Genomic DNA, 72,089 nt, shown 5'->3' on the forward strand with positions numbered 1-72,089 from the left:
AATCAGTCTATAGTTCATCCGGTCTTTTTGGCTTTTTTTTTCATTTCCAGTTATGCAGTAATGCTGGGTTTTTTCTATCTATAAGAAAATTCACTTATTTGGGCCTCATTACGTTAAACCGTCTTTGCTTTTTTTAGTTGATCTTTTGATCTTTTTAAGATTTGTATTTCATAATAAACTAATTTATTTGCTTTTCTGAATAATTTTGCTAATTTGTCTCTGTTTTTGATTGGGTGTCTTATATCGTGGGTTTTTGCGTTTCTTAATTGGATAGTTCTAATTTGATAGTTTAGGTCTAACTGGATAGTTTTTCTTAGGTCTAATTGAATAGTTTTTTCATAGGTGCTACTTACTTACTTGATCTAAAATCTGAGTGAATGTCTTTTACTAGTTTTTCAATTCATCCGGGTTTTTAATATCGTTTTTACTTTCAAAGCTATGTCGGTTCAAGCATTTATTTTTAACAAGCAATTTTAACTACAGCTAGGAAACTAAGGACTAGGAAATAATCACTGAAAGCCTTACTAATTACTTTTAATATATCTAATATTCTTGTCAATCATTATGTCTAGGACTTGTTTTCGTTGTTTTGGTAACATGAGTAGGCTGAATACTATTTATTTTTATATTCACCACATCCAGAGCTGTTTTGTGTTTTTCCCCCTTAGTTTATATTAATTTTCATGAGGTCGGTAATGAAATCTCCAATTATAATTAAGGACCCAATTAAATACTTCAGATAACAGTTTCTCAAATGTATGCCACCAGTAAATTTTGTGTAGAGGAGCTCGGTCAATGTTCAATATAATTAGTGTTTTTTAGTCAAAGCTCAAAGATTGTATTCTTAAGGATTATATTTTATTTTGACCTATCCAATTAATGCAATTATCTAATTAAACATTTTTGGAACTTGATATTATCATTTTATAACTACATGACGACAAACACTCACATGCTGTGAGTGTTTGTCGTCACGTTATCCTGTGAGTGTAAATAGTTATCTGATCTATTTATTTATTTTATTTAAATATTTTATTTCTTTAAACCCTTAGAATTATATTTTTTTACAAATCTCGTCCATTATATTAATTTTTAAGTTTATCTTTATATTTATTAATAGTCCTCTTCTAAATCAAGTTCTGTTCTGTTTTATTGTTTGATAATCCTGAATTTTAAATTGAATTTTCACTAACTTTATCATCTATATCAGCTTCTTTCAGTGCATTTATATCATATTTCTCTATAAAATCTCTAGTTTCATGCCAATATGCTCTCAATCTATTAATGTTCTAAGTTGATAGTCAAGTGTTTTGGATTAATTTTACAGAATCATTTGAAATTCAATTTGATGCAAAAGTTTGAAATTTAATCATATGATTGATCCAAAATTTTAGATGTATTGTCTAGATTGGTAGTACTTAGTTGCCTTTTTTATTATCAATGGAGTTCTGGTTTCTTTTCTTTTTTTTGGTTAAGAGTTCAAGATGGTGTTAACAAATCAACGCTTTTTATTCCAATTAAATCGCTTGAGTTAATGTTAATGGTTGTTGATCAAATTTACATTTATTTAGGTTCGTTTTTCCAATCCACTATCAGATTTTCTGTATTTACTAGATTCATTATTTTATCTGTATTCCTGGATATTGCTATATCGGTTTCTATTTGTGTTTGAGATTTTCTTTGTGGTATAATTTTAACTGCATTATTGCAGCATTGTTCAAAGCTTTATTAACATGAGAGTATGTTTGATATACAAAAGCACATTTTTTAATTGGAATATATCTATAGACGCAATCAGGTTAATAACGGTAATTATTGATTTTTAATCACTTTTACACAAATAAATTGATAAATTTTAGTGTAATTTGATCTTTTGCTCTGCCAGAAAAATTGGAAGATCTGACCATGTTGTACGAAACTACATTGCAAAAGGTGACAATTACGGTGTAAAAAAAGCAACAAGCGGCAACAAAGTATTAACAAATCGGCAAATTAATCGAATCCGCTTCGAAGCAACCAAAAATAAATTGAATGCAACACAAGTAAAGGATAAATTATTATTGCCTGTCACCAATAAAGATGTTCCACATATTTTACGTACAACCGTGGAAGAAACCACACCAAAAACCAAAAAATGTTAAAAAAACACCATAAAATTGCTAGATTACAATTTGCTAAAAACCATATGCATTGGACTCATGAGTGGTAAAACGTAATATTTTTAGATGAAAAAAAGTTCAATTTAGATGGTCCGGACTCTTACAGTTGTTATTGGCATGAACTAAGAGGAATAAATGACCCACAAACAAAACGAAATTATGGAGGAGGAAGTTTAATGGTTTGGGCTGGATTTTCTTATTCAGGAAAATTGACTCTGTGTTGTGGTTTACCTAAAATGAACTCGATAAAGTATACAGAAATGTTGGATGATGTTCTCATAACTTATATGGATGAAAACATGGACGATAATGCCATATTTCAGCAAGATGCTGCAATTCACAAATCTAGGCATTCTATGAAATGGTTTAAAGACCACAACATCCCGGTTCTCGAATGGCCAGCTTGTAGCCCGGACTTAAATCCAATCGAGAACGTGTGGGGAATGCTATCAAGAAATGTTTATGACGCTAAAGCAGGCGGACACCAATTTAAAACTGTTACTGAGTTAAAGTGTAAAATCCTTGAAGCATGGTCCGAGTTGGATCAAACTACACTTCAACGACTAGTGGAATCAATGAAAGGCAGAATTTTTGAGGTGATCCAGTGTAATGGAGGACATACGCATTACTAATTTCCATCTTTTAATGTAAAAAATGACTGCGTCTATAGATATATTCCAATTAAAAAATGTACTTTTGTATATCAAACATACTCTCATGTTAATAAAGACACATAGAAAAAATTTTTTTGTAATTTTTATTAGCCCACAACACAAGCATTATTTTGATAATAACTTGCATGCATATCAGTTGACAATTCATAGAAAAGACAAAGAAAAATTGATGCGTCTAAACGAATATGCCTCAGTGTGTGTGTCTCTCTCTCTCTCTCTCTCTCTCTCTCTATACATATATATATATATATATATATATATATATATATATATATATATATATATATATATATATATATATATATATATATATTGCTATTACGTGAGTCTACTATAAAAAAGTTTAAGAATAACTTGATACTTGAATTTTGAAAAATGCTTAAATAAAAAACAAACTGTTAGGATTACCCGATACAATACATTTTATTACTATAAAAAAGCACTCCACGCGATAAAATTGCTTTTTCATTGTATCTCGATTCCTACGATGCAGTTTAAGTTTCATCAAGTGCATCTAAAGCAAATCAAATCAATTATTATTTTTAATACTTAGCAATTTTCAACTTTTTCACCATGTTTATTATACGTTATTTGACATCTTTAAAAGTAAATTAAAAAAAAGCGCTCAAAATCTGTAAAATATTAACCCTACAAAGTTGGCAGGATGGAATCTAAGGTGTATGCAGTTGCGCTTTCATCCCCTAACATATATTTTTGAATCTAAAACTAATTTATTTTCTGAACAATTATCTTTAAAATCTAAACAACACTCAACGTTGGCTATTTACATCAGACTAAATGAATTGTCAGAATGATCATGAACTAGTACATCGCATTAAGATTATTGGAAGAACGAGGTTTCTTTATTTTCTCATAATTCTTTGACACCAAATCCAATATAAGTAACTATAAATAAAGAAATAAATATATAAAAGTTGTTTGATGCAGGTCAACAAAATAACGTTAAAACAAAAAACAAGCTTTTGTCAGTAATATAACGTTTCTATGAATAGTCAAAATTTACATATAAACTGAATTGAACTGCATTATAAAAATCATCATCAATTAATTTATTATTTGCTTTTATTCTCTGAGTATATAGTTTTAACTTTTCTTTTTAACTTACATCTACTTTTACAAATAACCTATTTACTATAATTAAAAAAAAACAGGCAGCAATCTGGTAGTTTGAAAATTACCAGATATTCAACCGGATAAATATCTAAATGGATAATGGAATTTTTCATATCCGATAGGATTCCATATCCGATCCAATCCAGATCCGATATAGTTTATATGATTTTTTTTTAAATATACAGCATTTAATTCAAGGATCATCCAGGACTACCTTTTTTCTTTTAACTGAGTGGTTGGAGAAGTGTAATAAAGATTGTGTTTAAATGAAATATTTGTTAAAAATTGATAAAAAGTATTTTAAAAAACTTTAAAATCAAAGTCACTATTAGAGACAACTATTATGCACTATTAAGATATTAAGATGGTAAAAACATAAATCAGGTAAAAATATAAATCGAGCAGGACAAATACAACTATTAAGACAAAAATAAAAAAATCGTCTTTGTTTTTTAATTAATTTGAGTAAAGAAATTTAGCGCAAATGCTTTAACATAGCTTAAATCTTCACACCTATTTGTAACCTTTTTAGAAAATTTCTGGGCTCTAACACACCTGGACTCTAATCACACCTTTAGTGTAGGGTCTTGCGAATCTTAGAGATTCGAATCGGATTCGCGAATCTATAAATACATATAAAATTTTTTGGACAGAATGTTTTATTCGAGATTCGATTTCGAATCTTTTTTAATTCGAATCCTTTCAAATCGAATCCTTACAATATTTTGAAAGAAACATTTGACAGTGCAATTCTGCATTATAAATGTAAACATATTTACATCCAATCACTTTACGTCGAGTTAAACCAATTTAAGTAAACGTGTAAGCCGTGCATGCCTAGTTACAGTGCTGTTACCCCTTCGTGCGACTTAACACGGAGATTTCAAGAGAGTTAATAAAATTATAGATTTCTCTAAGCTCTAAAGTGGATAAAAAAAAGACTTTCTAAGATACAGAAAGCTTTTTTTAATAATTAATTACCCAAAGTATTAAAATGTTTACATTTATATTTTGAAATATTAAACTTTTTTAATAATTAGCTAAAATATCGAAGCGAGAAAATATCACCGAAGAGAACTTAGATTATAGAAATAAAAAGCCTTTTTTTAGAAAGAAAGTCTTTTTTAATATTTAGTTATCTGTTTGTATTATTTTTTTTTTAATTATATAATAAGATATTTTTTGGAGAGAATGTTTTTTTTTAATTTGTTTTTTTTTAACTTTGTTGTGTTGTGATACATTTGTTCTGTACAGTAAGTTTCACAAGCTGTCTTTAATTCCACACACTGTTTTAGTATATATTTATATTCTGGAATATAATACTAATTTTTTAAATGTAGTTTTTATTTATTTAGTTGTGTAAAACAATTAATTAAGTAAAAATATATAAAATAAGATTGTTGTAAGTAAAAGTTTTTTGTTGCAAGCTTTGATCATTTTATTTTATTTTCATTAAAACTTTTATTTTTATAATAGTTGTATACTTTGATTGTTTAAAAATACAGTCAAATTTTATTTTATAAATCAGGACTGATGTTGGTTGTTATTGTGAGCTTATTTTGTTATTCTTATATAGAGATGTGTTTCAACATACTTGCTATAACTGTTTCAATTTTTTATACGTAGTTGTTGTTATTTATATTTTTTGTCTTGCTTTGGATACAGGGGCATTTTGTTGATTGTTATTATAAAGAGATGTTGTTATGTTTTTTTTATTTTGTTTTTTTATTCTTTGACTTTTTGTTGTTGTTGTTGTTGGTATATATTTTTTTATCTTGGTGGGATGCAGGGGCTTTATACTAGTGCTGAGCATTATTTTGACCAATCCGGATTACGGATTACAATTATTTAATCCGAATTTTGGATCAATCCGTTTTATCCGGATTCACGGATCCAATCCGTCGATTCGGATTTCGGATTCAATCCATTGATTCGGATTTCGAATCCAATCCGGCTTCATTATTTTTGAGATAATCAGCTATTTTTTTATTATTATCAAGTATCAACCTAAATAATTCGAATTACGATCTCAGATCTATTGACAATCGACTCAATATAAGCAAATACACCAGGGTTTTCGAGTTTTTCACAATTTATTATTAGATACCCACCTATGAGGTAGGAACTAGGAATTAGAAAGTAGCAAGTAGGTTTTTACTATTTTTATTAATAAAAAAAGGAGATGTTATGTGCGTATTTGTATGCAATTCATAGCCATATCTAACCTCATGTGGTTTTAAAATAAAAAGTCAAAGGTATTAAAGTTTATTTTATTGATTTTTCTAATCAATTAATATATTTTTTTCATTTTTTCAAGTTATTTTTAAAAAGTATATGTATGTCCCATCTTGTAATATAGATAATATATAACATGGGTTTTTAATCAAAATTATTAGGAGGTCCCAAACCCAACTCCCAAGTTGTATCCTACATCTGAATAAAAGGTCTGATACTTACTTCTAAGCAGAGTACTTACCTACATCAAATATCATATTTCAGTAGTTTTCAAAAAAATCGGGGAAAATGGGAGTTTTTACGCAAAAACAGTTTTCGACAAAATTGATTTTGATTTTTTTATATGGTTGTAACTCAATTAAATTTTATATTTAATTTTTCCAAGTATTTTTTTTTTTGGATTTATATCATAATCCGGATTTGGTATTTTAATCCAGATTAAACGGATTGTTACTTTTGTTTCAATCCGGATCAATCCAGATCGGTAATCCGGATATGGATTGATCCGGATTTTGTGCTCAGCACTACTTTATACATACACATTTTGTAAAATATATAGACAAATGTTTGCAAATAGTGCTGTCGATGTTATACTTTTTTAATCGTACTTTCAAGTTCTGTTCAGCATTTGATCAATTCATTATCAACGGTTTATAAAATATGTTTGTATATTTTCAATCTTACAAGCTGTATTTAATTAAATTAAAGTAAATTAAGGCCATCAAATAGTTTTAAAAAATAATTTTAAATAACAAACTTATTTATATATATCACATGTTGTTCATTGTTATACTTTGCATGTACAAGTTACATTTCAATAGAACTTAACACTTCTATTGAATTTTTTTCTACATTGTTACTTAATTATGTCTAACTGCTCATTTCCTCAATTATTTTAGCAACTTTGTGATTTGTAATAAATATTATATTTATTTTTTACTTAGGGGTTTTTCTTTCCATATTTAGTTTTTTTCATCAAGTAATATGACTTTTTTTCAACTATGCAAGTTACTTTTTTTGTTTTCGGGTTTTTAATGTCTGCAACAATCTTCTCTGTGTTTTCTCCACTTTAAGTCAGATGTTAGGTTTGATGTTTATTTTTGTTATTTTTAACAAAATGTGTTTTATTAATTGCAATTAATAAACAATAGTAATACTGTCTGCCTTTCCTGTCTGTTGTATTAGTCATGGCTACATTACTTACTCAATATTTTCGAAAGGATGAAAATAATGGAAGTTAAAATATCACCGAAGAGAACTTAGATTATAGAAAGTTTTAATGCAATACTTAAATTTATTGTAAAGGACGGACGTCCATTTGAAATTGTAGTTGGTACTGGCTTTTAAAACTTGGTTAATACATTAATTGGAAATATAGACTAAGCACCACACCTAAGTTCGCTACTTCGCAGACTGAATGAATTGTATGAAGATGCTTTAATTAAACAAGAAAGAATAATTGCCACAGAGAAAATTGGAAAACATAACATCTCCTTTGATCACTGGAAAGCCTTAAATCAGTTTAATTTTCTTGTGATTTCATTATCATTGTGCCAAGTGGTTATTACACAAACACTGCATTAGTGTAATAAACTTAGAAGCCATAGAAGCAGACCATACTTCAGAAGTAACTGCAAAAATTGTCAACTCACAAGTTGAAAAATTCAAAATGGGTAGCTCATATTCTACAATGTGTCTTGAAATGCTCACAGGAATCTCAACCTGCTCTGACATTAGTGATAACCAAAAAAATCTGCTGTTTTTTTCTTAGCTCAAGTGTTGGCTTAGTCGCATTAAAAAAAGTTCAAAAATCAGGATTAAAAATAACAACCCCTCCAGATGACTGTAAGACAAGGTTCAGCAGTACAGTGAAATATTTGGTTGGACAAATAAGAACAGTGTTACTGTTTCCATGACTTTGGCTGAATGTGCTGCAAGAAGAAGATGTGCTTTTCCTTTACCTCCACCTTTAAATGAAAAAGATATTATCTTAAAAGAATGTTTACTAATTCTGGAATTAATAACTGAGGCAACAACTACTTTGTCTGTCAATATGAGAGTGGGAATAAGCTTAGTTTTACCTTGCATAAAAGACTTTAAAAATGAGCTAAATGCATACAAGGCCGTTCACTGTAAAAAATTGAAAGATGCTTTACTTACTGAGTTGACTGAGCGGTTTGATCAGACAAATGCAATTTATGTTACAACCACATATCTGGACTCATGTTTTTCATTGGATCAAACTGAAATCGACATTGCACAGACCACAATTCGATGTCACTTAGAAGCTGCATGTGCACAGACAAAAGCAGTGAAAAAAATAGAACCAATTTCTGTTCAAGTTCAAGCTCAAGCTAATCAACCTCTTGTTGGGAAGTCTTTCTTACTTCACAGAGTTCTATCAAATGCTAAAATTCTGAAAGAAAAAAACTATGTTATTGAAGAAGAAAATGCTGATAAATTAACCAAAGAATTTAAGAAGTTTGCAGTGTTTTCACTTGGTTCAACAGTGTCACCACTGGACTTTTGGAAAGCGCAAGAAGAAAAGATGCCTTTGCTAGGAAAGACTGCTAGAGATTATTTGTCAATTCAATCATCCAATTGTGCTAGCGAACGAGTTAACTCGTTCTTTGCAATAAAAGACTGTCGCTCACTTCTGCCAATAGTGAAAAATTAATCTGGGCAAGAGCAAACAAGGACCTAGTTTTTTCTTAGTTTTTTTGTTGGTATAGGCCTGACTGGCCTATCAATTGATTATGTTGAAATTTAAATAAATACATGTTTTGTGAAAGAATTTGTTTTTTAAATCGAGATTCGATTCGAAATTCGTCATTTCATTAGATTTGAAATCAAAATTTCGCAGGGCCCTACTATAGTGATCGACTGGAACTAATATTTTGCCGGAACCGAACCGAAAATCAATTTTTATTATTCATTACTGAAACCGGAACCAAAAATCAATAATATATATTGTTTTTTAAAGATAGTTTTAATTTAAACAAAATATTAAATTAATAAAAATAACTAATATCAGGATCCAACAACTGGAAGATTTTCTCGACAAAGAATAAGTTTTTCCAAATTTTCTGGATGGATTCTGTTTCCTTTGTTTGAAAGAATATCTTGAGCTGTAGAAAACAGTCTTTCAACATCTATAGATGTTGGAGGTGGTGTGAGGTATATTTTTGCCACCTTAGTCAATGCAAACTTGATTTTGGAATTTGCATTTTTTTCTTAGCTTTTCCAAAACTCAAGGCATTGAGAAGCCATTGAACTATCCAAAAAATCATTCAACGCTTCTTTTATCATTTTGGAAGATGATCGTGCATTTGGTCCTATTTGAGTTTGAGATTGTGCAATAATTTATGACATTATATGAACAAACAATGCATTTTTTTTATTGTTGCCAAATAGAATTTGAGTTGCAGGAGCCAATTCATCTAGAGGTTCGAAATTTGGGAGATGACAACATGTTTAGCATTTTGCAAAGCACCTTGAGATCTGAAAAAATACTATTTGTATCTATGATCGAGTAGAGTAGCAACTGAATAATCTTCTGTTTTTTTAATTGCTGAAAAACGTTTTTCCATTGCATTTTTCATAGCAATTTGCAACTCCTGAACACTGATATCGCTAAAGGTTGTTTCCAAAGCTTTAATTAATGTTGTCACAATTAGAATACAGGAACTGATGCAAGAGGCAACACCTGACAACATTTTTGTTGCCTCCTCAAAAACACTTAAGATGTTCACCACTTTTTCACAGAGGCTCCAAACTTGAACAGAAAATTCAATTCCCACTGAAGGAAATTTGATTAAAGTGGCAGCAATGGCTGGCTTCAGGTATAAAGTTTGCTCAAGCATATAATAAGTAGAGTTCCATCTTGTGGCAACACCGCTTTTTAAGCCAAGTCTGACTTTTGTATCCATTTGGATTTCTTGCTGTCTTTAAAGTTCAGTGTAGAAACATTAGAATGGGATGTGTAAGAACAGAGTTCAATTCTTTGCAACAGTCCGTCTATGATTGAATGTGAAAATAGTTCTTTTTTGATAACAAGTTGAAGGGAGTGGTTAAGGCATCCAGCTGTCACATAATTACAGCTTGGTTCATTAAAGGCTGCCTTTACATTTGCTGCATTGTCTTTTATGCAAACTTCAATTTTAGAAGAAATTTACTACTCCTATGCTGCTGTTTCGATCTTAATGAAAATGTTTTTTTGCAGTATGCCTTTCATCAAATTGAGAACAAGAGATGCAGAATTTGACACTGCTCCAATCTTTGGAAATAAAGTGAACCGTCATCCCAAGGTAGCCATGATGAAATGATGACCATGCATCAAGACAGGCAGACATATTTTCAGCTTATGATTGAACCAACTATTCCTTGGATCCAGTAAATTTTTGTAGTACTTTTTGCTAGCAATTTTGTAATTAGGAGCAACAAAACCATGGTGCCTCAAAAACCCAGTTTGGAATTGTAGATTTTAAAATGTCAATTCTTTGTTTTTTTGATTGTATATTGAAGATTGGAACTGTTTTTCTCTTGTTTAATTTCAGCTTCTTCATTGGCTTTTGGATTTCCTGAACTTTCTGGCGTAAGTTTGATGTCAGGAAGACAATTCTTCAGGTGTGACGTTAGTCCATATAAATCCTTGTTTTTTGGGGTCGCATGATCCTCTTGACACTTTGCTGTTGCATATTTTGTACTGAACTTTTCTTGGATTGTTAACTTCAATTATGAAGTATTTCCATGCTAAACTTATTGTTTTTTTTGAATTCACTTTGTTAGAATGAAATATAAAACGGTTTTTCAATGTTGCTGGTTTGCATCAAATACAAATGTTAAAAATATAATTGACAAGTTTTTTTATTTCCAATATTTATTGTAATGAATGCTACACAAAAATTTCCTTTGGACAATAATTAACAATATGCTCTCTTTGGACAAATATTAACGATTTCAACACTACAATTCCCTTAAGGAAATTATAGTGTTGAAATTGTTGTCCAATCGGTCATTGTTTTCCCAAGGAATGCTATTAAAAACTGTTGCGCTAAACTTAAGAGTTGATTGAAACAACAGATAATTTAACACTTTATAGATTATATAAAACTAGGATATAATCTGGATTTTATCCTAGTTTTAATTGTAATATTTAATATATATATATATATCTATTTATATAAAAGTTATACTCATAACAACAATATTATCTTTCAAATAATAATGATAAAAAACTTTTCAAGATATGAATATTAATTTAAGCACGAAAATTATTTCGTTTTCAAACAAGGCATAATCTTATTTCGGTTAATTCTCAAGCTTATCATTAAATTTAAAAAACTTTATTTTAAATTATTTTATCAAAATGATAATGCTTAATAAAGGTTTAAGGTATTCATTTTCGGTAGCATTTTGAACCAAAATTTCAGCTGGAACCGAAATCTTAAATAATACAGGAACCGAAAAATCCTGCCAGAGTTGTGACCGGAACCGGACTGAATTTCGGTCGATAACTACACACCTAACCTCTACTTTTCTACAAAATATTACTAAAACACAACTGTCTCCATTCTCAAAACGTTCCCCATCCTCATTTAGAGATTTTTCCTGAAAAAAGTAATGCATCCCAATCATGGTATGTACACACCTATTTGTATACACCTATTTTTAAATTTGTAAACTTGAAAAAAAGAAATCAAAGTTTACATAATTCCGTTTCAAGCTTTATTAAAATTTTACAGCCCCCTGGTAATATTTGGTGTACCACTAAATATAAAAAAACTCCCTATACAACAAACAAAATGAGTAAAACAACATAGAAAGTGAAAAAAGCTATTTACATAATTGCTTTTCAACTCATTAATACCAAATTTAAGATTCATAAACTCTTTGTCGTCAATTTCCTTAACTGCTCGTTTATAGTCATTCTAGAGAGAGATAAAAAAAAAATTGATATAATTTAATTATAAATAAATGAGGCTTAAATTTTAGAAAATAAATAACTTACAAGAAATGGATATTTAACTATTTTTGAAACAATCTTTCCTCTTGTGATATAATACCTGCAAAATATTGAGCAATTTTTATTATTACTACAAAATGTCATTTACAAGTTAACAAAATGATTGAGAAAGTATATTTAATAAACCTTGTTAAAACTATCAAATTTTGCAAACTTAACAACACACATCAAGAAAATATAAACAACGATATTAAATCTTTACGGAGATTGAAAATTATTCTAGCTGATGACATGAAAAAAATATCCAAAGATAAATACAACCACCACCTAAGAAACACCATCACTTCCATTTAAAAAAAAGGGAAAAGAACTTCTAGGTTTTGAAATTAAATTTTTTTCTCCCCTATTATTTGAAACTAGAGAGTAATTTTCTATTGGGACATCCTTTATCAAAGTGATTAGAACCCATTCTACCGTAGATTGTAATTTTTAAACTTTTTATTTATTTTTATTTGAAATTTTAATACAGTATATAAACAAAAAATTTGTTTATATACTGTATTGCCAATATGCCACTTTTCAAAATAAAGCATAAAAAATAATGGTATCCTACTAGAAAAATGCTGCTGGTATATTATCCCTGGTTATAAGCAAAGATAATTTAATAGACTAAAATACATAAACAACAAGCTTGTGATGTATGTCAAAAAAAGTTTAATGCAAAAACAAACATTTTGCTTTTATTTATTTTTGACCTTTACATCCTAACAAAATATTATTTTCAAGGGTGCTTTGATCAACTACAAACTTTTGTAAAACTTATAATTGACAAACTTTATAAAAAAATCGAGCTTATGGTACACATTCAATAATTTATCAATAATGACAATTAAATCCTCAGCTCATGTTACCAGTAGCAGGGTGATCATCACAATCAACCTGCTGTTGGTAACACGTAATCCAATGCAACTTGCTCCATGTCCTGCTGTCTTGTAGATTTCACTTGGAAGTGAAACCTACAAGACAGCAGAAGTGAACTTCCTGTTATCAATACTATCTAATATCTTTTATATCTTTAGTAGTATCTATTTGCCTATTATATAGATGGAGGTGTCTTAGCTATTGAGTAAGCTCATCTGCAATTTACTATATGTCCCATTAGATGTAATGTTTTTTTTAATTCATTTCTGAAAATCTTATGTTTAATGATTTTAAGTACTATTTACAGAAGTAACTTCTTTAAACTACTCCAGCTCAGGTCCAGGCTAGGAGAAACAAACTCTGACTTAAAACTCTGACAGCTGTAAAATATCAGAGTATTACCAAAGCCTTGTTGTGTAGGGATAGTGTCCCTGTTAGTGCATTTGATGTGCATTGTAAAGTCACATAAGGAGCTTAAGTTTTGGTTAATTAGCAGGGCTGAGTCAACTACATAGATCATTACTCGAAATGCCATGCTATATTATGTATCATGCTCTATCATGTGCCATGCTCTATCTATGATTAAGTCCTCTTTAACTTAAAATATAACTAAAATACCTAAAAAATAAACAAAAAATACCAATCACTAACACCTAACTGTTTCAATAAATCTTTTACAAATATTCATGGTCTTCAATGTAACTTTTCATCAGCTGAATCTTACCTCTTGCAAAATTCACATTTTCTTTTTGTGAGAACAATTTAAATTCAGCTATTTCTTTTTCAAATCTCAGTATTGATGGATATTTTACTGCTGGCACTAAAGCTTATAACTTCTTTATTTCTCAATCTCTTACTCAGATAGTTAACTTTGTGATTCATATTATAACAACCCTAATCACTTAGCTTTACTCTTTATCTTACAAATTTGATCTCTAGAACTGTCTTTTATACTCTCTACACAATTAAATATGTGCTCAAATGAATCTTGTTTTGCTGCCTACTGAATAATAACATCAGTGATTCCAATTTTGAAAAACTCTGGGTAACACTTTGATCCCCTATATATAAAACCCTATATAACTAAATGAACCCCACCCCTAATAACAATTGTCAAATTAGTTTTTTCTCTATCATTAGCAAGGTCTTTGAGTTTTTAATTAACAAACTTCTAGCCTCACTTGAGTCTTGAATCTAATAACACTCTGATAATTGATATGGATTTTGATCTTTTTGTTTTAAGGTTGACTAAGAAAGTTTTTGAGATTATTAAATCATATCTTTCTAACTGCAGTATTGAAGTAATCTTCGGAGTCCAACACTCCTCTTTATTACAAGTAACTTTTGGGGTACCTCAAGATTCAATCGAATCTGATCTCACTTCTGTAACAGCTTTAAATGAATGCATTCTTTGGTCATCAAAAAAATATACTTCTGGCAACAATATCAAATGATGACAAATTAGAGAATTAGGTGTATGTTAGGTTTATTGTGTGTGGTGTTAGGCATATACAGAGAGCTTGAGAAGAAAGAAGTATGAAAACTAATCAAACAAGTGTGTGGCAATTTAAAATACCTACTCTCAATTTTATGGCAAAGAGAATCTAGGAGTTGATTGACTGGAGTAATTCAAAGCAGATGAGCCATCACTAACAAGCAGCTCACTGATGAGCAACTGGAAGAAGCAAAAGAGCATCATATTCAACTAAGCAATCTTTTGAATAAGTTACAATGCCACACACAAGCCGTAAAATGTTTTGTACAGATAGTGACAGCTATTTTTCCCTCGACTTGTGTCGAGATGAAATGAGTTGGTACAACACGTGTCTACTTGCAATCTAGGAAGTTCAAATCTTCAAATATAGAAAATTTTGAAAATTTGGCTAAAATTTAAAGTGTCCAATTTTGCTCATCTTATTTTTTTTTAGTTTTTTTATAACTAATATAAAAAATGGGGAGAATAATAGAACTTTGAGATAAAGTTATTTTCGCTCTGTCCTAATACACAACCCATTGCAAAGTTATCATCTGTTAAGGTTACTTCTCTTTATTGTACTTGCCATTATCTTAATACTGATTCCATTCTCTACCTCTAAAAATCTTTTATTTGTTCCCGTATGGAGTACTGTTGTCATATTTGGGCTAGTTCTTTTAATAATGCACATATACATATACATACATATATATATATAAACACATATATACATATACATACATATATATATATATATATATACATATATATATATATATATATATATATATATATATATATATATATATATATATATATATATATATATATATATATATATATATACACACATACACACACACATGAATCTATATACATACATACATATATATATATATATATATATATATGTATATATATATATATATATATTTATATATACATAATCTATATATATATATATATATATATATATATATATATATATATATATATATATATATATATATATATATATATATATATATATATATATATATATATATATATATATATATATACACATATATATATATATATATATATATATATATATATATATATATATATATATATATATATATATATATATATATATACACATATATATATACACACACACATGAATCTATACAGATTTGAAAATATTCACCGAGAAATTGAGTCCAAATAAGTTACTGAATCACTTTGTATTCTATGTATTTCATTTAAAACTTCTTCCTACAAAAAATTTTTTTAAACTATATTTTTTGAAACATGAAAAAACTATATATTTTGAAACATAAAAATAAAAAAATAACAACTATAATGATTTTGATAAGAAACTTAAGACAAATAAATACAATATAAACAAAACATATATAATATAAATAAAAATTAAATCTATCAACCTGTATAGAAACTCCAAAATTGTTCCCATCTTCGATCTTTGGTATTAACAATTGAATCCACATTTGCATCTAAAAATTAAATCTTATTATTTTAATAATGGAAACAGTTAATAATATATAACAATAATCAATAAAAAAAATCTCTGCTTATATTTGATTTCTTTCAATTTACACTTGATTATAATTTGTTTTAATATATTTTATGATATAAAATAAAACAGGGTAGAATGAAATAGAAGATATAATGAAACAAAGGATATATTAAAAAGAGAATATAAAATAAAAGATATATTGAAATTAAGGATATAATTAAATATAGAATACAATGAAATAAAATTTACCACTACCATGCGGTAGTGGTGAAGTGGTAAATCTTTCGCTTCATAAGCGAGAGGTTCCGAGTTCGATCCCCACCACGTCCCTGGTAGTACCGCGCTCAACTTATTTCTCCGCGCAGCGGCCTTGTCAAGGTTTGTGTTTCGGAGTTGTAGAGTTGAGAGAGGGTTAAAACTACTATTAAGTAGCTTTTATTAATTATGTCATAAGAGTAATAAGTTAAGAATCAGAGCTGTTGGCAAATCAGAGCAACTTCTTGCACCCAAGAAATAGAAGCAATGTATACACAAAGCAATCACATTGCAAGCGTTATGCTAAACAACCATTGAAATTGGCAATAAAATTCAAAAACTGCATCAATGGCTCCTGATAACACTGGTCAGCAATGAATTTGCACCAGCTTTAATTTTAGGCTTACTAGATGTATTTATTCACGCTGATTCAAAATCTGTGTTTAGTTTTTCTCCAGCACGTCTGAATCTTGAGATAATGTATGTGTGTTTTTTGCACTAATATATAGTTTCAGTGTGAAATAAACTAATGTTTCTTTATTTTCAGGGTAATTATTTCAATAAAATTAACTTATATAATTGCCATACATTTGTGGGCAATTTACATTGTCAGGGCAGCGAAAGAAAATCACTCCAGAAATCTCGAAAATTTACAAGCTGTATTTCGGTTGTCCTTTGGGAGAACAAGATAAAACTTGGACACCACATGTGGCTTGTTATAGTTGTTGCAACTTATTACGAGATTGAATCAACAAACGAAGGTCTTCTTTTCGATTTGCTATACCAATGATACTGCTGGATTTTTGTCAAAAAATAAGCATCAAATTGTGTACCCGAACTTGGATTCGGCCATGAGGCCTGTTCCTCATGACAGTACCCTGCTCATTCCAGTACCACCAGCTGATGGATTAGACTCTGTTGAAGACGAATGTGTTGTTGATGTTGAACGCCAAGATGCGGCTGATGTTGACTTTGATCCAGATATTGACGGCAAAGAGCCCAAAGTTTTCACACAAGGTGAACTGAATGATTTGTTTAGAGACTTGTCCCTTTCAAAGAAAAAAGCTGAACTTTTGACGTCAAGACTGAAAGAAATGAATCTTTTAGCAGTTGGTGTCAAAGTATCCCACTTTCGAAAGCGCAACAACGATTTATCTAGGTTTTTCACCATTGATGGACCCTTATGCTACTGCAATAATGTCAATGGTCTTTTCAAAAATTTATCCCAATCGCCTCGTGATTGGCGCCTCTTCATTGATTCATCCAAGAGGAGTTTGAAGGCCGTGTTGTTGCATATTGGCAATCAGAAGCCATATATTCTAATCGCTCATTCCGTACACTTGAATGAAACTCACGAAAATATGAAAATATTACTAGACGCTATTGATTACAAAACTCATCAGTGGAACATTTGTGATGATTTGAAAGTGATTGGTATGTTAATGGGTATGCAAACAGGGTTTACCAAGTTCTGCTGCTTTCTTTGTTTTTGGGATAGTCGTGCTGTGAATGAACATTACATAAAACGTGATTGTATGTTGAGAACTGAATACGAACCCGGTGTAAGCAGCATTCACCATATTCCACTGGTTGATCCAGACAAAATATTTTTGCCACCGCTTCACATCAAGCTTGGTTTGGTGAAAAACTTTGTAAAAGCTTTTTTTCTAGGTAAAACTGAATCAGCGGGTTTTCAATACTTGGTTGAAAAATTTCACAAAATTAGTGCAGTTAAACTCAAAGAAAGCATTTTTGTCGGACCCCAGATTCGAGAGGTTTTGAAAGACCATGGATTAGAAGAGTCACTTCTAACGAAAAAGAAGCGTGAAAAGCGTTTGTATGGGTTTGTAAGAACTTCTTGGGGAATCACAAATCGTGTGAATATGAAAATTGTATTCAAAAGCTACTCGATTCGTTCCAAAAAGTGGGCTGTCGTATGTCATTGAAAATGTATTTTCTGCATTTGCATTTGGGATTTTTTCCTGAAAATTTGGGCGCTGTGAGTGATGAACAAGGTAACTGATTCCACCAAGATATTCAAATGGAAATGCGTTACCAAGGATTCTGGAATGAAAGCATGTTAGCTGACTACTGTTGGATGCTTTATCGTGATGAACCAGAAAAAGTTTACAAAAGGAAGTCATATTCACAGAGATTTTAAGTGATTTATATGCTTTAGTCAACAGTCTTTAAACTATAAAATGTGTATAAATGTTTACAAATAAACCTAGTCACAGAGACTTTGACTTATTTGTATAGAAACATAAGTGGTGCTTGAAATATTGAATGTTTATCAATGTTTATGTATGGGGATAAAGTACAGAATGTCCAAAAATTAAAATTCCAAATTTCTCAAGAACTAGAGGTGCTGGAAGAAAACTGAAAGCAGATTTGAAATCAACGCAAAAAAACTGGTTTAGAAAAAGCTATTTAGATTCATGGTGCATTCAAAAAGTATTTTTTGTTGACCAGTGTAATTCTCTTGTGCCATACATTATTTTTAAATAAAAAAAAAGTCAGATATATGATTTGTTTTTTTGTTATGATTGATATATGATTTGTTTTTTTAAAAGATGTTATTTACTTTTTATATGATGCATATTAACTTTTCTTAAAAATTATTTTTCAAAAAAGGCACTTAAAAATTATTTTTCAAAAAAATAATTTTTAAGTGCCTGCAATTAACAGGCTTTTAAAGAGAGCAATTTTTAAACAATGTCCTTTTTGTTTGTCTTTTGTGTGTGTGTGTGTGTGTGTGTGTGTGTGTGTGTGTGTGTGTGTGTGTGTGTGTGTGTGTGTGTGTGTGTGTGTGTGTATGTGTTTATATCCTCATTTTTTCTTTTATGGATTGGCTTATAATTACAGATTCTGATTCTATTAAGCACTTTAGTGTATTTTTCTAAAAATGCTTTTACTATTTCAGTAGAGACCAGGTCACGAACACATCAAACTGATGACGTTCTTTATTTTACACATATTTAAACTTTAAGCAAATAAAGTTACAAAGTTTTTAAAGTCTTTAAGTAATTTTCTTCAAGCTACTTACATTAAATTCAAATTAGTGTAACTTATTTTAGTGAATCAATGAAAACACATTTTAAAATTATTTATGCATTCATTCTTTGATTTTTACTAGTTTTGCTTAAAGGCTACTTGAAAAAAATTACTTGAAATTACATTAAATATATCTTAAATTAGTAAACTAAAAATTTATGGAAAAAATTTTCCAAAAAAAAAGTCCAAAAAGCACCAAAAGAATTATTTAACTTAAAAATCTAAAACTAAAAAAAAAATACTTTTGTTTATTTTTAAAGCTATTCTGCCCCACTGTGCATTATAGTCACAGTTTAAAGCAAGTTTTTTTTTCTATTCAAAATGCATTTCAAAATCACATTTTTTTCATTAGAAAATGCAAATATTTAGTGCACGGAAACTTTCGGCTTCGGCCGAAACCGAAACCGAAATTTCTGCTTCAATAATATTTTTACTTTTCCTGTTTCAGCCGAAATTTCGGTTCAAACCGCAACCGAAATTAGCCGAAACTTTTTAAGATTTTTTTTTAAGTTTTAATTTAGAGTGGGATTATGATGGTTTCTTAATTGTAATCGTTTGATAGTAAATCAATTTTTAATTATAACAATTGTAAAAATTTTAATTGAAATCACGTTACATAATAGTTTTAAATTACTATTCTCAAAATCATTCTTAAAATGAATTAAGATTTAAGTAAAGCAACCCAAACCAATAGTTTCATCAAAAGTTTCTCAGTACTAATTTTTATAATGGAAAATAATCGATAAAAAACTGGTTTATGGAATCATTTTACCGTGACAGGTAGTGATTTCAAACACGGAACTTGCAATATCTGCAATTTGAAAGTATCTCGTGAATCGCACAATCCAAAACTTCAATCACTTAGCGGACTTTCATCACATTTAAGAAGTGGTTTACTCTAAAAAATCTCTTAACTGAAAAAGCAATACAACTACCGGCAGTCCTATAAATCTCAAAAATTGATTCAAACTTCAAAGAAGGTCTGAAGTTTCTTGTGCGACCGTGGCGCAGTGGTTAGAGCGCTTGCCTTTTAAGCAGGAGATCCAGGCTCAAAACGAGCTTCGCATATATTTTTGCATCACGGTAATGAAGGAGGCGTGAACTTCCTGGTTAAATGCACTTCCGCGGTGCTCCGTGACAAGACCTATAGGTCTTCTTGGGGCACCTAAATAACAACAACAACAAAAAGTTTCATAGATTTATATTAGAAAACAACATTAAAAGCAAAGTTTGGTTTGGCAAAAGTAGCAAAGAGATTCCTTAGACCTCCACCAACATCTGTCGAAGTTAAAAGGTTGTTTTTAACTGCTGGAGAAATTCTTTCAAATGAAAGAAACAGACTTTTGCCAGAAAACATGAAAAAATATTTATTTCGCAGAGAAAATACTTCAATTATTACCTTTAATTATTGAAATGTCTTGACATATTAGAGTTTTTATCAAACTATGTTACATGGTGATTGGCTAGATATATGTAAAATAGTTTTTTTTTGCTTTAATTCGGTGATCATGAAAGGTTCAGGGATTTTAAACATTCATTTTCAAATTTCGGCCGAAATTTCGATTTCGGTTTCGACTACGGCTTCACTGAACCGAAATTTCGGTACTTTCGGTTTCGGCTGAAATTTCGGTTTCGGTCGATCACTACAAATATTAAAGATCAATAATCTGTAAACTTTTGTTTAAGGGTTATTAGACCCTTAAACTTTTGTTTGTCATAGTTAAATAAACTTTTATTTAAACTTTGTCAAACAAAAGGTTTAACTTAATAATGCAGTCGAAATTTTTTTCTAAAAAAAAGATATTATATTTTAAATTAAATTAATAACTAATTTAAACTAATTAAAGATCAAACAAAAAATTGTATTTATCTGGTTTTTTTCCCATAAATGCACGAGTTATTATTTTTCTGACTTATGCATTTTACAACTTTTTATGTCTTTTGTCAATCATTTCTGTTAATCTTCTATCAATCATTTCTATTAATCATTTCTGTTAATCTTCTGTCAATCATTTCTGTTAATCTTCTATCAATCATTTCTATAAATCATTTCTGCTTATCTTCTGTCAATCATTTATGTTAATCTTCTGTCAATCTTCTGTCATTCATTTTTATTGATCTTCTGTCATTCATTTCTGTTGATCTTTAACTAATCTTCTGTCAATTTAACATGCTTATTAAATCTCTTTTTAGCTATTTGCAAATAAAAATTTTCCCTTTTTTTCCCGATTTATAAAATTAAAAAAAAAATTAAAATTACAATGAAATTCAATATTTTCAAAAAACAATTGTGAATCAGCGTGTTCATTTTTAAATTGCACATGTTGCCATCTAGTAAGAAGTAGCAAAACTTAAGCATTACTTAAAATCAAAAAAAAGATAAAACAGGGTTTGATTTTTGAATTGAAGTTTGTTTTGCTAAATGGCAACATTGGGAAAGAAAGGGTTAAAGCACTATATTGGTAACCATGTATATATAACTATAAATAAATATATATAACTAACAGGATAGTAACACATAGCTTACACATAATTAACATCACAAGTTGATAACAACATTTATTTGTGATAAAAAAAATAAATTTAATTTAATAACGGAAGATTTATACTTCCTTCATTTATTTATTTATTGCGGTAGTGGTGTAGTGGTAAAGCGCTTGCTTCATAAGCGAGAGGTTCCGAGTTCGATCCCCACCACGTCCCTGGTAGTACCGCGCTCAACTTGTTTCTCCGCGCAGCGGCCTTGTTCGTCAAGGTTCGTGTTTCGGAGCTATAGAGTTAAGAGAGGGTTATTAACCACTAATAAGTAGCCTCCTCATCTGTAGTGGCCTTCTCAGCCTTGAGGAGGTGAATAAAAAAAAAAAAAAAAAATTTAATGATCCAAAAATTAAAGTAAGTGCATTAGTTTTGGTTTTAGTGCATTACTAAAAATATTTGGGATTCAGCAGTATGACAAACAGCTTGTCTTTTGACAAGTAGTCTATCTGATTTTTAAGTTATAAAATATAAAAAAAAATTATTAAATTACATAATTTGAGCCCCTGAGATGCATAGTGGTATAAGTCACTCATATCTAGTTTTGAGAAGTCTGACTAATATTACTATGGCTGTGAACAAAAACAGCTGTTTAGTGAGGAGCATAACAAAAAACAGTTCTAGCATCATTATCGATATCATTAGACTTATCCCACTCTGCCATGTAATAGAATAAACAAAATGCTAACCATTGGTAGCAATAACTCAAAATATTGAAAAAAGTGACTTATACCACTCATAACTATGCATCTCATGGGCTTATATAGCATAATAAACTTTGGAATGAAAAAAAAGACAATGGTTCTTTTTTTTATAGGGAAGTTAACAATTTCTTGTAAAAAAATATACTTTAAACCGATTTTCAAGGAACCTTTTAAAAAAAATTTTGTTTTTGCTACCTTTTCGCATATTTCCACCATATCTTGGACTTCTGGTTTTATTATATTGATCAACTTTAACAGCCTCTAAGGTATAAATAATTTTTAGTTTTAGCTATTTTTACTTTTTAAATAAGTATTTTTTTAAATATTTTACTTAAAAAAGCAGCAATTCAGCTACCATTTAATACTGAAATTTGATTCAAAATAACTATATATACTAATTAAATAAAATCAATAGTCTGTAAAAATGTAAACTGGTTTAAACATATGCACAGTTCCTATAAACTACTTTAATATTTCAGAAATTGAGTCATTTAGAATTCTTTAAAACCATCAATAAAGGTTCTTTTTACGAATCTACAAATATGACTTTAGAATCTTTTGCAAAGGTTCTTTGAAAGCTTAAAATAGATTAATCTTCAAAAAGATTCTTTGAATTTTTTAGGAATTCTTGATATGAAAAAAAGTCATAACCTTATGTATGTATATATACATTATGTATGTGTGCTTACATACATAGATTATGTATGTGTATAATGAAAAATCTTAAATTAAAAGTATATACCTTGTTGCAAGGAAAACTTTTTGCAGCATGGGGCAGAGCTGGAAAAAACAAAAACAAATTGTTACAAGCACAAGAAAAAATAATTAAAAAATAATTATAATTTCTATAAATATTTAAAAAAAGATGGTAGCAAAGAATTAAAAAAAAATGATTTGATACATAATACTTAAGTGAAAACTTAGTATAAAATTATAAAAGCTTTTTGAACTTACTATCTTGATCTTCATCGTCAATTTTTCTTTTTTTTGAGTTCTAAACAAATGTCACAGTTGAAAGCATGTATTTGTAATCAAAAATCTATTATCATATAAATTACTATCATAAAATTAAAAAGATAAAAAACCCTGATATATATAAAAAATATAAATCAAAATTTTTTTTTTCAAAAGTTTAGCACTTATGATTTAACACTTGTGTAGTTAGGGTAACCTTCCCCTTTCATACATCAACCCGTTTTGCAGAACAAGACAGATTATATTTATTCTATTACTAAAATAATAAAATTGAGGGTTATTTATCTGAATTACTTTTTCCTAAAGTCAGCTTCATGCATCACACCACTACACACACACACACACACACACACACACACACACACACACACACACACACACACACACACACACACACACACACACACACACACACACACACACACACACACACACAAAAAAAAGGCATAAATTATATAGAGCTTTCAAAAACAATAATAGCTTTCAATAAAAAAATAATATTACAAAGCATCACCATAATGATACCGTCATTGAAAGAATCATTGTGATTTGAATTTGAATTAAGAGTTTCAAAGTGATCAATATTTTGTTGCACAACATCTTTCACCACTAAAAACTCATCCTAAAAAAAATTTTAAAACTTTAAATATAAAGTTAAATATTACAATTCAATTTTCCATTTTTCAATTTTCTTTTTTTTCTTAAATATTTTAACTTCATTATGAAGCCTCTCCTATAAAGAATAACACTGAAATTAAAAAAAACTGAAAAAAAGTGAAACTTATTAGCATAAAGTTTATAAATTCAAATTTGATTATATAACAACAATAGTTTTTTCCTTGATAATCAAGAGTAAAAAAGAAAAAAAACTCCTACCTTAATCATTTTATCCAGTGCAAAGATTTTATCAGGAATCGAATGTGTAACAAGTTTTTCTGTCTAAAAAAAAATACACTCAGATCTTTTTGGTTGCAAGGAGTTTTGAAACTTGGTTGGTTGTAGTGAGATATTTGTTAATTATTATTTGGTTTGTGAACATTGGTAAAATCATGAAAACATATATCTATAATTATTCTATCATTTTTGTTAAGGATAAAGATTTCCAAAAAAAATACTGAGTCACCTCCATCATTATGACATTAAAAAATTAAAAGTATTTATTTATCTAAACTTATCTTCTGATAGGTAAAAATAAGTGAGTGATTTCTTAACAGATGATGTCAAGACAAAAGATAATTTTAAATTAATTGTTGTGCAGATATAAACACATATTATTGCTTATAAAAAAAAAGTGTGTAGCCAATGTTCAAAGAAAGTCTAAATCTAGTGAAAATATTAGAATAAATGTGTAGCCAATGGTCAAAGAAAGTTTAAATTTAGTGAAAATATAATAAGTGTGCAGCCAACCATTTAAGGAAAGTCTAAATCTAATAAAAATACAATAAGTGTGTAGCCAACAATTAAGGAAAGTCTAAATTTAGTGAATATATAAGTGTGTAGCCAGCAATTCTTAACGTTAGAATAATAGGGTTCTATCTCCCTTTTGAAATGTTGAGAGAATTTAACAAAATTTATTAGTCACTTGAATTTTTAAAATTAAAAGTAAAAATTTGTTAAATTTGTTAAATTAAAAGATCAAAATATCAAATTATTAAATTGATTGCTTATAACACACATTTATTATTCATTAAGAAATATAAATTGGTATAAGACCAAATAGTATATTGGAAGATGATAATTATAAGGTTTTATCTCCCAATTTTTATGGTAAAAAAATTAATTTTCTGTTTTTATTTATAACATTTTTGTTTTCAAAATTATATAATTTTAGTATATTAATCTTATTATTATTATTTATATAACATTTAAATACGAATATTTTTATTTTTTCATTGTTAATTTCAACCTTATTTAATAAAGTTGGAATTGACAATTAACTTGTAAACAAGCAATTTTAAATTATAAAATTAATCATGTAAGATTAATTATAAAACATAAATAACATAAAAAACATTTATTTTATCAATATAAACAACACAGTAAAATAGTTAAATAATTAAAAATCAAAAGTTAAATTCTCTCAACATTAAAAAATGGAGATAGAACCCTATTATTTTAACGTCAAGAACTAAAGAACGTTTAAATCTAGTAAAAATATAAGAGTAAATGTGTAGCCAACAATCAAAAAAAGTCTAAATCTGTTTTTATCTTATGCTGAGCTAGATTTTTTTTATAGCCTTAAAAAAACAAATATACCAACATATTTTGTGTAAACATAAAATTTCTAAATATTAAAAAGCCAAAATGACTTTAAAAAAATAACTTCAAATATTTATATATATTTTTCATAGCTTAGCCAATAGAGCAAATTCAACTATATTTTCAATATGTTTTTGGACCATAGCATCCATAGCTTAGCCAATAGAGCAAGTTCAACTATTTTTTCAATATGTTTAAAAGAGAAAGGACATTATCAAAAGAACCAGCCCAAAATACCACTCTATTTAAAGCATAATATGCATTAAAAAGAACCAAGAAAGATAAAGTTGTCACCACACCTATCTGTGCATAGAAACTGAAGTAAAAATACAAGTTATAAACTGTTTAATTATTACTTTAAAACTAGTAAGTAATTATTACTTTAAAACTCCCAGGAGTTTAGAAGATATTTACAATACCCAATATTACATCATAATACAGTTGACTCTCTGTATCTCAAACTCTCAGAGAACCAGGAAAAATGTTCAAGATATCGAGAGGATTTTGGCTCAAATGAGTGCGCAAGGGACTGAAAATAAAGTACAAGATACACAAAAATTCGAGATTGAGTAGTCCAGATATCGAGAGTCAACTGTAGTCAAATTTCAAAGAAAACATATAAAGTTTTTTTAAAGAGATCAGGACTGGACCCCAAAAAAAAAACATTTTTTTGTGAATTTTTTTTAAATTTAACATAAAAGTTGTATTTAATTTAAAAAGCCTTAAATATATTGCGCGCAAGAGTTCAGAAAATTAATTAAAATAGTTACAACAATAGAAGTTGTCTAAATTATCACCGAAAAATAAACTATCACAGATAATAAGATAATTGGGTAGTTAAACTTAGGCAATTTAATTAACAAAATGATGCAGAAAAAAAAGTGACACACACACACACACATATATATATATATAAATTAGAAATACCAACTTTAAATAACTGCACAAACAGATAAATCTTATTATAAAAAATTTAAATTTGAACAGAAACTTACATCAACAACTATCTGTGCTGCATAGTCAGACACCTAGTTATAAAAAAAACAGTTTTTAAAAATATTTAAATACAAGCATAGACATACAACACAAGAGAGCATTTAATAACAAATGTGTTATGTCATGTATTACAAACTGTTGGGTTTCCAAACTAAAAATGAAAACTTTAATTATAAAAGATTAAAATAAATCACACTGTACTAGAAAAATACTCGCGTTAAACATTTCACAGATGAAGAGTACTCAGATTATAAGCAAGTACTGGTTTAGTATTTGTTCAAGTACTAAGCAAGTACTACTAGGTTTAGTCCCAATCACATCCCTGGTAGTACCACACTCAACAAATATCTTGATCAAGCTTTTTATTTAAGAAATATAGGCAAGAGAGTGTATTGTGTGCGTGCATGTATATTTGTGTGTATAAAAAAAAAAAAAAAAAAAAAAAAAAGAGTAGCCTCCTCGACTGTAGTGGCCCCCCTCGGGCCTTGGGGAGTTAAATATTCTAAAATATATATATATATATATATATATATATATATATATATATATATATATATATATATATATATATATATATATATATATATACACACACACACACACAGTAGAATCTCTCTAATTCGAATTTTATGGAGAAAAATAAAAGTTTGAATTAAAGAGATTTTTGAATTATAGAAAGTTGACTTTTTAAATATTATTTTCAAAGTAACGAATAGAAATCAAACAAACAAACAAATAGTAATTCTTAGACCTAATAGCAATATATATTATGTGTTTTAAACTTTAAAATTTGAAAAAAATAATCAGTCATTATAGTCTTTTATGAGCTAGTAAATTCATGTCAAAAAAAACAAATATACCAACATATTTTGTGTAAACATAAAATTTCTAAATGTTAAAAAGCCAAAATGACTTTAAAAAAATAACTTCAAATATTTATATATATTTTTCATAGCTTAGCCAATAGAGCAAGTTCAACTATATTTTCAATATGTTTTTGGACCATAGCTTGAAAATTTTTGAAGCATAACTCTATCGCAAAATATAAAGCTTTTTATTTTACCAGCAAGCCACTAATTGGTACAATTAGTGGCTCAGATGGTAAATAATTGGTATCAGCTGGTAATAATTGGTATCAGTTCTCATTTGTTTAAACCATTTAAGTACAGCTTTGTTTACTAGGTAATACAAATCAACTTTCACCTGTTTAGTCAAATATTCTTGACAAAACGCGTCAAAGATTTTATCTTCATCCTTTTCCTAGGTGGAAAGAGTGTTTGGTGGAATATCAAAAATTTTTGAAACCTCTTTATTTTTTTTTCCTTTCTTCAATTCCATTAGTCTTTTATTTCTGCTTTAAATAGTTTTCTTTATGTCTCTTTGATGCCATGATTTTTTAACAGTAGAAGATAATTTAGACTAATCGTTTTTTAAAAATTCACAACATTCAAAATTTGAAAAAAGATTTTGACGGTTTAATGAGCTTTTTACGTGTCAGAAATTAAAAAAGTTTGATTTATAGAGAGGATTTTACTGACGGGTCTAAAAAATCCATTTGAATTGTGGAGGTTTTCGAATTATGGAGATTCGAAAAAAAGGTTTTTTAAGCGCATTTCACAGTGACTGTGCATTTAATCAAATTATGGAGGTTTTCAAATTAAGAAGATTCGAATTAGAGAGATTGTACTGTGTGTGTGTGTATATATATATATATATATATATATATATATATATATATATATATATATATATATATATATTATATATATATATATATCAGGGGCTATTCTAGACTATTTTCGACAGTGTCAACTGTATTTGGGCAGAGCCCAAATTGAAATTTAAGGACTTTTTTTTTTTAACGTTTTTCACAACAAATATTGTTTTATTCACAAAAAAGCACTGATTTTTTGCTCAATTTCGCCAGGACAGAATGGGGGGAGGGGGTTCAGCTGCCCAAATTTTTTTCCTATAATAGACCCTGTGTATATATATATATATATATATATATATATATATATATATATATATATATATATATATATATATATATATATATATGTATATATGTATATATGTATATATGTATATATGTATATATGTATATATGTATATATGTATATATGTATATATGTATATATGTATATATATATATATGTATATATATATATATATATATATATATATATATATATATATATATATATATATATATATATATGTATATATGTATATATGTATATATATATATATATATATATATATATATATATATAAATATATATAAATATAATATAAAACACTAAAAAAAATATTAGTAACTACATCATTTCATCATTCCATGATGAGTTTTTTAACTATTGTTAAAAATATTTTTAAATACCGTTCTGTAGTTTATTTTACATGGGTACCTGGGTTAAATTGTTCAATAAAGTAATATATATATATATATATATATATATATATATATATATATATATATATATATATATATATATATATATATATATATATATATATATATATATATATATATATATATATATATATATATATATATATAGAATACAGAAACACATCAAAATTATGACGTTTGAAATGACGTTCATCAAATTTAATAGTGATTTTAAAAATACCAATAATTTTTATAAAAATATAATAAACAAATACAAAAAAATATTGATTTTAATGTGGCATAAATAAACATGTTATTTTAAATATTTATTTTCAAAATTACAAACTTTATAATTTATAACTTAATATTTGAATGCAAGGAAATATATTATTTTAGACATGATTAAGCTAGGCTTTTGAACCTTTAACTAACAAACACTTAATCTCTCACCTTGAATCTAATAACTTACTTTCTGATCATCAATATAGATTTCAATCTTCTCGTTCTACAGCTGATTTGTTAACAGCAATAACCGATAAGTTTTATGGTGCATTAGATAAAGGTGGAGAGATTAAGGCCATTGCTCTTAACATTTCTAAAGCTTTTGATAAAGTTTGGCATGCTGATCTTCTCCATAAGCTTTCTACTTACGGTGTATTTGGTAACATTTTTAAGATTATTAAATCCTTCCTTTCCAATCATAGTATAAAAGTTGTCCTCGGTGGACAGCACCCTTCTTATTCTGTAACTTCAGGGGTTCCTCAAGGTTCTATCCTTGGCCCTATACTCTTTTTAATTTACATTAACGATCTTCCAGATATTCTTACATCTGAGGTAGCATCGTTCGCTGATGATACTACCATTTATTCTTGTCATGATAAGAAACCAACACTCTCTGATTGCTTGGAAGGGGCATTTGAGCTTGAAAAATATCTCACTTCTGTTACAGCACGGGGGTCACTGGCTTGTGAACTTTAATTCAGGTAAAACTCAATTTTTCAGCCAATTGTTATCACAATAATTTAGATCTTCCTATATTTATGAACAGTAATGTACTCGATAAGTCATCTACCCTTCACCTTCTAGGATTAACTCTTATTTCTGATCTTTCTTGGAAGCCATATATCAAATCCGTTGCTAAATTAGCATCTGCCAAGGTTGCATCTCTTTATTGAGCTCGCCACTTTCTTACTCCGGATTCTATTCTTTATCTCTATAAATCTCAATTTCGGCCTTGTATGGAATACTTGCATCCAACCTCCAACCATTATCATAACATTGTAATGTTGCTTCTCTTTCTCTTTTCTACAGTTACTATAATAGGCACTGCTCTAAAGAGGTAGCGCTCTTGTGCCATCTACTAAAATTCATTCTCGTGTTACTCATCATTCAATTAAGTCTCATCTTTTTTCTGTGACTGTCCCTAAGTGCTCCAAAAACTCTTATTCCTCTAGTTTTTTTCCTTGAACATCAGTTCTTTGTAATTCGCTTACTTTATCTTGCTTTCCTGATTCATATATTTTGCAATCCTTTAAGTCAATCTGTATCTTGCTCTACAATCTTCATCTTTTCTCTTCCAGTAACTTCCAACTCCAATTAGTGGTTGCTTGCAGCCTTGTTGGAAGTAAAGAAGTTTAAAAGAAAAAAATGTGTTTTCTTTACAGAAACTGTAGAAAAACAATGAAAAAAAATTGTCCATTTTCTTATTGTATTTTCTTGTTGTTACACAAAATTGGACTATAAGTAAAAATATGAACTATAGTGGCTCCTAGGCGTTGGGGAGGTTAATACAGGGTTCATGGCAGCTTTAGAAATCTATTTTCCCTGAGTTTTCCCTGAGTTTTCCCCTGATTTCAAGTACTTTTTCCCTGAGTTCGAGTGGTGAAAAGTATAAAATTTTCCTTGTTATTGTTAAAGGATATAATACTTTCTCAACTGAATCCATATTCAGCTAATATTTTTATCAGAATTTTAAAGAAATTAGTTACTTCTTCATAATTAATTGATAACAATCTGTTAAAAAAAAAACTCAAAATTTGTATATTGCAAAATAACTTTAATTTATATATAAATCTAAAACACATTCCCTGAGTTTTCCCTGATTTTAAAGATTTTTAAAAAAGTTCCCTGAATTTTCCAGGTATTCCCTGATTTTTTAAAATTTAAAAACCTTTCCCTGGTTTTCCAGATTTTCCCTGAGTGCCATGAACCCTGTAATACATTAAAAAAAAAAAACTTTAAACAGGCTGTATCATTGTAGCTTTAAAAATTTACAACCATCATATATTGCTAATATATATTTTTTTAATTCTTACACTTTCTTAGTTGGCAAACAACCCTGCATATATTATTTATAATATAAATTATGTCAAGTTTATTTAAAAATTAGTTTGTACAGATGCCTAAATATTGTGCTGTCAAACATCTATCAAAAACTGCCTAGAATAGCTTCTTTATATAATTAAAAGTTACATAAGAATTAAATAAAAAATATAAATATATTGAGTTACCTCTTTTGCATTCTTTAGATTTAAATTTCCAAACTAAAAAAGTATTTATTCATTAGCATAACATATATGTTAGAACTGTCTAAAATACAATTTGTTAGGTAGCAACAATTGTTTCTTAAGTTACAAGTTTACTATAATTTTTTTTTCAACCATAAAGAAATACACATAAAGCACATATTCAAATTTAGCATAATTTTTTAATTTAATTTTTTTAAAGTTGCCCAAAAAAAACCTTACGGTCTTATCAAAGAGCACCACCGAAGAGCGTTTGAAAGGAAGTTCATGCCTCATTCCTTACTGATGATACAAAAATTGCCCAGAGATGCCATTGAACCACGGATCTCTAGCTTCTGAGACAAGTGCGCTAACCAGGCTTGGACAGGAATGGCGTGCAATCGCACTCTGTAACTGACCACACTAAACTTTTTTTCTTTACAACTTGACCATGACTATTTTGATGTTTTAACAATTTAAATGCAATAAAAAGTGTTACGTTATAAATATCTTTTAATTGTTGATCTTTTCTAAAGTTTTTAAAGTTTTTATTTTACACAAAGGCTTTAAATAAAACCATAAAATTAATTATAATGATTGTTTACATAAACACATGTGTAAATTAATAAAAAATGTTATATATAAGTTTTTTTATGTAGGCATGTATTTTCTATGATAAATTTAAACGTTTGAAACTATTTTCCCATGTCTTCCAAAAAGTTTTTTAAACCATTATTTTTAGAAATAATTTTTTACTTAAATTTATGAATAAGTTCAAAACCTTTTGTGACTACTAGCTTTTACACATTTTATGTGAATTATGCAAGAATATAAAATAACTTTATTTACTTGCATGCAAGCATGTATTTTGTTGATTAATGGAAAAGTTCTGAAGCCTTTTGTTAATAGCATTTAGCATAATGTTTATATAATTAATTTTTATAATTAAACTTACGATTTTTTTAAATCTTTTAAATGTTATTTTTTTATTTGTTTTAACATTTTATTTGTTGAAATTTTTTTTTTTTATTATTTTCAATTATGATAGGAATGAATGAGTTTAAATCTTTTATAATAATTTTTAAATTCGTTATGCGAAGCGTTTATTAATAAAGTTGTAATGCTCAAATTAAAATTAAATTAAATTGCTTGTTTGCTGTTTATTTTATTTAAATCGCAGGTGCATTTTATTATTTTTTTCTTCCTATTTTTACGAATAAAAAAGTTAAAAACCTTTTTTTTTTTTTACTTATTAGAGCATTAAATTATTAAAAATTACTATTTTAAAAAGACTACGCTATTTTTTTAAACAATTTTTTTTTTTGCAACTTTTTTGAAAAAATAAATGTTTATACAACTTAAAAATATTATATACAACACATTTTAATAAATTTAATAAAATTTGTTCATTTATTAAACAATCATTAGTAGTGTTTTGTTACTTAATTTAAAAGTGTTTTGTGTAACATTAAAAAAACGCTTAAAAAGATAAGTTTTAATAACAATTATTTCATACCTAATTAAAACGTAACAAAAAGTTTCACTTCAGGTTTAAGTTTTTATTTAATTCCTTTATCATAAGGAATTTTTTTTTTGTGTCTTTTTTTGTTAGTTTTTTTTTGATATTTTTCCTACATTCAGCACATTTCTGAATCATCAAAACATATAAACAACTGTGGTCAAGTTGTCAAAAAAAAAAATCATTTGTGTGGTCAGCATTAGGGCTCAATCACACGCCTGTCCAAGCCTTGCTAACCATTGCGCTATGATAGTTCAAAAAATAAAAACCGTTAGTGGTAGGATTCGAACCACAGCACTTTGTTTCAAAAACTCTGCAAGCTAACCACTCGTACAAACAGGTGTGTTATCAAAGTAAAAAACAATAGCATCAAAATAAAAAGCCATTAAATTTTAGATTGAATTACTGACTGCTAGTAAATTTATTATAGAAAAACACAGCATTACCCACAAAAAAAAAATTATCAGATGCTGTGTTATTATTAAAATTATATAAAGCACAAGGAGTATAAAAACCCTCTTTTATATACTTAATAATTTGATAAAACAAGGAACTTTTATAGAGAAATTTAAAAATGCAAGATTTTAAATCTGGAGATAATAATATCTCAATAATATCAATAATATAATTATAAATCTACTTCCATTCTTCCTTGCTTCTTGAAAAACCTGGAACATATTGTGTACAACACACTATAATTATTTTTAAATAAAAATAATGTCTTTTAAAATAAACAGCCTGGGTTTAAAAAGAACACTCTACTGCTCATGCAATTCTTTACTTAATATATTTATAAACAAAGTATTAATACTAATATATTTATAAAGAATTATATATATAACTTATATGAATTAAATGAATCAAGAAAGCAAGATGAAGGGAGCAAATTCCAAAGAACTGATGTTTGAGGAAAAAAACTAAGGAACAAAAACTAGATAAAAAAGAATTTTGCAAGCACTACGGACCACAAGCTGTAGAAGCTGTCTAAGCAGGAAAATACTTTAGATAGAGAAGCTGGAGTGATACAAATGTCAAGCAATGGATCAACCTGTTTGTCGGCTATATCAGGTAGGATGTGATTAGTGAAATCAAGTGATGAGATTGATGAAAAGTTTTTAGCAAACAATTCAGCTTTGTCATTAGGTTAGGTAACAAAACATATTCAGTACTATGGCTACTGGGTCTGAGGCCCTTCCTAAAACCTGTCATTAGGGCTCTTAAAAAAAGCTCCATACATTTGCAAAAGAGCCCCTAAATTTGCAAACGGGCTCTTTTAAAGTTGCTGCACCCCCTCCCCAATTGAAGGTTTTTGTTTTCAATTTGTCTTAGAAATGTTATAACTTTATTTTTACTTTGTTTTAAAAACCCACTCAGTTCTTTGGTCTTGAATTTTCTTTAAGTTAAAATAAAAAGAATAAAACTTGTATTTACTAAATGTTGAATTAATAATCCTTAATTCTGATCAAGTGAAAATTGAGTTCTTTATTAATTTATATTTTAAAAATTTGTTTAAAAATTGTAATCTGGCTAATACTAGGCAGCCCTTAGAATTAGGAAAAATAAGATTGGCAAAAAAATTGCCAACTTAAAACTCTTTTAGGTCGGCACAAAATTTTGAATTAAGGTTCAACAAGTTGACAAACCTGCAAAGACTTAAAATTGAGAGAAAAACAAATGCCAAGTTCAGCGACTTTTTTTTCAAGCACAGACAATGATTTAGTAAAACTAAATCAGGTTAGTAAAGAATAAAATATCAACGTTAACATAAGTTATTTAAAAAAGAACAGTATCTGATATTAATATTAGCTGGGACGGAATGTGTTCTTTATTAATGTTTTTAATTTAGCCCTGATTTTGTAGATGGAATTAGAGCTCCAACAAATATCAGTTTTTTCACCTGAAAAGTGAAAGAAAAAAAAAACTTCAAAAAAGTAACAAAACAACAACAACAAACAAAGAAACATGAAACTGCAGAGAAGAATTTTTTGATTTAATTCAATAACACTGAAATGTATTTTTTCCTATCTTATATTAAAAACTATTATATAATAAAAATGATATTGATAATATTTATAAAAAATAATCATATAGTTAATGTAATTCAGAAATGACTTTTAAGAATGATGTTCTTTAAAACAATTTCAAAAATTTCAAAACCGATTCTTTTATATTCTAATTTGAAATTTTAAAATTATTTTTGAAGCTTTTAATAAAAAGTTAAAAGATAATAAAAATGCAACATAATATAGCCAACATCATAATATTAAAATTGATTAATGTCTAAAGGGTTTATAGGCTTTTCAAAAGAGAACAACTCTATATTATATTCAATATATGTATACTACTATTCTAGGAGCAATAATATACTGATTAAAAGTTTAATTTTATGAAGTAAATGAAGAAAATACTACATTATTTTACAAAATAATAGCTAATACTTCATTTATTTTGATTATGACGAGCACAGTTTTGAAAAATCTCCATTCTCCATCGGAGGTATTTATAAAAAGGTCTATTATCTCATTTGAAATTTAAATAAAGTTGGTTTTGCCATTTTTAATTTAACTATTTTATTTAGAAAATTAAATAACACATTTGTTTTGCCATTTTTTAAAAATATTTTTATTTAGAATTTAAATAAAGCGTTTTGGTATTTTCATAATAATTATCTTATTTAGAACTTAATTAAAACATTTGTTTGGGCATTTTTGTTTAATATATTTAATATTTTACATTTAAAAGTAATCTACTTTATCAAATTAAAATATTGAAATCCCTCAACAGAGAACTTTAATAAACCCAGCGCATCAGCTTTTATAGATTCACAATTATTTTCAGGATGAAAAAAATAAGAACATAAGGAAGCCTTACTTAGATGATTTATTTTTTGTTGTTCAAAATTCATTTAGCTTTTAAAATTAATTTAGCTTTGCAAAACTCAATTTATCTTACAAAATTCAATTAATCTATTAGAATTCAATACACATTTCGAAACTCATTTCATTTTCTGAAACCAATTTATCTAATTGAAAATTATTTTATTCTTTTGAAATTATTTTAACTTTTCAAAACTCATTTTATTTTTGAAAAATTATTTAACTTGACAATTATTTTTTTTTTTCAAAATTAACTTTACTTGAGACGAAAAAAAACGCATCAGAAACCTCAAAAGAAAAAAATTTAGTAGATTAGTGAATTTTTTTAATTTGTAATTTTTTTTGCTAAAGTACATGCATTAAGCATACTTTTTATCTTTAATTTCTCCAAGTTTTTCGTTTTAATCAGTTTTTAATTAAACCTTAAGACTTTAAACAATGGCTTCTATTTACTTTGCAATATATATTGGTATAAAGAAGTTTTAGGATTGCTGCAAAAATAGTAATAGACCATTTTAATCAGGGCCACCTAGGGCTGTCACGCCGCCTGGGACAGCATCCCTGATTGGCGTCCTTACTCATCTAAATTTCCATATATTATAGATGAAGAACTTTTTTTTTTAGGTGCCTTTTTTTCATCTGCTGCCCGGGACAAACTGTCCCTTTTGCCCCCCCCCCCCTCTTAGCAACCCTGATTTAAATATACTTAAAATGCTGCTAAGAAAAAGGAAAGTTATTAATTAAATTTGCTGTTACATAATAACCAATATTAATACTATTAAAAATGTTATTAATAATATTAATAATTGATGTATATATATATATATTATATATATATATATATATATATATATATATATATATATATATATATATATATATATATAAACTAAAAATATGGGAAAGTTCATCTTACCTTGTAATCACTTGATGACATTTTATATGTTTATAACAAATATATTATTATAAAAAATATATTATCTAAATGAAAAATTGACAAACTGCATACATTCTGCTAAGAAATAATTTGAGTCTAAATATATTATTATAAAAAATATATTATCTAAATGTAAAATTGACAAACTGCATACATTCTGCTAAGAAATAATTTGAGTCTAAAATGGATATTTATTTTTCTTAAACATTTTTATTAAATATAAAAATGTAAGATATGTTAGAACTCATTAAAATTGATATCTTTTTACATAATAATAAAAATGCTAGCTAAATATGAATCATTATTACAAGAGCATCTCGTATTTAAAAGTATGTTTCTAACAATATATTTTAAAGATTCTAGATTTATAATTTTGCAGACGTTAAATTTTAATGATTTTTAAATTTTTATATACAGTGGTATAAAAATATCAAAAGCATCTATAAGCTTTATTGATTTCTCAGTTTAAAACATATGTTTATGCTTTTAAAATATAAGTAAAAAAAAAAAGTTACTAGTTACTTTTGGAAAGTACAAATAAAAATGAATTTTAACCAGTTTATTAAGTTTTTCAATTCTAGGGTGTTTCTGCATGATTAGTGTTGCCAGATGTCCGGCTTTTACAAAGGAGAACACAGTAAAAATCTTTAATTTTAAAGCTTCGACACTGTATTCTCCAATATAAAAGCTGGACATCTGACAACCCTATGCATGATTATAACTTATAACTCATTAACAAGTATGCATACAGTATTATTTGGTAGTTACTTTGGCATGTTTTATCCTTATTTTTAAAATTTAAATGACATAATTTAAATTAAATTGGGAAAGTATGTACATAACATTCAGCATTAATTTCCTTTGTTTATTTTTAATTTTATTTCGAATAGATTATATATCATGTGACACATAACACAGGTACACCTTTAAAAGCAATGTCACTGCCCTAGTCCAAGTTAAAGAGATCAAGCAAAAGTCCTACTAAATCTTAGTGAATTTTCTAGGATAAAAATTTTCAAATTAGATTTCAGTCAGTAAGTTGTTTATACCATCCTCAAAGATATTAGTTAAAACTTCGCTAAAATTCTCAACTTTCAATTGAAGAATTGGTCATATCTGCCATAGTATTTTGAAAGTCCAAATAATAATTAAAAAAGACCAGCAAGCAACTGATAAACACATTAGAATAAAAAATCATTAAGTTTTGTAACAATTGTTATCTTATCTAATCAAGCTTTTTTTGATTTGTGATCATATTTTCAATATTAGGCTTCTGCTTAATAAATAAAAGGTTAACCAACATTTAAATGTTGCTTGGAGAAAACCAAGTTGTATAACATTTATTGTACACAATTTATTGGATTGTTGTTCTTTGCTTGTATTTTAATATGCAAACTAGACTTTAAAAAATTTGGTTACTGAGTAAAAACAAATGAGGTTCAAAGTTACAGCAACATTTTAGAATCATATAACCAGAGCTCAGAAAAATGGCCAAGTCAGTGAGAGTCTTTATAAAAATTAAACAAAATATTTAAATATATATATATATATATATATATATATATATATATATATATATATATATATATATATATATATATATATATATATATATATATATATATATATATATATAGCTTCCTGATGATCCAGCAATGGTGAATCTTCAAGTTGAAGATAAAAGTTAGATAAGTGTTTTTTACTAATTAACTATTGCTCTGTTCTTTAAGAACATTGAGCACTCTATTTGTAAAATACACTAACATAATTTATATATATATATATATATATATATATTATATATATATATATATATATATATATATATATATATATATATATATATATATATATATATATATATATATATATATATATATATGGTGATAATCTCAATGTGCAATCTTAATATCGAGTGATAATCTCAATGTGCAAAATGATTATGTTCTAAAAAAGTTTGTTATCATTCATTTTATGTATTCTGTTAATAAAAATAAAAGCAAAATTTGAACCATCTGATATATTTGTATTACTTTTAAGTTTGATAATTTCTACTAACTTTAGAAAAGTTTTTTAAAAATTAGTAGAAATTATCAAACTCTCTCATAACACAAAAGCACAAATTATCAGTGATAATTGCCACCTGTATGACTATATTTTTTTTGACAAAAAATATAATCAAGTGGCAAAAGCTGATGGCAAAAATACATTCAAGAAAACAGTTAATATACTTTTATATTATTGCTTAGTGACACTTTATTATTTAAATATGTTAATGTTTGCTTAAAATACTATGTGAATTAAATTATTATATTTAAATGAGTATCTTATGGCTTATATATACACATACATACACATAAATATACATTTATGCATTTATGTTATGATATATTCAAGTATCAAATCTCTTTTATAACTTAGTCGATGGTCAAATAGAAGATTTATAAAAAAAAATTTTCTTGACTATATATGTTTAAAAAGAACAAGAAACCTTTTATTTAAACCAAAAAGTAATTTTACTACTCAAGAGATTCTTCACAAATGACTTCTATTCAAAAATTCGTTTGCATGAAACTTTTTATATTAATTTTTATAAAGCAAAATACTTGAGCAGCAAATTTCAGGATTAAAACTATTATATAAACAAGTATGTGATGAATATACTAAGATTTGAATACAGCTAAGCTCACATAAGAGGTAAAAATAATTTAAACATTCATTTTGAATTTAATTTCTGATTAACTTCATTGCACTGATTCCTAATAGATTATATTAAAGACTGGAAATTATCAAGATCAATTAAGATGTCTGAAATCTATCATTATATAAACTTCCTATTAAAGTTTATACAACAGCGATCTTAGATTTATGATAAATTTGAATAATAGAATAAATCATATATTACTAAGACTTTAGTTTATAAGTTTTCTAACGATAGTTATTGATGATTTTTAAATCGTTATAATTTATAATATTAAAGAATCTATAAATTTAGGAAGTTAAAGTTAGAAAATTGAAACTGAGTCAAATTTAAAGTATCATGAAAAGCGAAAATAACATTCAAATAAAGGAAAAAACTTCTATTCTTCACCTTGTTATATGCACTCGTCAGAAATAACCGAGCAATTTAATTAGACAACGATGACATTATGTTGCAGTGTCTCTTTGGAATCAAAGAATTAAAATCTGCAAAGAGAGTTTAAAAACTTTTTCTAAAAAGTTTTTATTTAAACTTAATGCATAAAGTTACTTCAAAGAAATAATAATGAAGACACTGTAGTACTTTAAACACGCATCTAGTCATCAGATTCATCAATTTAATGCTTGATGTAAGCAAATTTCAACTATACCGGCGGCCGCTATTAGCGCACACACAGAGCCGATTCATTCGTGGCTCGGGTTCGGTTCAGCGTCCGATTACTTTTTTTTTTTACATATTTAATACTTATTATATATATATATATATATATATATATATATATATATATATATATATATATATATATATATATATATATATATATATATATATATATATACATATATATATATATATATATATATATATATATATATATATATATATATATATATATATATATATATATATATATATATATATATATATATATATTTATTACTATTTTATATATATATATATATTTATTATTTATTTATTACTTATTTCTTTTAAATGTTTTTAACCGATGATAGACTTTTTTGCTTTCGACCTAATTTGATGTTTTTATTTTTTGCCGAATTTTTTTAACCTTTTTAATTGATTCTTTTAAAGTATTACTTTTACTTTAATTTTTAGTTGAAAATCCAGCTGATCGAAATCTTAGGATGTTAAAAAGTTTGTAATTCATGTTATTAATTTGATGTAAATATAAAAAATGAAAAAGTTGTTCTTTGAAAATCAAAATTGTCATAAACAAAAATTTAAGAAAGATTCAACTTAGACTCAGTTGTAGGCTTTTCATGAAAAAACTTCAAACTGTTGTATGTTTATAATAGCATTGCAACATCGCTAAACACACAACAATTTGAAGCCTATAGTTAAGGTATTTAAAAAAAACAAAAACGCTGTAACCCTTAATTAACTAGGGATTTATTAATAAAATAAAAAAATTTGTTGAGCATCCGGAAGCTTCGTGAATATATTCTTAAAAAGATATCCAAAATACATTTTTTAAACATTTATACGATGATATACTACGAATTGATTACATCAGGAACTATACAGCTTTTAAATATTATTTATGACTTTTGATATAGTAAAAGTTTTCCAATTAGCTCTACTCAATTAACCAATTAAATTCAATTAATTTTACTACCCATTAGCATAGTAAAATATGTTATTGCATACAGCTTGTTCAATTACATACAGCTTCTTCAGTGACATACAGGTTCTTCAATTGCGTGAATATAGATATTGCTTAACCTAAAATTTTCAACAAGGAGTTGGAAATCATTTGAAATTGTCATTAGTTTATATATGCTAACATAATTTGCCTGTATTTAATTGCAACCAGACATAATCTAAATAATTACAGTTAGACTTAGTCTAATTGTAATTATTTAGACTATGTCTGGTTGTAGCGATTAAACTAGACTTTTATAAGAAACAACATGGATAACTCTAGTTTAATTTGCTAGTGACAATACTGTTTAGTAGCGTTGGGAGAAGGGTGCAAGAGAAGCGAATGCTCCGCCCATCAAAATATTTAAAACTGGTTTCTTCTTTTTGAAATTGAGTAGCGAGTAGAACTTTTTTGTTTTAAGCTTTGAGTAATGCAATAAAATGACAATATGTAATATAAATTTATTATATTTTCAAATTTATTATATTTAACTTTAAATTTAACTTTTACTTTATGTTTTTTTAAATAACATCAATAATAGAGTTAAGCATTTTATTAGCTTCTTAAAATCACGTGTTTATGTGATTTTATTAATTATTTTCACTTATTATGTGGTATTACTTGTAATTAATTATTTTTAATATGGAACAAATTTGTTAAGTTCAAAAAATGCTTCATTACTGCTCATAACTGCGGATGGTCCTTCTGGACTATTGGTAGCCAACCAAAGCTCTTCTGAGTTTACTTTCTTTTCTTAAGTCACTGACGGGAATAACCATGAGAACGTCAGAAAAACTGTTGATTTAGATCAATGGGACAATATAACCCAGTTAACACAGATTGGTTCAGAATTGGTCAATATTTAGTCGAAATCGGTCGAAAAATAGATAAAACGTTTAGCGACCTATTATTGACAAAAATCTGACGCTTGATTTGATATGTATATTTCAAACTTTTTTTATATATACGTTTACTAAACGTCGATCTAACGTTTAGAATATCGACTTACATTAGTCAATATTGTAAACCTTTAATCGACCTTAATCAAACGTAATCATCTATAGTTTTAAAATCTACGCTTTAAATCTTTAATTTATACGTTTATTAAACGTCAATAAAACGTTTACAATATTGACTAATATAAGTAGTTATTCTAAACGTTTGATCGACGTTTAATAAACGTTTATTATATTATAATATAGTAATATAACCATTGGTCAGAAGACTCACATAACAGCTTAAGTCACGCGGTTTAAATAGGCATAATTAAAACGAAATAAAAAAATTTTTAAAAAAATTACTTTTTATTGGCTAAATAATTAATTTAAATGCGTGTACAAGATTCACTTCCTAACAACAACCGAAAGCAAAACGACTGATTAATAAGTAATAAACGAGTGTTGGGAGCTAAAAAGTTAAAAACCTCTTATCGCGACAATCCAACTTCCTAAATGCCAACAACTTTATGGACTCAGATGTTTTAGAAATTATTGATTGCAACATTGACACAGTTAAAAAATATGAGTTGCTGGTCTCTCGTTATGAAAGTCCTGCTGCAAGACCTTTTTTCGTAAGTTTTTTAAACAGTTTAAATTCATTTTGTAAGCGCTAGTATGATAGTGTAACAGTAGGTATTCATCTTTGCATTAATCAAGAGGTTTAATAAATAAATTTTTTTATTTTTTTATTTTAGATGCATTTTAGCTTAAATTAGTTACGTTTGCTAAAGAAAATCGGTAGAACAGAGCTGGTAAAAGCCACTGTAATATGGCGCGAAATTCTCCATGTTTATTTTTGTCAAAAATAAACATGGATGGTACAGGAAAAGATTTTCTTTGACTTAATCTTAATGTAAACTTTTATTTTCTACTGAGATTATATTTTAAAAATATTTGATAGAAATTTTTTAATATAATATTTCCACTGCCAAAAACTTGATCATTTAATATTTTTAATTATCGAAACATAAACAAGCATAGTGCACAAACATTTTTTCTCTAAACCCCCCTCTAACTCCCCACTATATGAAAACGTTTTATATAAGTTTATATCTTTATAAATAGTTTTATAAAATAAAAGTATAGTATAAGTAGTATAGTATAAAAGTTTATATTTTGATTTAAATAATTTTAACCTTGAAAGATATTTGAAAATGTGCAATAACAAGTACATAGTTTTTAGATGGTAAGTGTTGATTAGAAATTAATCAACTCTTACACATTTTAGAAGTTACAGAAACTATAAGATAGTCGATGCGTGTACTATATAGTCGATGTATGTGCTATATGTATGCATATATAACGTTATATACATATATATATATATACACACACACACACATTTTTTCCATTCACGCGTTTTTTCCATTCACCCTCTGTTATGCCAATATATTGTTTACCAGGTACATTTTTAGAGGAAACAACGCATTTATATACCACATTTTTTGATAAACAACTTACACTCATTGGACATTTGTTTATTTGTTTACAATTTTCTGTAGTTTTTTCATTTAGGATTTCTTTGACTTAATCTTAATGTAAACTCTTACTCTAAAATTGATAAGACATATGTTTTAAAATTAAAAAAAAAATTGAAAGTTTAAGTCAAAAATTTTGTAGCATAAACATCAAAAAATTTTTCTAATTTTTTTATAATTTCTAAAAATTTTCAAGCAAAGGGAGGCCCAACAAAGTATTAAAATAATAGTTTTGTTATATAATAATTTATTTTGAAACAAATAATGTGTTTGGTCGAATATTTTTTTAAAATAAAAAAACGACCTAAGTTCCTTTATTTTAAGACTGAAAACTTTGTGATTATATTTGTGAATATATTACGTTACTTTTTTATAACTTTATAAAAGGTTTAACTTTGATAGGATGATGTTTATGCTATAAATTGTTTATTTTAAACGTGTTATTGACTTTTTTTTCATCTTTTAATTTTATTTGTTTATGCGACACAATGGTTGCAAAAAGTGACCAACGGAGCTCTTTTTTACAATTTAAATTTTAAAATTTGTTACAAACAAACAAAGTTTTTTAATTATCTCAATACTTACAAAAACAAAAGGTTGCTGCTTCGAGTTATACCAAATCCTAACTTAAAAGTATGAAAAAAGACTATGAAACTAGTTTGCAGGAACTGAAAAAATAATCCCATAACTGTGTTTTAAAATGCAACATAACAACAGCTTATCAACGGAATGAGTCGTTAAAAAGAAGCGGCACACAACGAGCTTGCACTTGATAAAAAAAAAAGTAAAAATTTTACGAATGATACTTACCTGGTCTCACTAGACTCTGTGATAATTTTTAATAAAGAATAGCTTTGAATAGTTAAGTCAAAATAGATAAGTCGTAATATGTATATAAATATATATATATATATATATATATATATATATATATATATATATATATATATATATATATATGTATGTATATATATATATATATATATATATATATATATATATATATATATATATATATATATATATATATATATATATATATATATATATATATATGTATATATGTATGTATATATATATATATTTATATTGGTTTACTCTAGTAGAAAATTCTGATGAGAAGATCCTCTTTTCTTTCTTCAGACACAGATTATTTATCTTGCAATTTTGTGAAAGTTTATTTATTTATTTTTATCTTATCTTTGTTAAATGCTTATTTAAGGTTCTGACGACAAGATCTTTGCAATCTTTTTTCAGATACCTTGTTTAAATTTGTTATATTTTCTGTTATTGTAAGTTTATATTATTATTTTGATTATTGGTTATTTAAAGCTGTACAACGATTAACAAATGTAAACAACAACAACAACAAAAAAAACACATTTAAAACTAAATGATAAATGAAATTTAAAACCCGTGTATAAATTGGAATTTAGTAAATAATAATAAATTAAAATATTTCATTAACTCTTTGCCATTGCATTTGGGCCAGAGGGCGGTAATTTTGTTGGAGCATACGAAAAATTCGGAGTTTTGAAAATGCCTGATACAGTCAAAAAAACACCAAAAATTCTGGATCCGCCACTTAGTCTTAGTTTTCCCAGTTCTACAGCTCCATTAAAGTTAAAATACTATATTTCAAATTTATATGATATACTTTATATATTCAAATATATAAAATATTATTTTTCAATATTTTTTTGCCCCTACTTATACAACTTCATTTAAATTTTTGAATTATGCTTTTGACCAAAAATTATAACTTTGTACCTAAATATCTCATTATTGAAATTTAAAATTTTTTTTGATATCTTAACATATTTATATTGAGTGTGTTAGCTTTTAAATCCACCATAAAAAAAAACAAAAAAAAATTTCAAAATTTCAATTTTGGCAACCTTACGTCCAACTGTTAAAGGGTTAGTTTTGGAGGCAATCTGTAAGATATTTTTAATTCTTTTAAAGTAATTTATTGTGTAATTTTCAATTAATTTAAACAACTTGTAATGTAATTACTTTTTTTTGTGATGTAACTACTTTTTTTATTTGTATATATACATATTAATAATTTTCATTTTTTAACTAATTTTAAAGACTTCCATATATTATCAGGTTCATTTTGTTTGAAATTCAAACAATTATAGGCAATTTTAACCTAATTATTTAACGCTTTTTCAGTTCAGCTTTAAGTTATTTTTTTAACAAAATATAAAAAATAAATTGATATTAAGCAAGTGTTTCTTTTTAGAATTGAAAAAACTTTTGAAAAATCTTTTTTTCATTGCATGACAATAACAGACCTGTTAACATTATTTCTACTATTACTGTCATTTGCTGTCTAACAAAATACATACAAAGTTAAAAACAAAATACAGGAAACATATACAGCTCAAAATCAACTGATATATCTATATAAAAAATAAAAGTAAAAGCTGCAAAATTATTGAGTATTTATTAAAATAACTGAGTTTTACTATTAGGCAGCTGTTGCGGTGCTGATTTTTATCTGAAGGGGCCAAGATTTTTCTTTTTTGATATTGTCCAAAATGGTTAAAAGACTTAGGAAAAAGGCTCTAAAACAGCATTGTTTTACATTGAAACATTTTAATACCTGATTTAACAGAGAAACGAGAAATGCATAATTTTAACATTTATTTTCCAAAGAAATGTTGTTAAAAAGAAAAAAACTTAAAAAAGAAACAATAAAATTAGAAACATAAGATTGTAAATCAAATATATGCAAAAATATCATTGAATTTAAAGTTCTTTAGTAAAATACCAAAAGTGTTTTTTCAATTTTACTTTTACAAAAAATATAATTGCTTCCTTAATTAGTGATATTTCGCCAAGAATATTCTTTTTGTCAAAAAAAAAAAAGATAATTAATTGAACTTTTTCTGTATCATTTCTGATTAAAGCTATGTTTTGAGCAACTAAATTCTTGTATCAAAGCCCAATTTTTTTGGTAGCGATTTGTCTGATAAATCTATGAAGGCTTTGTATATCCAGTATCTTTTTAAAACGATTTGCCCTAATAATCCACCTTTTTACGTAAATCTTATCACGCCTTTGTTATAGAAACATTTTCTTTATTGGTTATTAAGGTGCTCTAGGAAGCCCATACGATCTAATCACAGAGCACTACTTATTTGGCATACGGTCTGTTATCAACAGACTGTATGCTAAATAATAAATGCTCAACATTATTATCATAAATGATGAAGGAACTTCCTTCATCAGCAAAAACGACTGTAAAACTCTTTGGAAGTATAAAATAATATTTTTAAACTTCCAAAAATAACGGGAATTTTAATAAATTCCCGTTATTTTTTAAGAGTGGCAATAGAAATATAAAACGCAGTCGTGTCTGAATAAAAATAATACTAACTAATTTATTATTTTCTTAAAAAATTAATGATCCTTAAAAATTTTATCATCACAAAAAAATTAAATAAATAAAGAATAACGGAAAAAGCTTTTTATTACTTCTCATTATAATAATACTTTGTGACTACGTTTGGTATGAATTCTACTTATATCCACTTTTCAATTATGGAAAGTATAAACCACTCGAGGATTAAACGCCTTATTATTTATATTCATTATGCCTTGACACTTTTCACTATTTTGATATTTCCTATGACAATTTTTGATCTGATCTTTCTACTCAGGTTGTTTTTGATTAGACATTAGAAGTTATCAACTTCTGGTTATTTTGACTCATTACTTGTTGAATTCGGTATAAATTTAATTTCATCACAATACTTAACCTGAAAAAAATTTGAAAAAAGATTGGGGAACCCTTTCTCCCTCTCCAATAGCCCGAACTACTATTGAAGTAAATAAATTTTGTGGTAAAGCCTTTTTTGAGCCAACTAAAAAAGTTAAATATGTCAGCTATTGTACAAGGCTTAATAAGGACAGCAACAAAGTTAGCGACAGTTGCCATGGTATTAAATAAAACAGGTTTGATCAAAGAGATGTCATTTAGCAATTCATTTAAATCTTAAAAGATAACATTATCTTTTATGTAAAAATTTTGATGTACATAAAGCAAGCAATAACTCAATTTTTTCAAATTGGTGGAGGTACGATGAGATAATTCTAACATTGCCGTGTATCAGAGATATATAGCAGAATAATTCATATGAATGAAAACTAAAAATTGGTAAATAAAAAACGCGAGTAGTTTTCATTTATTCAATATTTCGTTTTACACATTTTAGTAAATAGTTATACAATAAAATCAGGACACTGTTATGACAGGTATTGACATCGAGAACCTCTCGTTTATTAAAAAAATAATAGTTTGATATTTACAAATACATAAATAATAATGTATTGAACGTATAAAAATATAAAAATTTCTCACAAAAAGGCAAAATGATTTTTTTAATCATTTTGCCTTATTTTTAATAGCTTCTTCTTTAATTAGAAAAAATTAAATTCAATTAGTAGATCGTTAATGTATTTGCGTTAATAGAGAAAGAAAAGGAGTCTGAGTCCGATTCTTGGGGAACTCCTCATATTATATTTAATAAATTAGATGAATCAGTTTCATTACTATATGCAAACTGTTTGCGCTCACTTAAGTAACTGTTAAGTAACATTAAAGTATATCATTTAATTTAATAAAATTCAATTTTTAAATCTATGAAAATTCCCAACTAAAATTTGAGATTTTAAAAAGGCTCAGCAATACTGCAAGTAATTTGAAGATTGCAAGCTCTGTTGAGTTTTTTTGAATCTGTATTGATTATTTGTAGTAAGTAATTATAAATTACCTTACACAAAATTTTCTTTAAAAGAGATAAAATAGAGAGTAATAATTTGTAACATTGTCATTATCATCTGTTTTGAAATTTTAATTTTTAAATGGTCTAAAAACTCCCTGTATCGGTGTACAATGTAAAACATGAACCCATTTAAGGATTAATACGACTCAATGACAACATTTCATTGACATTATCTGATAGAACTCAATAAAAACATTACGCGTGTAGCAAACAATATTGGCGCAAGGCTGTTTATATAGTTTACATACAGCAAACAATATTGCGCCAATATTGTTTGCCTATCGGGTACCAAGACAACACAATAGTGATTTATTTGACCTTAAACTTTAGCTTTTTTTAGTTAAAATACATTTTTGAAAACAAACGTTGAGTATTTCATAAAATCTTTTAAGGAATATCTCATAAGCCAGATTACTGTCTCCAAAAGCTTTTACTTGTTTCCAATGAAGCAAAGATAATTGTTTTTGTAATGATTTTAAATTCAATGACGTAAAAAAGCGTTTTCTAAACTTTACTTTTTGTTGGAATATATTTAATGAGGTAATGTAAATTGATAAAAAGAAAATGAAGTGATCAGAAGTTACTTTTAACTATATTTTTTTGAGAAGTTTATTAAAAGTATCAGTTGTTGTAATACTTTCTATCAAAGTAGCTTGTAGTCACAGTTATTCTTGTAGATTTATTAATAAAAGGAATCGTCCCATGTTCAAATACATCATTATAAAACTTTTAGATTTCACATTTGGTGTGGTATCAAAAAAATAACCAAATTAAAGACCATTAATTTAAGCCAGTTAGCGTTCAGTTTAAAATCATACAGTTTTTGTCAGTAGCAACAACTCCACAAAGTTCTATAATTCACAGTTTTGGCGCCACCTCTGAAGTCAGGTTTAAATAGGTTTTTAGGATTTAATTAAGTCTTTTAAGTTTAAAAAATATTTTTCATAAGGTTATTTGCTTATCGAAGATGTCAACTATATAAAAAAAAACTTTTCTTGTTAATGTTTATTTGAAATTTTCACCCTGTTTTGATTTTGATAAAATAAAACATATTTTAAATTAGTTCTTAACCATGAGATTATATTCAATTCAATAACAAAAAAAATTATTTTCCGGTATGTATAAAAAAAGTTATATATAACTCTGGTTTTAAATTTTCATAATCTCAAATATATTGATTCGATAACCTATAGAAAGTAAAACTGCTGTAATCAAAATTATTGTGACAATAAAAATTATTATTTGCACAAAAGTACCGCACCCCAAGGAAGCATACCCAAACTTTTTTGCAGATTTCGATGCATTGCGAGCTCTTAATATGTCACCTCTACCAAGAGCGCTGGTAACCTAAAATACAAACTTATGCTTTTAAAACAGAAATGTAACATATATAATGTAATCTAATTTTTTTAAATTGTTTTTCCTAGAGAAAATAATAATAACTTAAAACTCTATTCTTTCTTCTTACAAAAAAATAAAAAGCAAACCTCATAAGCTTTAATTATAGAAAAAATCGAAATCGGCCAGCAGCAAAACAAGCATGTTAACCAAGCTAGCAGGTTGTGATTTTCTCGAAGTGGTCCTGCGCAATTTTCACCAGACGTGAAAATCCCTGGGTGTTGATTAATAACAAATGATTCTTTATCTGGCTGTAATGAAATTAGAAAGGAAAAAAAGTTTAATATCAGGTAAAAAAAATATAACTTACTTTATAACTGTAAACTAATTATGTGACATCATACTTTTAAAATAAATTCGTTACAAATACATTTCTACACTATTTATACTGTATTTAGAGGAATATAGTTGCTTAGTCGTTTTAGAAGGCCAATTTTTAGTTTTGAGAACTACGCCCATTTTTTCTTTTTTTCTTACAATCGCTCCTGGTTGTGGACAGGAGCGTTCAAAGCATTTTTTGATCTTTGAGATAGCAAACTTCCAGACATGGAGCAAACTCTAAACATTTATATGTTTATACTTATGTCAAATAAGGATGCTTTGCAAAAAACTGCGATGATTGGAGCTAGGGAACAAAAAATCCCAAAAAATTAGCCCCCCTCCCTGCCCCAAACGTGAGAGCATATTTCAATGCAAATTTAATTTTGTCATAACTTTTGAAATCTGAGAGGTAATACTATGAAACTTATAATTTATCGATGAATATAAGTCTAGTTGAAAATAATACAAAAAATATTTTATCAACTTGTTGCTCTCACGTTTGGGAAAGAAGGGGGACTAAATTTTTGGGGCTCTTTTGTTCCCAAGCTCCATTCATTGCAATTTTTTGCAAAGCATCCTTACTTGACATAAGTATAAACATATAAATGTTTGGAGCTTGCTCCATGTCTGGAAGTTTGCTATCTCAAAGACCAAAAAATGCCTTGGGCGCCCCTGGTTGTGGATATTTTTGTATTATATAATACAATCTATTTCAATATAGGAATAAAGAAAGGTCAAAAAAAGTAAATTCAAACAAGATATAATTTTGGCATTAGGGATTTAAGAACACAAATTGTCAAAGAAACTTACAAAAACATACAAACAGAGTAATTAACTTTAACTAAAAATATTTGAACTTTGGTGCCTAATAGGAAAATCTAAAGATATATCTAGCAAAAATGGTTTTAGAAATACCTACTTTATTAAAACATTCAAGTTACTCTCAGAGAAAAATTGCAAACTTAGGGAAAATGTGGGAGACCACGTATCACTACGCCAAGAGATGAACGGGCAAAATATTGTTTTACTTTTTAAAGAAAAATACTTATTTAAGTTAGTAACACCAATATTAATATAAAAATTTAATATAATAATACGTAAAGTAGTTTATAACGGTTAATATGTTAATTTTTTTATGACGGTTAATATGTTAATTTTTGCAAGTGTAACTAATAATTTTGCTGTCCACTGTTTATTAAATTGTTTTATTGATTTCAGGCAAACGTATTAAAATACTATACTCTACTTGATCTCAGTTTGTAGCTTTATCGTTTTTATTTTAAATGCTTATCTACGACAACATTTTTCACGGGTTCAAGTTCATTTTTTCAACAAAAAAGCTGAACACAGATTGTTGGAGAAAAACAGCAAAGCATTAGCTATGTCTATTTAACAGGAGTTAGATTTTGCACATAAAAATTTATAGAACACAAGCTATTTCAAAGCTTTATTTAAAAGACCGTTGAAAGAAAAAAGGTTTAAAATTTTAACTTTAAAAAATAGCTAAAAGATTCAAGATGGTCTGGAATAGGTACTTATTTTATTTACATTAGAGCTATAAATTGATAATAAGCTCATTTTGGCTAATTCCAAAAATATTATAAATTTTTTATTAAAATACTTTAAAAAGATTGTCTAAGTGCACTCAGCAGTAAAATTAGGTTTCATTTGTAAAGTTTTAAATTTTATTCTTAATTATTAGATGTTTTATCAAATAAGCTAAGTTTTATTTTTTATTTCTAGTTTTTTTAATTTTTTACGTTTGTTTATATTTTTTTTAAATTTTTTTTTTTTGTTCTTTATTACAATATTTAATACATATTTACAAATATATCAATAAGAAAAAGTACATGCAAAGAAATCGTTAAAAAAAAAAAATAATAAAGAATAAAGATAAAGAACGCGGATACTCAAAGAAGACCATACAGGTCTTGTCACCGAGAACCGCTGTTGAAGAATTTTGAACTTTATTTAGATTTTAGAAAAAACAAAAATAAGCAAATACAAATTTTAAACTTTTCTTTAGTTATGGTCTTTATGGCATGAATTAAAATACCAACTCTTCTGAACCGCATGACTCAAGCGAAAACAATATCATAATATTCTTGATAAACAAATACGTCTCGCATCTTACTCGCATCTATACGATCACTGATTCTTGTTACTCAAATGTATCTTATAATTACACTAATCTTAATTGTTAATTAATTAATAAATAACCGAAAATAATAAGAATATGATTGCACTAGGTACATCCAAATGCACTTTAAGGTTGTCCAAAATATTGTGAAGAAGAATTTATCAAATGGTGGTACGTTTACGCTTACACCGCCAAAAATGCTAAACCACTGTCAAAGGGTGGTTTACTTCCAAAAATATCATACATACAATATTTGCAGATACATCCATTCACATACATCAACTTTTTTTTTTTTTCTTTTTTAATTTTTTTTATTTATTTTTTTGTTTTTATCTTTTTATATATATTTTTTTATTACAAAATTAAATTCAATATTAAAAGTATATACCGTTCGTAATACAAGTTATTTACAAAAATTACAAATAAAAATAAAAATTAAAGTAAACAAGTAAATAATAAATGACTACTCTTCAAATAATGTCAGTGCAACTTTTAACAAAATTCAAATAATGGTGTTTAAATATAGTTTCTCACATAAACTTTAAATCAATATTGTATAAAAGTAAAATATAAATGAGTGATGACAAAACTGGGTATAATTAAAAGTATATAAATATATTTTCAATTGAGAAAATTACTTTTTTTAGTTTTCTTTTGAAGATATAATAATTCCATTCATGAGAAAAATCAAAATTTTTTTAAATTATTTGATTCCATAAAAAAGCTCCACGAAAAGAAATGCAAAATTTACTAAAGTTTTTTTTGAAATTTTGGTTGTTTAATAAAATTATCATTTCTTAAAGAATATTTATTTTTTTCATTTAAAGAATATAAATCAAAAAAGGAAGCTGGAGATGAGTTGGTTTTACATTTAAACATAAAACAAAGAACATTATAAACATTTACTTGATATATATTAAAAACATTCACGTTAAATAAAAGTGGCCTTGAGTGAGTAAAACGATTTTTGAAATTTATAAGACGTGCAATATGCTTCTGCTGACAATAAAGTGGCTTTAATATACTTTTATGAGTACTACCCCATACAATATTAGTATAATTAATATGCCAGTGTATAAAAGAGTAATATAGTTGAGTTAATGAATGTTTGTTTAAAACGCTTCTTGCTTTATATAAAACTCCAATGCTTTTTGCAATTTTGTTGCATAAATGTCCGATGTGATTCTTCCATGATAGATTTTCATCTACAATGATACCTAGAAAGTTTGTGAAAATTACTCTTTTTATTTGAATATTATCAATATGAAGAAGAGGCATATTACTTGGAAGTAAATGTTTTTTAAATCGTGGATGAAAGAAAATCTATTTAGTTTTATCAATGTTGAATGAAAGTTTAATTTACTTAAACCAATCAGATATTTTTGTTAGTTCAATGTTCATATCATAAAAAAGTTTATTGATGTTATTATTAGATAGGAATAGGTTTGTATCATCAACAAACATTATAGTTGTTAATTTTGAGACTTCATGGAGATCGTTAACATAAATCAGAAATAATAAGGGCCCTAGTATAGATCCCTACATTTTGATAATCTTGTTAAGAAGATCCGTCGACATAGACATGCGATGTTTTAAATAGCTTTGTAGTTTTAAAGCATTACCGGTGATACCATAATGTTCAAGCTTTTTAAAAAGTATTTCATGGTCAATTGTGTCAAAAGCCTTAGATAGGTCTATAAAGACGTCTAAAGTAAACTCTAACTTTTCGAATGATCAGTTATACTTCGAGTAAGATGAGTTATTGCATGTTCAGTAGAGTTATTCCTTTTAAAACCGTATTGATTTATGTAAAGTATATTATTAACAGCAAGAAGATTAGATATTTGGTTGAACAAAATTCTTTCTAAAATTTTTGAAAAAACATAGAGGATAGATATTGGTCGATAATTACTGACATTTGATGGTTCGCCTCCTTTAAATATTGGCGTTATTTTGGCTATTTTCAATTGATCGGGGAAAATTCCTTGATTTATAGAACATTTAAAAACTTTAAAAAGAATATGTTTTATGGTATAGTGTGAATCTATGACTATATTACAATTTATATCGTCAGGACCAACTGTTTCATTAGTTTTAAGCATTTTAAAAGCACTTTCAAATTCTGAAGAAGGTACTTCAAATTTATATAACTAGAGATTAATGGAAACACGTAATCATTTATTGGATTAATCATATTTGGAGTATTTTTAGCTAAATTAGGGCCAACAGACAAGAAATATTTATTTAATTCTCTTGCTATTTGTTTGGTTTCATATAAAAATACGCCATTAACTTTTATAGTGTTAGGCACAGAGCATAATTTTAATTTACTATTTCCAGTAATTTGCCATGTGCATTTAAACTATATTTATATTTTTCTAGTAAACCATTATAATATCTTTTTTTTAATTTTTTACTTTGACTTTCAAACATTTTAGCATAATTTTTATAAATAACTTTATTTTCTGGGGTTGGTTTTTTTAAGTATATACAGTTTTTGCTTTATTTTTGAGGATTTCCTAGGATCTTTATTGACCCATGGTGACTTTAAACTTTTATTGGTTATAATAAATTCACGTTTTGGAAAATTTACATCATATATTTCATAGGAAGTTTTAAAGAATGTATCGTATACTTCACTAGCTTCAAATGAACTGTTTATATGATTCAAATTTATTAAAGATAATTGATCCTTAAACAATGCTAGATTTGCATCGGTGAAAAAACGTTTGATAATGACTTTTTTATGTTGTTGTATTAATTTTTTGTCAATATTAATAGAGAAAAAAATAGGGAAGTGGTCGGAAACGTCACTTTTTATTATACCTTTTTTAAGAGTTTCATTAAAGATATCGATTGTTATAATGTTATATATATATATATATATATATATATATATATATATATATATATATATATATATATATATATATATATATATGTATATATATATATATATATATATATATATATATATATATATATATATATATATATATATATATATTTAAATAAATGGAGAAAAATATTACAATTAAATTTTCTAATGAAAACGTCTTTATCAAAATTTTAACGAAAAGTTAAAAGAAAAATTTAGTTTCGAATTCCTAATTTTCGACAAATTTAAAACACGTTTTTAATTAAAATCTTTGTATTAAAAAATTTTATTAAAAACTATGAAAAATTTTAATTTGTTATACAAAGTTTTATATTTATTTGTCAGGCGGAAACTAAACGTAAATTAAGAAAAAAAAGTTCCTAATTCGAACCGATTACGAAATCACTTGAAATTGCTGGTGGTGTTTGTAAGTTTTTATTCGCAGCTCAATTGAATATCAGAAAAATATTATAACTTAATTTAAAATATTTCTAGCTAAAATCAGTAACACGTAGAAGCAAAGGTTACTTAACTAACTATTTAAACATAAGTCTAATAATATTTATTTAAAAACTTTGGCATATATATAATTCTGGCATATATAAAATTCGCCGAATGGTCACACAAGAGCAGTGAATGCCTGAGGGAAGAAATGAAGTACATTAGAATACAGGATAATTATTTTTCGAACAAAGCATATTTTGACAGTTGTCAAGACAAAAAATAAAAAATAAAGATTAATAGAGAAATATTTAAATTATAAGTAAGACAGACAATGCACCTAAACAGTCTTAACAATAATAATAAAAAATAAAATGTTTTATAAACACTAATATTAACGAAGATATACAAAAAGTATGTCACCAAACAAAAAATAAATAAAACAAAAAATTGATTTCAAAAATAAAAAGTACGCATCCAGCAATGAAAGGCTTCAGAATGGAAAAAAAACATTAATGCCAATGTGTAAACATAATTTGTGTAGTGATTAAGTAATAAACATCTCCTCAGAGTCGCGTCTATTATTACTGGCGTTTCGATGATGATCAGTACTTATAACTAGTTTATCCCGTCAGACAAACGTCATCGCCACTTATGCTTTACCCCGCGACTTACGACTTTTCCATACTGCATTAAAAAAGGATTTACTACAAAAGCCAAAACCCAACCACACCCAAATTTGTGAAACACAAAGTATTTTTTGATGATATGATATAAAAAGTGTTGATCTACTGCGCAATATAAATAACAATAATTAAATAAATCACTTACCATACCACCGGTAGAAAAAACTAAGCACAATAAATTAAAATTCAAACAAAAATGCCAGAAACAGAAAATACTAATAAATCTTTCCCTAAGACCATTTAAACCACAAGGTACTTCCAGCACAAATAAACCAAAAACAGTCAAATGGCAATATACCCTATTAAAAACCCTTTTAAAATTAAATAAAACACAATAGAGTCCTCAAAAAACTCTAACGCTGTCATAGATTCTTCATTCAAATTTTGTTAACCAATCTAAAGTGTAAGAAAATGAAACAACCCGCGCAACTTAAAATCATAACTAAAAATCAAGTAATATATGAAAAAGTAGAAAAAAAATATATATATATATATATATATCGTCTGCAAAAATGTAAAGATTTAAACATGTAGTGAAGGATATAAGAAATTCTCTGAAAAATAAAAGACGAAAATTGTGCAAGTGAAAATCAAAACAAAGCTGAGTAATGAATGTAAGATAATATAGAATATAAGTTCCTTGATAATGGTAATAATATGAAAATCAGCGGATAAATAATATATTAAAAAAAAATTCTAATAAGATTAACTAAATACTAAAATGAGACCAGATAAATTTTAGCCAATTAAATTATTTTCGGGTGATATAACAATAATATAAGTCGTGATATAAAAACAATGTACGAAGCGGGAAAAAATAAAGTTTAGAAGTAAAGCTTTCTCTACGGTCCGAATTAAAAGTAACTTTGAGACCATATCTAAATCGAATATTCCAAAAAGTAAAGCTTTCTCTAATAATAATAAACCATGTTTTAATTTATTAATCTAAAAAACATTATTAAGAAATCACGTCACTGACTAACGCTCGTGATATTCAATGATTCATTAAAATTTATAAAAACAAACAAAATTTATTTTAAAAACAAAATAAATTTAAATTATATTTATAAAAAAACGTTATTAGAGGAGATCGGTATTAAAATAACCAGAAACAACCAGGTATCGAAATAACCAGGTACAGAAACAACTAGCTAATGAAATATTCATGTACAAAAACAATTAAGTAATGAAATAACCAGGTTCAGAAACAATCTGGAATCAAAATAACCAGGGCAAAAACTCACTAAGCAAAATGTCTGTTTAAGGCTGTGGCACTCGTTTCGAGTTCTTATTTGTGTCTGTTTACAAATAGTAAACAGTTTTTCTTCGCACTTACGACAGTTCGGCATAAAAGCGAACTTTCAAAAGTCTCCTCATAAATGCGAAACTGTCAAAACTTGCATAAGTGCAAACTGGCATAAGTGCGCCGAAAGAATCTGCAAAGATTGCTAAAAGCGCGAATCGGTATAAGTGCAAATCTTCATAAATGAAAAGTATAGTGTGCGAACTGTATAATTGACAGCGTATACTAATGAAAACTTATTCTTATGTCAGTTTTTGCAACTGCTAAGCACTTATACCAATTCGCTCTGATGCAAATTTGCACTAACGTTAGTTCATACGTATGCAGATTCACTGTTGTGAAATTCCTGTTTTTTCCTGTTTTGAAAAATACTTGTTTTAAAACTGCGATATTGCTAAGAATTTATCTCGTGCCTATAACTAAATTTATTTTAACCCAACGGGCATGTAAGGACGTTCGTACGACGTACCTAGAAAAGCGTGCCTACTGGGCACTTTTTAAAAGATTCTCTGACGGTTTTGATTATTAGAGTATCAGAAATCAAAAAAATGTTAAAAAAATTTATAATTTTTTTTTGAATGTTTATAATGAAACTACCTTGATTCGTTTCGAATCATATAGAAATGTTTCGAATCGAATTTCAAATCACTTTTCTGATTTGATTCGATTCGAAATATTGAAGCTTCGCATGGCTCTAATGTATATTAGCTGTTTTAAATAGTTAAAAGTTAATTCTTTAATGTAAGAATGAAATAACTAGATAATACAACCAATGGAAATTTAAGTAAGCTATGAAGTAGTCATGACTTACTTAAATTATTGCAATAACCATAAAAATCTCTCTTTCGATTATATAATATATACTTTGAAATTTGTAGAAGTTTAATATTGTTGTAACCTTTGTAAAATGCTTGTTTTAACTTATTTAAGGTTCTAACGACAAGATCCTTTGATCTTCTTTCAGATACCTTGTTATATATTTGTTATATCGTTTGTCGAAAATTCGTGAAAGCCCATTATTTTTGTTTTTGACAATATATAATTGTAATACGACCAACAAATTAAAAAAAAAAGAATCAACTAGAGGTATACCTCTAGTTATTTTTTCAATCTACGTAGATTGAAAAAAAAATTATTTTATTCTTAAGAAATGTTTATCAAAATATTATCATGAGTAAATTTTACAGTTAGACGAATATTATATCAAGAAATTTATTCAATTTACCATTATACTTTTCAGGTTATTTAAATACCAATATTCCTTACGCTATAATAAATATTTATTGCGTACAAATATTACCTTGTTAGATCTTTCATGCAAATATAAGCTTGAGCAATTCAAAATTACTTATCCTACACCTAATATCTGGAATAAGTTTTCACTAATAAGTTTGAATAATATTGATTTTAAAAACTTAAATTGTTTTAAAAAAACTATTGAAAAGAGTACTTTAAAGTATAAAAATTCAGTTACTGATTTTTTCTAAATTTATTCTCTGTAAGCTTCACAAATAATTTCTTATTTTTTATTATACGAGTTTTTTATTATACTCGTGTACATGACTTTCCGTGCAACGTCATATCTTTTTGTAAACAACATGCGCGTGCATAATTCTTATAAGCTTTTTTAATTCATATTGCTTTTAAAAATCTTTTGAAATTTAATAAGTAACAACATCATAATTGAATATTTTTAAATAGTAGTAATTTAGCATCCGAGGTGCAGTGGCACCTCGGTGCAGACACCTAATAATGCTATTTCTAACAAGAAGGTGTAACAAATCAACAGAAAATAGTAGGAAAGTTAGCAGGAAATGATGAAAGCTTTACACTTGTGTCAGAACAAAATGAGTTCTGTACAGTACAAAAAAGTGATCAAAAATTTTTTAAACTAGACAAATTAAATTTACTCTCCTTTAAAATGTATTTAGATTTTTAATCTGTAAATAATAATATAATGCTTTTCTACAAATTTACTTTTTACTAGGGTGGCTAGCAACTTGGACATCCTGCTAAAGTCAGTAAATTAAATTAATAATGCATTATGATTAACTTAGTTGCATAATAAGATTGCAAAAAATGTATTTTTAAAATTTCATAATCAGTGACGGATCCAGGCTTTTTTGGTGATTGAGATTGCTAACTTCCAGACATGGAGCAAACTTTAAACATTTATATGTTTATACTTATGTCAAATAATGAGGCTTTGCAACAAAATTGCGGCGATTGGAGGCTAGTAACGAAAAAAAACCTTTGACTTCATCCCTCCCACCCACCTCCACACACACACCGAATGCGAGAGACAACAAGCTAAAAAAAGATTTATATGCTATTCTCAGTTAGACTTATATTTATCGTTAAATTTTAAGTTTTATGGTATTATCCCTCAGCGTTCAAAAATTACGACCATATAAAATTTGTAATCCCTCAAATTGAGGGGGTTTAAACTTCAAATGGTCATAATTTTTGAACGCCGAGAGACCATTATATATTTAGTTTTATACTTAATTAATATTATATATAATTAGGGGTAGGTAAGGCTCCTTAGCCGTGGTGAATGTTTCCACAGCAAAAGGAGCCTTAAGGTGAAAATCTCATCATGTCTGGAAGTTAGCTATCTCAATCACCAAAAAATCCTGGATCCGTCACTGCTCATAATAACATCATTATTTAAAAGTCAATAAGAGCACTTTTAATGCAAGTTTATGTTTTTGGGTAAAAGTAAAGGATTGTGTAAAATTTTTTGTTACTTTGTATTTTAAAGTTTTAGGAAAAAGTCATGGAAAATAAACATGAAAATTTAATGTTTTTTAATGTTGTCCCATTAGCATTTTTAATATCGATTCCCGCTGTAGTGAATTAATAATAGGAAATTAAAACACGTTGTTATAGAAGGCTTTATTCAGCAAATAATAAATATAAAATCTAAAGATACAATCAAATTATTTTACATAAAAAAAACAATAGTTATCGAATAACAACAGTAAGTGATAAGAATCAGCACTCTGTCAGCAAGAATATAGCCACCAGGTTTAAATTTTTGATATAAATTTATTCTGAAATAGTAATCTGTCTGATACACAATCACCCAGTCAGGAGATAAAAAAACTAGTTGCCCCAGCTGGTTTTTATTATGTACTAATTAGACATTTAATGGTATTGATATGTTTATAATTAAATCAAGTTTGCTATTGAGAAGTTTTTTTTTTTTAATGTTAGTTCACCTCCCTAAGGCTGAGAAGGGCACTACAGACGAGGAGGCTACTTAATTGTGGTTATAACCCTCTCTTAACTCTATAACTCCGAAGCACGAGCCTTGACGAACAAGGTCGCTACGCGGAGAATAAATTTGAGCACGGTACAAACAGGGACGTGGTGAGGATCGAACTCGGAACCTCTCGCATATGAAGCGAGTACTCTTTTTTTACTTCAGTACATACAGTTAATGTTTTTTATTATACTGTACTTAATAAGCACAAAATATAGATGGTCCTCCAAAATCAAGTGTGAGTGAAGTAAGTTTAAACTTTTTTAAAGAGCTACATTACTATTTTAAGAAAAAAAATTCTTCTGTTCTTCTGATGTTAGATTGTAGTATGAAATATGTTTATTTTGTTCAAGTCATTTTTCAAATTCAATATTTCAATTAAGTTTAGTACTGTATTAATTGAAAGTAAAAAGTTTAAAACTCTGCTTTATAAATGTTGTGTTGAAAATACTTATAAATAGTAGACTTATTATTAGGTGGTTTGGTTCCATAATATATTTAGTTATCAAGCTCTATATCGTAAATGATAATATTGATGAGGACCCTCGTTTATATACTTTAGCATACTTCTCCCTTCTCTTTTTTGGATCGAATTAGAAATTAGAGCAACTTCAATATTATGAATTGCTTTAATCCAGTCTCTGCGTCATGGATCAGTCTTTTTCTTTTAAAAGCTGATTTTTAAAAAGAAACTTTATAAATTTTAAACCCACATTGGTTTTTACATCTTTTTGAGTAACTAGAGACACAACAACTGGTTGAAATTTAACTCGTGAAAATTAATTTAATTCTTGTTAAAAAATCAATAAGTGAATAAATTTTCTAACAAAATATACAAAAATCTTATTGTTTATTGCATGAAAATTTCCGATTATTAAATTTCCGATGTTTTTTCTGCCTACAAGTACAGTGGTGGTCAAAAGTATGGAAACTTTTTTAAAATTACATTTTTTTTTATTTGTATTAAATAAAATCAAAATTATTTAACCCGAGTGTACTTGCAATAGTCTACTTTATATATACTACAAGTTTGAACTTGTCTTTTCTAAGACATTTTATTACATACTAATATTTCTTAATTTCGATTGGACAAAAGTATGGAAACTTGTTCAAACTTGTCACTAAACATAAACAAATCTTATCATTTAGAATTAAAACGTGTTAGAATTGACATCTTTGTTAGTTCATCATAGTTTACTTTTATATTAATCAGTATGGCACCGCGAAAATATTAGTCTAGTGATATTAAAAATAAAATAGTTGAGTGTTTTAAAAACGGTAATAAACCAATTGATATTTCTCGAAATTTTCAAGTTCCAAAAGGTACAGTTTCAAAAATTATTAAAAAATTCAAAGAAATGGGAACTGTGGAAGTGAAAATGAAACCTGGAAGACCAAGAAAAACAACAAAAAGATTGGATAAAGTTATAAAAAATACTTCTACAAAAGATCCTAGAAAGTCATCAAAGGATATAAAAGAAGAAATCTTGGAACAGCATGGAGTTTTATTATCTGACAGGACAGCTCGTAGAAGGTTAAATGATGCGGGCTTATTTGGAAGAGTGGCTGTCGAAAAACCGTTAATTTCTAAGAAAAATAAGATGGGTAGATTATTGTTTGCAAAGGAATATTTAAAATGGTCATAAGTTTCCATACTTATGACCAGGCCTAATTTAAAAATTTAATTTTTTTTTGTATATGTTAATAAAAAAAAAAAAGTTTTATTTTATTTAAAAGTTGTACTACGACTTCAATAAACATATGCATAATATGTAGTAAGTGTTGGATTTTTTATAAATAAATAAAAAGCATTTTTGAAAAGTTTCCATACTTTTGGCCACCACTGTATGTGCGCGCATGTTTTTTTTTTTGAAAACGGGAATGTCAACATTCGCAAGTTATCTATATAAATATATTTTCAACATTGTGGTAGTAATAAATGTGTAAATATTAAAAAAAACAAAAAAAAAAAGAAAGAAAAAAAAAGAAAAAAAAAAAGATATTTGTAAATAATATTTTTGCATACTTGGTATCTGACATATATATATTTATTGCAATGTAAAGCGGTTTTTGATGACAAGACCATTTGGTCTATATATATATATATATATATATATATATATATATATATATATATATATATATATATATATATATATATATATATATATATATATATATATATATATATATATATATATATATATATATATATATATATATATATATATATATATATATATATATATATATACATACATGCATCTCTATCACTATCTCCCTCACTAGGTGGCGTGCCTTAAGGCTCGGTTTTGGGCCCATTGCTCTTCGTAATCTTTATTAATGACCTGCCAGACAGCATCATATGAAATGTATGCTGACTACAGTAAAATTATTGGCACGATTAAAAACGAGCCGGACAGCATTACTCTTCAAGCTGACATTGACATAGCAGTGGAATGGTCATATATTTGGTTTACACATTTCAACATTGAGAAATGCAAAGTAATGAATGTTGGTTGCACATGTAACAAGTTGACGCGAAAGTACTCAATGGCTAACGTTGACGGCACGCGTTATCCACTCAAAAAGACTGTAGTCGAACGAGACCTTGGTGTGAAGGTGTCCAATAGCAAATAGAATGCTAGGACAACTCGAAAAACATTTTGCAGTTGCATTATTTATTTATAGCGCACACTGTATCTTATTTACATTCTCTCCCGCCTCGAGTTTGCTGAGCAAGCCTGGTCGCCACATTTAAAGTCTGGCATTTCCTCAATCGAGTCCAACATGAGCAACAAAAACATCCTCTTCATCTTATCCTCAATCAAGTCCAATACATCCTCAATCAAGTCCAACATTGAGCAACAAAAACAATATCATCTACTAAACACCTTTCCTATGGAAGTTGACTCCAACAGCTCGGTCTAACAACACTTGAAGAACGCCTTAAAAGAGTAGACCTTATCAAGTAATTTAAAATTATGCGTCAACTCAAATTGTCAGTTTTTTCGTCCCACAAAACTTTCAAACCGTAAAGCCAAGTATATTTTGAGAGGGCATAACCAAAAACTATAACACCAACTTGTACGAAATTATGGAGAACAATATTCTTTTTTTCAAATTGAGTTGTTGTCCCATGGAATGCGCTTTCCCAAGTAGTAGTGAACAATCAAGCAATGCTTTCAAAGATAGCATAACAAAGTAACTTTTAGAGATACAGTTGCTGCTTTGTCTGTAGCTTGTGTGTTTTCATTTCCGACAACATAGAGAGAGCCTGGTGTACACCTCTTTATCAAACTATAAAAAGATTTATTGTATTTTTTTTTTTTTTTGATAACTAAATGAATATATATATATATATATATATATATATATATATATATATATATATATATATATATATATATATATATATATATATATATATATATATATATATATATAAATTAGCAAAAACACTTATCTAATTTTTGATTTCTTTTAAACTGTGTTTCACCATAAGTAGGTTCATCAGGAAGATTCTTCCTGATTAACCTACTGACGGTGAAACACAGTGTAGAAGAAATCAAAAATTAGATAGGTGTTTTTACTAATTTATTATTGCTCTGTTCTTTTAGAACATTGAGCACTCTGTTTGTAGAATACACTAACAATTTATATATATATATATATATATATATATATATATATATATATATATATATATATATATATATATATATATATATATATATATATACATACATACATATACATTATTTAACATAAGTTTTTATGGCATTTTTATAACAAATTAAATAATTGTTGGTGTTTTCTTTTTGTAAAAAATAATAGAAAACATTAAACATTATCATTTGACACAATTATGCCTAGGCGCTATTTTAACACATTAAGATTTTGTCATGAAAAAATAAAACTTATATGTTTCTAAACATCATAAAATTTTTAATTATTTATTGGCTGACCATTTATAGCGTGTGCCATTAATCGTCCGCTGAGTAATGGATGAGCAAAATTCCAATGAACCGCTTAAAATGAAATATAGGTCCACTGCAAATCTACTACATTAATGCTTGCTGAGCGGATATCAAACAAATAAATATGTACTTCAGTCATCGTGGTTAATTTTCTATTTTTAAATTTTTGTAATTGGTACTCATACGAATTGCATTTAAAATAGATCATGTTCATAAAACGAGACCTCTTGTCCTCTGTAGAAACTGGCAATGCAAGCACTATACTGGTATAGACAAAAAATGCAGATTCTTCATTAGGTTTTATAAATTTATTGAAAGGAATTTTCTTTTTTGTAAAACTTCACCTTCAGTTTTTTTTAACAATTTTTGTTGAATGGTTACGACCTTATCGTTTTTCATATCCGTTGACCTTTACAATTATAAATTTTACTACTGGCACACCAATTTTTTGTGCGCTGTTAAATAGGAAGCTAATTTTAAATTATATTTTGGAACAAAATATTTTCAGATTACAACTTTTTGTTCCAAAATATTTTCAGATAACAACTTTTTGTTCCAAAATATAATTTAAAATTAACTTCTTATTTAACAGCGCACGAAATTTATTATTCATTCTTTATTACTTTTTTTTGTTTAATTTTTATTTCTATTTTAAATGATTAAACTGATTAAATACAGCGGACCTTACTGTGGAAAAGTTAACAGATATTGTTAACAAAAACGAGACTACATTAGAGCAATTTAAAAATGAATCAAAACGGTTATTATTTTTAATGGACCTGTTTCTTAAAGAACTGTTTTTTAAGAGGTTTTTTTCTGTAGAATCTTTATCTCAATTATCTTTTTTTTTAAGTTTCTTTAACATTCTTCCTTTTTTTGAAACAGCAATTGCCTTTTTTTCCGGCGGTATATGTGGTTATTATAGATCAAGTCTTTGTTAATGATTGCACAAAGTTTACAAAACTTTTATAACTGTCCATAGGGAATTGTTATTTAGCAATCATTAGCATAGCATTGGAGGAAACTTTAGACGGTGCCCGAAGTCTCCTCAATGTGGTGTATTGAAAAAATTAAATGAATCGTAACAAACTCACTTATAGATTATAAATGTGTACATTCCCAAATGTCCGCAAGTAATCATTTGTTTTTTAAAAAATTGCACAAACTTTGGCAGAGTTAATAATTATGATCTGGATAATTACTTTAGAATCAATACTTTACATCAACAAACCAAAAAAGTATTTTCACTCTAAACCCTGTTTTTTTGCGAGAAACTCTCAGTTAACAGTTTTAAAGCCAAGTACATACCAACATATCGACCAAAGATAACATTATTCCAATGTTAACAGGGTTAGAGGTATCTAAGTATTCATTATTTCTCCGAGTCCAAAGTCTCCTCGATCTCCCCTATATTCAATTAAAAAAGTAAATAGTAAGATCTATATAAGTTTAGAGATCGCCATTCAAATCTAATGACAATCTCTATTAAACATAAAGAGACAAAAAAAAAAAAGGAATTCGAGGTTTATTTAGAAATATTTGCTTATATAAGTTTCATTTTTTTTATTAAAAAATTGAAAGAACTTAACAACTTTACTTTATTTAAATTTTTTGCTATATGAAAAGCGTTCTATAGTTTTAGTCCTCGGTATGCTATTTCATATTCAGAATACTTAATTTTAATGTTTTAAAGTTAAGTATTCTGAATATGAATAAGAATACTTCAATGTGCTGCTTACAACAAGAAACTTTTTTTAACTACTCCAAGTTAGGTCAGGCTCAGGATTATCACGATCAACCTGCCTAGAATCATGTAACCCATTACTGCGTGCCCCGTATCCTGCCTGCTAAGGTTCGTCTTTTTTTTCAAGAAAAAAAAAGATATTGGAGCAGTTTAAAGCTTGTACTTTCATTCACTAAATTTTTTATGTTTTAAATGTTTTAAAGTTAAGTATTCTGAATATGAAATAGAATACTTCAATGTGCTGCTTACAACAAGAAACCTTTTTTAACTACTCCAGGTTAGGTCAGGCTCAGGATTATCACGATCAACCTGCCTAGTATCATGTAACCCAGTACTGCGTGCCCCGTGTCCTGCCTGCTAGGGTTCATCTTTTTTTTTTAAGAAAAAAAAAAGATATTGGTGCGATTTAAAACTTGTACTTTCATTCACTAAATTTGTTTTTTTTTTAATTATTCACCTCCCCAAGGCCGAGAAGGCCACTACAGTTGAGGAGGCTACTTTTGTGGTTACAATCTTTTCTCAACTCTATAACTCTGAAACACGAACCTCAACGAACAAGGCCGCTGCGCGGAGAAACAAGTTGAGCGCGGTACTACAAGGGACGTGGTGGGGATCGAACTCGAAACTTCTCACTTATGAGGCGAGCGCTCTACCACTACACCACTACCGCATTAATACTGGATAAAAATTTAATACAGCTTAATCACTTTAAATATTTATTGGTTATTACAACCATATTTATTGGTTATTACAACCATAAAATTGTAATATACTAGCTGGAGGAAAGTAAAAATTTCATTTTTCACATAAGAAAATTATGTCATTTTTCATTGAAAGCATAATTTTCAATGAAATATCACTTAGTTTTAATAATTTAAAGTTTGCAAATAAATGATAAAAATTCAGAAAAGTCAGTTAACAATATTTTACTGATTTAGAGTTTCAAATTATTTTTTATGTTGTGTTCTTCGAAACGACTTTTAATAAATGGTTCGGTAGTATTTTTGTTGATTTGAAAAACAGGTGTTATATATTCCTATACTTAAAATATGGCTATCTATTTTTAAATCCGGCAAAAATATTACAAAACAAAATAAAATCCCGGAAGATTTAATAAGTTTCTTGCTGAAAAAACATTCTTTAAGAACGTAACAAATATATAGCTAAGCGGGAAAGATAAAAAGATAAGGTTTAAACAAGTTGAAGAAACTGTCGAAAACAATAATTTTTCTAGACAATTTCTTCAACTTGTTTAAATTTCAAAGTTAAACCTATTTTGACTTGCTGCTGAAATAGTTATACTTCAATGACTGTAAGAGAATTTAAAACCATTTTCAGCTATGTTCTTATTCTAGCTAGTCTATTATAATTTGTTTCATATTTACATTTAAGACATAAATGTTTTGTAAAACCGCTTCTTTTTTAATAACTGCGTGGATGCATCTTGTCATGCTCACAATTGATTTTGTCATTTTTACCAAATTGAGGTTATTTTGCCAAATCTTTAATGTTTTCCAGAAGATCTTGTCTATTAGTTATAGTTTCATTTCCAATATCTCGCTTTACTAGCATCCAAATGTTTTCGACTGGTTTGATATTAGGTGAGTTGCCTGACCATGGCAAAACATAAATGGACGCCCTTCTCCTTGGTCACAAACGACTCCCAAGGTCGTTACTGAGGGTAGAAATTTGACTGTTCCAAAAATGCTGTTATGATAAAACTTTTTTTGCCAAAAGTTCATCATTACTTGAAAGGTTGACTAGTTTGAGAAGCTAGTCTTATACAAGATAAAGATCAAGTTTTTAAAAAAATGCGCGATTCTTACATTGATTGGAATAATAAATTGACTAAAAGATGTGTATTTTTTGCTTGTGGGTCTTCATTATTTTATATTCTTTGTTGAAATATTTAAGGAATACCCAAGTAGGGTGGCAAAAATCCCGGAAATTTTCAACAACGGGATTTCGGAATTGAGAAATTTGTCCCCGGGAAATCCCGGGAATTGTTTTAACGTTTTACCAACGTTTTACCTACCTGGGAAGTTAGTAAAATGAATTTGAAAAGACATTTATTTTTTATTTTTTCGATTAATCATAATACACAATTATAATTACGCAGAAAAATAAAATTATCAAGAACGTAAACAAAACAAAGTTTTAAAAAAGTTTATGAATGGCCAATTTCAATTTCTGCGTTGTCGATGTCGTCTTTTGAGAGAGAATAGTTTCCACTTTGATTAGTTGATGTTGGTGCATCAATCATACAAACAACGTCAAGAAATGAAAACTGGAGGAAAAGCTTTTGTTAGCCAAACAGTTTTTTTCAGGTGCAGTATAATATTCGATACGAGAAACATAAATACCATCACCATTGACCTTTTGACTGTGTTAAAAATGAAACAACTTTTAGTTATTGGTGCACTATGAATATTTCTTACATTTAAATAATCTGATTAATAAACTAATAATTGTATATCTTAATAAAATAAATCTGTTACTTAAAAACAAAATATTATAGTGTTACAGCGTCTTACATATTAAATTATTGCAAGATATTATTGCATATTGTATAAAACAACAAACCGATCACCAATTTGAAAATCAGTTGCTTACTTCTTTGCTGCCAATTAAAGATCGTCGTTTATAAACGACGATATTTATAAATTATCATTTTTAATATGAATTGCATATTTAGCCTCATCATTTACATCAATCCCGTCATCAGTTAGATTAAACTCTTCACAAAGAATAGTTTCTAGCTTTGCTGCTCTTTTTGTTTACTCCATATAAAAAATATACTTAAAGCATAAAGAAAATTGTAATTTGTGAAGTTTTCAAACCCTTTTTTATTGACAAAATGATATAATAGCAGGGGATCGGAAGATTTTAGATTCGAGATTTTTATTCTGTTGATATAAGAAATTCATGCTCAGTCTACCGTTGCTTTTAAACCAGATTGAAAAGTGTGGTTTTCTGATAGAATGTTTTCTTCCAAGAATTTGTTATCAAAAAATAATTCAGCTAAACCATATTGTCAATAAAAAATTGAGCGTTAACACGTAGTTTTTTAACAACGTAGTTTTTTAACAACGTAGTTTTTTAACAACGTAGTTTTTTAACACGTAGTTTTTTAACAACGTAGTTTTTTGGAAATAATTGGTACAGTATAATTTTTTCAAATTGAGCTAAAGAGTTGCAAGTTAAACTAAACACTTAACAATTTAAATTGAAGCGTGGAATGTCACATTTATATATTTCAATTTTTTACCTTTATCGGTTCGAAAGTGTCTCCATGTTATCATGCAATGCTTATGTTAAAAATCAAATTTTGTGAAACCTGATAAAATAGAAGCTAGGGAGTCCTTTGTACAGCAACAATAGCATTTTGAATTCCTTTGCCATTATGAAGAGCCTCATAAAGCCTCCTGCCTGGAGCGAAATGTGTCATTCTGATGACACATTTCGCTCAAGGCAGGAGCGAAATGTGTCATCAGAAGTTTTGTTTGTTGTAGTTTTGTAATTGTAAGATGCATGTATAAGGAGACTTAGAACTTATAGGTTTTACGACAAACCTAAGACCACGGTTGTTACGGATAATCTAGCAAAGTGCATTAATTTCAAAAATTATATTTTGGCAGCTTACTTCTTTTTTTACTTCTTTGCAACCCTTGCATGTATATGATATTTTGTGCATAAAATCAATGTATGCCTTAGTACTAAGTACTAAATGCCTTAGTACTTATTACTAAGGCATACATTGATTTTATGATATATATTAATATAATCTGTTAGTGAAAGCACTTTCATTATTAGATTATATTATTATATATCCTTTTAACTATCAGTAGCTAAAGGAATGTTATCAATTTATTATATGAATCACAAGCATGTGCTTATATATATTTACATATAAGGGGCTGTCCATTAATTACGTCAACACATTTTTGACAATTTTTACCTCCCCCCCTCCCCTTTGTCAACAACTTGTCAAACTTTCAAAGACCCCCCTATAAAATTACGTCAACATTTAATTAACCACCCCCTCCCCCCTCTTAAAAAAAAAATTTATTTTAAGTAGTAGTTACATTAGTAGTTTACAACTTCAAGAAAAATATTTTTAATTTTCTAACATACTTTTACAAATAAACCCAAACCTTAAATCGTAGCCTCTACATCTTCCCATGGAGATGCTGAATGCTCCTCAATTGTTATTATTGGCATAGGGTCTGATTGAATAATTTCTTGGGGAACCAAAACACCATACAAGTCAACATTTTTTTCATCTAGCCATTCTACACTTAGCATCTCTCCATAAGCAATAACTGCGATGAGTTCTCTCATGTAGTATTTGATTGGACCCAGACATATATTTTATCGTGTTGTTAAATGTGCTTTTTTAACATGCGTTGCGAAGCAATATAAACGTGACAGATTTTACAGATCCGTTCAACCAATGACAACTGAATAGATGGACAATATATATCATATGGAAGAATTTTGAAAGCTTTTGCTGATCGAGGTAATATATTTTCAACTTTAATAGACTGACAACAGAAAAGAGATGGAAATTTATGTAAGTTTATATCAGATAATCTGGTGCATTAAGACCCTCATCAGTTTGACAGACTGAAATTGGTGGGGGGATAAATCTATTAGCAATAATTTCAAAATACGAACTTCTAATACTGACTTGTTCTTACATGGTTTTGGAACCAGACTTGATCTTTGATTATTAAATTTTCAACTTCAAGCTCAGACTTTTCAGGCACAATATACTCTGCCACTGTTGGAAAATTATCTATACTTACTTGCTTCCATACTTCTGACAATGTTTGCCCAGCATATTTAAAGTTTAATTTTTCCAATTCTTCGTCAACTGTTCTACCTTGTATGTCAAGGTGGCTTCCAAAATTTTCATCCGACAAAACTAGTCCGGACAGTTCTTGACTAAGAGGAGCCATTCGTTTTTCAACTAGATTAAACACACTTCAACCCGGCGCATTTGTTGCTACAAAAATTGCATCAATGTTTTGCTTTACAAAATGATGGACAGCAACATCAATAACTTTTTGATACCTTGGATTTTCATCAGGTCCACCATCCACAGACATAATAAGAATCGGTTTGATCAACTTGCTGCTTTGATCTTTTGTAACAATGTCAAACTCTTCCAATTTAAGAAGCCTTTCATAATCTATTCC

General features: G+C 27.3%; 1 protein-coding gene and 1 non-coding gene across 2 annotated transcripts; both read right to left on the reverse strand.

Annotated features, from left to right (window-relative positions):
- Positions 1-3,563: 3,563 nt before the first annotated feature.
- On the reverse strand, positions 3,564-37,169 carry LOC100198502 (proteasome activator complex subunit 3). The gene is made up of 13 exons (XM_065810202.1): positions 37,073-37,169; positions 31,768-31,800; positions 26,862-26,894; positions 24,484-24,546; positions 24,122-24,229; positions 23,587-23,626; positions 23,375-23,412; positions 22,828-22,893; positions 15,993-16,061; positions 15,755-15,822; positions 12,213-12,267; positions 12,046-12,132; positions 3,564-3,739 (listed from the first exon to the last, which is right to left on the reverse strand). The coding sequence occupies exons 1-13, from the start codon at positions 37,091-37,093 to the stop codon at positions 3,656-3,658; spliced, it is 765 nt and encodes a 254-aa protein (XP_065666274.1). The 5' UTR covers positions 37,094-37,169; the 3' UTR covers positions 3,564-3,655.
- Positions 37,170-49,807: 12,638 nt separating this feature from the next.
- Positions 49,808-56,920, reverse strand: LOC105845506 (uncharacterized). Its single transcript, XR_010641791.1, has 3 exons — positions 56,739-56,920; positions 50,217-50,378; positions 49,808-50,076 (listed from the first exon to the last, which is right to left on the reverse strand). It is a non-coding gene; the product is annotated as an uncharacterized LOC105845506 (transcript).
- Positions 56,921-72,089: the final 15,169 nt, after the last annotated feature.

This window comes from Hydra vulgaris, chromosome 11, assembly GCF_038396675.1.
Source record: "Hydra vulgaris chromosome 11, alternate assembly HydraT2T_AEP".
NCBI lineage: Eukaryota > Metazoa > Cnidaria > Hydrozoa > Anthoathecata > Hydridae > Hydra > Hydra vulgaris.

Coding starts and splice junctions, on each gene's coding strand:
- LOC100198502 (XM_065810202.1), bottom strand. CDS start 37,093: ATGTCATCAAGTGATTACAAG. Junction 24,547..26,861: donor CAGCACAGATAGTTGTTGAT/GTAAGTTTCTGT, acceptor ATTTTTTTTTAG/ACAGAAAAACTTGTTACACA. Junction 3,740..12,045: donor ATGAGTTGAAAAGCAATTAT/GTAAATAGCTTT, acceptor CTTTATTTATAG/TTACTTATATTGGATTTGGT.